Source organism: Manihot esculenta, chromosome 8, assembly GCF_001659605.2.
Source record: "Manihot esculenta cultivar AM560-2 chromosome 8, M.esculenta_v8, whole genome shotgun sequence".
NCBI lineage: Eukaryota > Viridiplantae > Streptophyta > Magnoliopsida > Malpighiales > Euphorbiaceae > Manihot > Manihot esculenta.
Window position 1 is genome coordinate 31,726,554 of NC_035168.2, and position 72,089 is coordinate 31,798,642.

Here is a 72,089-nt window from a genome sequence, read left to right on the forward strand (position 1 = left end):
CAGCAAGAGGCGAATGCATCCAACACCGTGGTGTCAGGTAATATCATCATTGGTTGTTCAGATGTTTATGCCTTAATGGACCCGGGTGCAACCCATTCTTTTGTTTCTCCGAGAGCGGTCGAGAGGTTGGGTTTGATGGTCTCTGGGTTAGAGTGTCCCCTATGGGTCAGTGGACCCAAGTGTGACCCGTCAGTGGCAGAGTCAGTCTGCCAGTACAGTCCAGTTTTCATAGAGGGAAGATGCCTATCCGCCGACCTAGTGGTTCTAGACTTGACAGATTTTGACGTCATTCTAGGGATGGATTGGCTATCTACCCATGGTGCTACCTTGGATTGCAGAGACAAGGTAGTTAAGTTCAGATGTCAGGATGGGTCAGAGGTTGTCTTTAGAGGAGACAAGGGGAGTACACCTAGAGGTTTGATATCAGCCCTACAGGCTCGTAGGCTTCTCAGGAGGGGTTGTCAGGTTTATCTAGCTCATGTGAGAGAGCTAGACAGAGATGTCAGAGAGCCCGCCTCGGTGCCTGTGGTTAGAGAGTTCTTAGATGTTTTCCCAGACGAGCTGCCAGGTTTACCGCCTCCTAGGGAGATAGAGTTCGAGATAGAATTGATGCCAGGAACCAGACCGATCTCTATCCCTCCCTACAGGATGGCGCCAGCAGAGCTGAAGGAGCTTAAGGAACAGTTACAAGAGCTGGTAGGTAAGGGTTTCATCCGACCGAGTACCTCACCTTGGAGTGCTCCAATGTTGTTCGTGAAAAAGAAGGATGGATCCCTTAGACTTTGTATCGACTACAGGCAGTTGAACAAAGTCACTACCAAGAACAAGTACCCGTTGCCTAGGATCGATGATCTATTCGACCAGCTAGCAGGAGCAGGTTGTTTCTCCAAGATAGATCTGAGATCTGGGTATCATCAGCTGAGGATCATAGATGAAGACGTGCTGAAGACAGCTTTCAGGACCAGATATGGGCACTATGAGTTTCTAGTGATGCCGTTCGGGTTAACAAACGCCCCTGCAGCATTCATGGATCTCATGAACAGAGTGTTTAGCCAATACCTGGATCACTTTGTTATTGTCTTCATAGATGATATCTTAGTGTATTCCAGGAATGCAGAAAAGCATGCCCATCATCTGCGGTTGGTCTTACAGACTTTGAGGGAACATGGCTTGTATGCCAAGTTCTCTAAATGTGAGTTCTGGCTGAGGAGCATTTCGTTCTTAGGGCATGTAGTGTCAGAGAATGGTATTGAGGTGGACCCCAAGAAGACAGAAACTGTGGCTAACTGGCCTAGACCCACTTCAGTGACAGAGATTAGAAGTTTCTTGGGTTTGGCAGGTTACTACAGGAGGTTCGTTCAGGACTTCTCAAAGATAGCAGCTCCTCTGACCAGGTTAACCAGGAAGAATCAGAAGTTTCTGTGGACCGACCAGTGCGAAGAGAGTTTTGAAGAGCTTAAGAAGAGGTTGACTTCAGCACCAGTTTTAGCTCTGCCATCTAGTGATGAGGACTTTACGGTCTTTTGTGATGCGTCCCGTGTGGGACTGGGTTGTGTACTGATGCAGAATGAGAGGGTGATTGCTTATGCTTCTAGGCAGCTGAAGAAGCATGAGTTGAATTACCCCACACACGACCTGGAGATGGCAGCAGTAATCTTTGCACTCAAGATGTGGAGGCACTACCTCTATGGGGTAAAATGTGAGATCTTTACAGATCATAAGAGCCTGCAGTACATCCTGAGTCAAAGAGATTTGAACTTGAGACAGAGGAGATGGGTAGAGCTGCTGAGTGACTATGATTGCAAGATTCAGTATCATCCGGGTAAGGCGAATGTCGTGGCAGACACCCTAAGCCGGAAATCACTCGGTAGCTTATCCCACATATCGGCAGAGAGGAGGCCAGTGGTGAAGGAATTCTACAAGCTTATTGAGGAAGGTCTACAGATGGAGTTGTCTGGTACAGGTGCCTTGGTGGCCCAGATGAGAGTGGCACCCGTGTTTCTGGAGCAGGTGGCTCAGAAACAGCATGAGGACCCAGAGTTAGTAAAGATTGCCAGGACTGTTCAGTCAGGCAACGATAGTGAGTTCAGATTCGACAGTAAGGGGATCCTCCGCTATGGGAGTCGATTATGTGTACCAGATGACATAGGACTAAAAGGAGACATTATGAGAGAGGCTCATAATGCAAGATACAGCATTCACCCCGGAGCCACCAAGATGTATCAAGATTTGAAGAAAGTTTATTGGTGGCCAGCGATGAAGAAAGAAGTGGCACAGTTCGTGTCAGCCTGCGAAGTGTGTCAGAGGGTGAAGCTGGAACATCAGAAGCCGGCTGGAATGCTTAACCCGCTACCGATTCCAGAATGGAAATGGGAAAATATAGCTATGGACTTCGTAGTAGGGTTACCGGCGACGTCCAACAGATTAGACTCCATATGGGTGATTGTGGACAGACTCACCAAATCTGCTCACTTCATTCCTGTCAGGAGTGGCTATTCTGTGGACAAGTTGGCGCAGGTGTATGTGGATGAGATTGTCAGGCTGCATGGGGTTCCTGTTTCGATAGTGTCAGATAGAGGGCCCCAGTTCACCTCCAGGTTTTGGCGGAGTCTGCAGAATGCCATGGGTACTAGGTTGGATTTCAGTACTGCCTTCCACCCCCAGACTGATGGACAGTCAGAAAGGACCATCCAGACTATAGAGGATATGCTCAGGATGTTTGTGCTGGACTTTGGCGGTTCTTGGAGGCAGCATCTACCTTTGGTGGAGTTTGCCTACAACAACAGCCATCATGCTAGCATCGGGATGGCTCCATATGAAGCTTTGTACGGAAGGAAGTGCAGATCACCTGTTTGCTGGGAGGAAGTTGGAGAGAAGGCCTTGGCAGGGTCTGAGCTAGTAGAGATTACCAGCAGGGTGGTACCCATAATCAGAGAGAGAATCAAGACTGCTGCAAGCAGACAGAAGAGTTATGCAGACATCCGCAGAAGGCAGTTAGAGTTTCAGGAGGGGGACCTGGTATTGCTCAAGGTGTCTCCAATGAAGGGAGTGGTTCGCTTCGGGAAGAAAGGTAAACTAGCCCCACGATACATCGGACCCTTTGAAATCTTGCAAAAGATTGGGAATGTGTCATACAAGCTGGATTTACCTGCTTCAATGGCAAGAATCCATCCGGTTTTCCATGTTTCAATGTTGAGAAAGTTTGTGTCAGATCCGAGCAAGGTTCTTAGTGAGCCTGATGTGGAGGTCCAAGAGGATCTCACCTATGTTGAACAGCCAGTACGAATCATAGACACTCAGATCAGAAAGTTAAGAAACAAGGAAATCCCGATGGTGAAAGTCCTGTGGAACCACCACAACTTGGAAGAGTGCACTTGGGAGACACGGGAGTCTATGCTCCAGCAGTACCCTCATCTCTTTTAAGGTTGGATCCCTATGTGTTGATGTGCTATATATGTATGTTATATGTTTGCCATGTTATGTGTTGTTTGGTGAACATTCGGGGACGAATGTTCTTAAGGGGGGAAGAATGTAATACCCGGCTAGACTCTGGTATCGGAATTCCTACCGTCCGGTGGAATCTCGGATGTCGGAAGCCTCTAGTAGGGTAGAAACATGTTTTCATAAAATGTTTTAAAGCATTTCATGGTTTTAAGTATGAAAATTAAATGAGTTTTTGCATGAAAAGTCTTTGGAGGAAAACCCAGGTTCGGCCGCCGAAAGTCAAGTTCGGCCGCCGAACATGCATGCGTTTTGGAGGCACGTTAGGCCCCCGAAAGCATGAGTGAGGGAAGTTCAGGTTCGGCCACCGAAAGTCAAGTTCGGCCGCCGAACATGGCATGCATGCGGAGGCAAGTTCGGCCCCCGAACGTGGCCTGGCCAGCCACTATAAAAGGGTCACTTAGCCGAAATGGGCGAGCTTTCTCCCATTTTCGGCCACAGCTAGCTTCCGACCTCCCTCTTCCCAATCTAGTGTTCTTCCTTCAAATCCCCACCATTTTTCTTGAGTTTTAAGCTTGCATTGAAGGTTTTGAACTTTTGAAACAAGTTTTGGAGCTTTGGGAACCCAGGAGCTCATTTTCGTGGATCTCCAAGTTTAGGTCGTCTCCCTCTCGATCTTCAAGAGGTAAGAGCCGATCTTAAGCTCCTTATATGTTTTAAGTAAGTTTTAAGTTGTTTTATGGGTAGAGATGCATGTTTAGGCTTGTTGATGAGTTTATGGGTTTTGATGTTTTGATGAGCAATGTATGTTGTTTGTGTGTGTTCGAAGTGTTGTAGTTGGGGTATTTGATAGTTTGAGACCCCTAGGTGTGATGTATGGTGTTTATACATGTTTTAGAACAAGTTTAGGCATGTTTGGTGAGTTTGGAGGCAAAAATGCTTAAGGGAGCCAAGTTTCTGCCCTTTGGCAGAAACCAGGTTCGGCAGCCGAAGGGAGCTTCGGCCGCCGAACATGGCTTGGGAGGCAGCTTTAGGCTGCCGAAGCTTGCCCCCGAAAGTTGGAGTTTCGGCTCTGTCCGAGACTTTCGGCCGCCGAAGGTGCCGCCGAACATGCATGAGTTTCGTCTCTGTCTGGGAGTTTCGGCCGCCGAAGGTGCCGCCGAACCTGCCTGACTTTCGGCTCTGGAGGGACTTCCGGCCGCCGAAGGTGCCGCCGAAAGTGCCCTGCCCAGCCTTTTCTTGCATGTTTCCTAGGAGTGTTTTGAGGTGTTTTTAGGAGGTTTTTGGGGGTATGTTTAGAGTCTTGTTTATGTTTGTTTGGTACCTCATCTAAGTCCACCTGTGTAGGTTCGGACCCGAGGAACCGAGACCCCCGGCAGTGAGATAGCTGCCTTTGTGTTGTTAAAGCTTCAGTCATCAGGTGAGTGGAACAACCCCTTAAGTTTTAAAGTAAAGTAAATGAATAAATGAATGAATCATAAAGCATTGCCCATGCATCATTAATGCCATGCAATATTTCAGGATGTTTGCATTAGAATTCACGAATATGCTGCATTGTATAAATTGATGTTGATGTGGATGGTTGATTGGATGATCCATGGTCCTCGATATTTATGATGAGATATGGCATGTTATGTATGAAAGTCCAGGTTGTACCCATTCTACGTCCCTGGCACAAAGAAAGAGAAAGTCCGGTTGTACCCATTCTACGTCTCGGCATATTGGAATGTTATGTTATGATATGTAAGAGAAAGACCGGTTGACCCATTCTACGTCCCGGCACTTTGGAAAGGAAGAGGACTAATGGTGACAATACCATCCTTGATGTGATTAGCTGTGATGTGTTGCATTTCATGAAAGCATGAAAAAAAAAAAGAAAAAGAAAAAGTTAAATAATATGTGGAAATAAAATAAAATAATAATAATAAAATAAAATGAATAATAAATAATAAATAATAAAATCAATGTTTTTAGTTTCTGCTCACTGGGCTTTATAGCTCACCCCCTCTCCCCTAACCCCAGTCTTGCAGGTACAGAGTAGATAGAGAAGTCAGCAAGAGTAAGAGAAGCTTATGTAATAGCTTAGTGGTGGACATGGTTTGTTTGTAATGTAAAAGTATGATATGTAATGTAATGAAAATTTGATAGTGTGCTTGACTAGAGTCTGTTGTATTCCCTGTACACATGGTCTTGTATGAGATATAATGTTTTTATGATGCCTATGTAACCCAAGCCTATGTTATGTTATGTTACCCCATTGGAGTATTTGATGAGGACTCCAATGAGAGGTTTATGTTATGTTTGTGCATGCACAGGCTAGGCTTGGCAAAGAAATGTTTGAATGAAAGAAAAGTTTTAATTTTTATGTATGTTGTTGACCATGTATGGGATTAAACAGGTTCACAGGATGTATGTTTGGCTTGCTACGGGTCCCGGCGGCCTTAAGCCGATCTGGATCCTAGTGCCGGTAGCGGTCCGGTTTCCGGGTCGTTACAACTATAGCACTTGCTTCCATTCTTCGAGCCATATCCACCACAGTGTGGAAACTTTCCCTCTCAGCTGACTGAATCAACGAGGAGTACCTGGAATGCAGCTTCATAACATACCTCTTGGCTTTCTTCGTATCTGTATCTAGAGCTTGCCCTGAAAAAGGTTATAGCTCTAAGAATTTATCCGTGAACTCCTCTACACCCATGTGCTCTGACTGCCTCAGTTGCTCAAACTCAATCATCTTCAGTTCTCTAGAACTGTCTGGAAAAGCCCATCCAGCAAACTCATTCGCAAATTCTTCCCATGTCATACCGTCTAGTCTCGGGTCCACATAACACTTGAACCATTCCCGTGCCTTCTTGCACTTTAAAGTGAACCCTGCCATCTGAATGGCCCTGCTGTCACTTGCCCCTAGCTCATCAGTTATTGTCTTCACCACTCTCAGATACTCAAAGGGGTCATCCCCTGACTTGTATTTGGGAGCATCTAGCTTGAGGTAATCTGTCATCTTTACCTTGCTCCCATCAGCTGAGCTAGGTCTAGGAGGTTGAGTAACTGGGGCTGCTGGTTCTGTAGGTGGTGGAGGTGGAGGTGCAGCATTCCCCGAGGTGGGGTTTGCCGGGTTTGGATAGAAGGGTGAGGGTGGATAAGCTGGGTACTGTGTGTAAGGTGGATAGAAAGGTGGATAAGGCATGTAGGTAGGGTAGGGGTTAAAGCTGGAGTAATCCGATGTACCTCCCGTCGGATACCCTGAACCCTGTGGGAAGGGTGGGTAATGGGGTGGAAAACCATACCCCGAGGCCTGAACGCCTCCCTGAGACTCCCCTGTCCCTTCTTCCTCCATGCTAACATCCAGGTTCCCATCCCTCCTCTGATCCTCTTCCATAACCTCCCTCACATCTGAAGAACTTCCTCCTCTATCAGTCCCCCTTCTGCTAGCATCAAAAGACCTTCTAGGGTCCCTTGATACTCTTTCTCTGTTGGCTCTACAAGACATTGCCCTAGGCAATGTGGGAGGACGGGCGCTCGTGCCCTCATCCTCAGGTGGCACTCCAGTCAATCGTGCAGATCGACGAGTTCCTCTCATCCTATTTTCTGAAAGACAGTACACATCAAGCAAGCATTAGCATCATATGGTTCATGTGGGCACACATGAACCCTCATCACATTCATATCATAGCATCAATGCACATGTATATAATCATGGCATTTCACATCATCATACAAGACAGGACTCCACATCCTATCCTAGTGGACATGATCTTCCTATTGTGCTTGACCTTCTATAACATCTATGAGCCCGACACTCTAGGTCCGACCATATGAACCTAGGGCTCTGATACCATTCTGTAACGATCCGAAAATCGGACCGCTACCGGCGCTAGGATCCAGATCGGCTTAAGGCCGCCGGGACCCGTAGCAAGCCTGACACATAACCTGTAAACCTGTATAATCCCATACATGATCAACAACATGCATAAAAAAATTTAAACTTTTCTTTCATTCATTTCTCATACACCAAACTCAACCTGTGCATGCACTAAAACATAATCATAAACTTGACCCCTCTGTGGGATCTCATCAAAGCCCCAAAGGGCGATATACATGTGTTGAGTTTGGCTAACATCTGTATCATCAAAATCTAAGATCATGCATCAAAAGGGATAACAATACTCATAGGGTCAAGCACATCTATAACCTCAATATACCTCATTACATAACATACTGTAATCTCTTACATTACATTATAGTACAACTGTCATGTCCACCATCTAACTATTACATACACATACTTCAAAACTCTGGCTAACCTCCTGGTCTACCCTGTACCTGCACACCTGGGGTTAGGGGAGAGGGGTGAGCTACAAAGCCCAGTGAGCAGAATAGTGAAATCATATATTAAAATTTCATGCCATTATGTAATGCAATACATCACAACTAATCACATCTCGGATGGTATTGTCACCAATAGTCCTCTACATAGTCCAACTGTGCCGGGACGTAGAATGGGTACAACCGGTCTTTTCCTTATCATAACATATCATAACATACCAATGTGCCAGGGACGTAGAATGGGTACAACCTGGACTTTCTCTTACATCGTGCCAGGGACGTAGAATGGGTACAACCTGGACTTCCATACCATATCATACCATATGAGGACTAAAGGATCATCCAATAACCAATCCACATCAACATTATAAATGCAATGCAACATATTCGTGAATACTAATGCAAACAACCTACTATATCTCATGGCATTCGTGATGCATGGATCATGCTCGAAATTCATATTTCAATTATTTTAAAACTTAAAGTTTATTCCACTCACCTCTGGCTAACTCTGATAAACTCTGTAGCAGCTGGCTCACTGCTGGGGTCCTCGGTTCCTCGGGTCCGAACCTACACAGGTGGACTCCAATGAGGGACCAAACATACATAAACATAACTCTAATATACTCCCCAAAAACCCCTTAAAACATCATAAAACAACTACATAAAAACATGCAAGAAATGGCTGGACAGGGCACTTTCGGCGGCAGGTTCGGCGGCCGAAAGTCAGGCAGGTTCGGCGGCACCTTCGGCGGCCGAAACTCCCAGACAGAGGCGAAACTCATGCATGTTCGGCGGCACCTTCGGCGGCCGAAAGTCCCAGACAGAGACGAAAGTCTCTTTTCGGGGGCAACTTCGGCAGCCGAAAGGCCTGCCTCCCCAGCCATGTTCGGCGGCCAAAAGCTCCTTCGGCTGCCGAACCTGGTTTCTGCCAAAGGGCAGAAACTTGGCTCCCTAATGCATTTATGCCTCCAAAACTAACCAATCATGCATAAACTTGTTCTAAAACATGCATACACACCACACATCACACCTAGGGGTCTCAAACTATCAAATACCCCAACTACAACACTTCAAACATGCCACATTGTTCAAAAACATAACATTTGCTTAAAAACTCATACAACCCTATACATACCATTCTACCCATAAAATAACTTAAAACTTACTTAAAACATATAATGAGCTTAAGATCGGCTCTTACCTCTTGAAGCTCGAGAGAGAGACGACCTAAACTCGGAGATCCAAGCAAATGGGCTCCTGAGTTCCCAAAGCTCCAAAACTTGTCTTAAATGCTCAAAACTTGCAATGAGAGGTGAAAACTCAAGAAAAATGGAGGAGATTTGGAGAAAGAACACAAGATCTGGGGAGAGGGAGGTCGGAAGCTAGCTATGGCCGAAAATGGGAGAAAGCTCGCCCATTTCGGCTAAGTGACCCTTTTATAGGTGGCTGGCCAGGCCACGTTCGGGGGCCGAAAGTGCTTCCGCATGCATGCCATGTTCGGCGGCCGAACTTGACTTTCGGCGGCCGAACCTGGACTTCCCTCACTCATGCTTTCGGGGGCCTAACGTGCCTCCAAAACGCATGCATGTTCGGCGGCCGAACCTGGGTTTTCCTCCAAAGACTTTTCATGCAAAAACTCATTAAATCTTCATACTTAAAACCATGAAATACCTTAAAACATTTTATGAAAACATGTTTCTACCCTACTAGAGGCTTCCGAAACCCGAGATTCCACCGGACGGTAGGAATTCCGATACCGGAGTCTAGCCGGGTATTACAGTTCCACTCACCTCTGGCTGACTCTGAACTGACTCTGCAGGTTCTGAAGCAGTGCTCACTGCTGAACTCCCTGATTCCTCTGGTCCGTTCCTACACAGGTGGACTCAAATGAGGGACTAAACTAACTCAAAAACATCTCTAAGAAACTCCCCAAAAACCCTCTAAAAGATCCTAAAATAAGCACATAAAACATGCAAAAGAAAGCTGGACAGGGCACTTTCGACGGCAGGTTCGGCGGCCGAAACCCCCCTCCAGAGACGAAACTCATGCATCTTCGGCGGCACCTTCGGCAGCCGAAAGTCTCGTCCAGAGACGAAACTCAACCTTCGGCGGCACTTTCGGCGGTCGAACCTTTCCTCCAGAGACGAAAGTCCCAATTTTCGGAGGCAAGTTTTGGCAGCCGAAACTGCCTCCACAAGGGGTTCGGCGGTCGAACCTGGTTTTGCCCGTTGGGCAGAAACCTGCTCTGTTTCATGCAAACTTCACCCAAAACGTAACCAACATGCATAACAATTACTCCCAACTAGCATATACCCTATAACATGCATAAAGAGGTCCAAAACTATCCTAAAACCTCAAACAAGCATATCAAACAACACTTAAACATACTTATACACAAACATCATCAAAACCCTCCCTTAACCTCAACATACATAACTACCCATACAACTCCCATAAAACCTTCAAAAATCAAGAAAGGAAGTTCAGGATCTGCACTTACCTCTTCCAAACAAGAGAATAAAGGATCCCAACGTGGAGATATGGAGAAATCCTCTCTCAAATTCTCCAAGCTTCCAAACTTTGCTCTTTTGCTCAAAAACTTCAAAACCACATGAAAATCCATCAAAACCATGCAAGATGTGAAAAAACACATAAATCACTCAAGGAAGATCAAGTCTCACCTCAGCTCGTGCAAATGGAAAGAAAATCTTATCCATTTGATCGACCTAGGGCCTTTTATAGGTGGCTGGTCAGACCACCTTCGGCGGCCAAACGTGAAACCCGAAAGCCATGCATGTTCGGCGGCCGAAAGTGACCTTCGGCGGCCGAACCTTGGCATTTCTCCCTTGTTGCTTTTCTTTCAAAAACTCATTTCTTTTAACACTTCCAACATTAAAAACTCTTATAAAAACATATAAAACATATCCCTTACCCTTCTAGAGAATTCCGACATCAGAAATTCCACCGGACGACAGGACTTCCGATGCCGGACTCTAGCCGGGTATTACATCTCACCTATGCCCGAAAATAAAGAGAGAAAACTCGTCCATTTTCGGACAAGGGGCCTTTTATAGGTGGCTGGCCAGACCACCTCCGGGGGCCAAAGGTGCCTCTGCAAGAGGCCAATATTCGGAGGCCGAACCTAGCTTTTTCCTTCCTTGGTCTTTTCTTTCAAAACTCAATTTCTTTCTTATTAAAACCATAAAACATATAAAAAATTTTTATAAAAACATATTTTACCCTTCTAGAGGGTTTCGACATCCGAGATTCCGTCGGAAAGTAGGAATTCTGATGCCGGGGTCTAGCCGGGTATTACATTTATTTAATTTTTTTTAATCAGGCTAGGCTGCCCTAAGGTATATAAAGCAACTTTTTTTTCTATATTATACACAGATTATCAATTATTCAATATAATTAATTTACGCGATTCTTCTTTGAGAGTTTAAGAGAGATCATGGTTCTTAACATTACATCACGAATAAAGTTTGGTGCTAACTTGTATGGTTCTTATTTTTGCTGCTCTTAAAATCAATCAATTATAAGTATTCTTAATTGCATGCTAATTAAGTATGCTTTAGATTGGAAAATTATTTTCTGAACTAAATTCTTTTTACTAAGGTATATGTCATTTCAATCTCTAATAGGTTGGGGTTCCGCATCAGTCAGCGACGGCGGCATGAGAGAGGAGATGACAGCAGAAACGTGTGAGGTGTTGCAGTTGGATCTTTTGAAATGAAAAAGATGTTAGGGTTTTTTATTTTAAGTATTCTTTTAACATTTCCAACAGATTAAATTTCGTCGCTAATTTTTTAAAAATCTGTCGGAAATATTTAATTACAATATCTATTGCAAATCCTTCGCTGATGCCATCACTTTTTTTTGACGGAAACAAAGTCCATCCTTGATAGTCTGTTTTTTTTTTTTGTAGTGTATACAATGATTAAGATGGTTTTAAATTATAGGTTTGAAGCGACCGATAAAGTTTTATACTCAATAATTTTTGTTTTGGAAAAAATACACTTTAGTTATCTGTACTTTTGCGCTTTTGCACTTTAGATACTAAAATAACTTCCATTACATTTCAGAGTCTGATCTTTCATACCGTTAGCAATTTGAGGATTCAGTAGCTAATGGCGATAGATATACTAAAGTGGCATGCTGACATCATCGCTATGTCATCAACATTTTCTTTTACGACCTAAGTACAAAAGTTTAAAAGTACAAGTACTTAAATTGCAAATAAAACAAAGTTCCAATCCATAATGGTAAAAGTGTGTGACTTTCAAAATACATGAAAAAAAATAAGAAAATAGGGAAGAGAGTGAGAGAAAGAGCGAGAGAGACATAATGAGATAGAGAAGGAGAAAAAGACAATTGCAAGAGAGAAAGTCTCTCTCTCTCCTCTCCCTTTTATACCTCTCTATCTCACTTTGCTTTTCTGTTAAAATTTTTTATTTACTTCTGTGGATAAATGTTAGCAAAAGAGAGTTGAATAGATATACTGTAAGAGTAGTGAGAGAAAAAACAAGATAGAGAAGTAAAGTGAGATAGAGAGATATAAGAGAAAATAGAGAGAGGGAGAGGGAGAGAAAGTGAGAGAGAGAATATTTTGCCTTTGTCCCCTTCCCCCTCTCTATCTCATTACTCTCTTCTCTCCCTCCCTCACTGTCTTTTCTATTTTTTTTAATGCATTTTGAAAGTTACACACTTTTATTATTAAGAGTTGAAATTTTATTTTATTTGTAATTCAAGAACTTGTATTTTTAAACTTTTACACTTAGATCATAAAGAAAAAGGTTAATGACATGAAAATGACATCAGCATGCCACGTTAGCATATCTAACGTCGTTAGCCGATGGATCCTCAAATTATTAATGGTATAAAAGTTTAGACTTTGAAATAAAATAAAAATTACTTTAATTTTTAAAGTGTAAAAGCGCAAAAGTACAAATAACTAAAATATACATTTTCCTTTTATATATACATATATTTATATAAAGGAAAATAAATCCATTAGCGGAAAAATTAGTTTGTCTTCAAATTTTTTAGAGGCCACATAAATTCTTACTAGTCCCATCAAACTGCATCAGCTATTGCCCCTAGAGAGAATCAAAAGTTTGGTATCTAATGGGAAATATACAACAAAATTAGTCATTCTATCATTAACTTGGTTTGCTTCTCTATAAACATGATATAGCACAACACATAATTACATACTTCAATAATAAATGATATGACTCATATTATTATTAGCTCTTTTCCGTATTAACCCCAGCCCTTGTATGCTATTCAGGGATAATTTGATTGATTTTTTTTTTCTTTTAAAAAGTTTAGGATAGAAAATGAATGAAAGATTGAATTCAAATAAAAAAAACACCAACAAAATAAACTGTTATGATTATTTTAATGGGTAGCGGGTAGTGTAGCAGCTCAACGATTGGAACCCCAAGTCTAACGTTTCTTTCCGATAGGAACCTGGTACTTTTAGCTTACTTGATGTGAACATAATTAGGCCAAATCCCTTTTTCAAGCGACAGCGTCTCCCACACCTCCACATTACTCCATCTTTACCACAAATTTCTGATTACCTTGACTTAAATCATCGATTGCTGTACCATAAATTTCATCAACTAATCATTAACTATTTGCCATTTCTTCTTTTCAGATGATCCATTTCGGTCCAATTCAGGTTTATTTTCAAGGATTAAACCTCTTCTTCAGTGCTTTGATTTAGTTTCTATTGACTGTCTCCATGTGCACAGTTATTGCAGCAACTTGTGTATGGCGTTGTGTCTGTATCAAACACTTTGTAATCTTTACCTGGGGCCACAATATGGGTTTGCTTGCCGCTATAGCTAATACCAACGTATTTGTTTTTTACTTGATATAAAATGATTAATTTAAATTATTTAATAATTTTATAATTTCATCAATTTTTTATGGGTAGGTATAAAATGATTAATTTAAATTATTTAATAATTTTATAATCTCATCGATTTTTTATATATAGTTATAGTATATAAGTGTATTATTTGACTTGAAAATCGTCTGAAATAAATTTTGAAAAATTAACCTAATTAAGTGATGTGTCTTAGAAAGGATAAAGAACTTTAAATAACTATTGTAATTGAAAAAATTCCTTATTGCCTTAAAGAGAATAAAGAACTTTGAATAACTATTATTATCGAAAAAATTCCTTATTCTCTCATAAGGCACATCACTGATTTAGGATATACCTCCTTTAGAAAAGAAAAAATGAGCAAAAGTTCCAATAGAGTATACCGATTGAAGTGACCAGAATTAATCCCAGAATGTCAAGCTCAAAGCAAAGAGAGGTCATGATCAGCCACTTTGTCAATAGTAATTGATCTTCCAAAGTGAGGGCATGTCCAATAATGTTCATGTCTGTCTCTCCTTTTAAAAGAGAATAATACAAAATTGTTATACAAAAATTTAATACAGTATTTGTACCTATCACCCAAAAGTGTGATTGGGTATGAGATTTTGCAAGACTGATAAGATGTCAATTCAAAACAGAACTGATTTATCATGAAAAATCAAAGATACCCAACTGAAAAAACAATCCTGAAGTATGGTCCCAGAGGTATAAAAAACTTGATCCTGCTGCTAGACAGAGAAGACATTGATCCTGCTACTAATCGATCCCTGATCAGCAGGAATAACATGCCTTGACATTCCATCGAATGGATGGTAGGCATACCTGAATAGAAGTCAAAAGAAAAAGAGGGAGCATTCAAATTTGCAAACTGACACTTGAGCAACAAGAAACCTTTTCCTACCTAATGAAAAAATTCTAAATAAATGGTATACATGATAGCTATAGTTAAGGAGTTATTAAGCTTCCAGTTATTGAGAAGACATATAATGACCCCAAGATGTAAGCTTTTCAACTATTTCCTAACCTCCATTACATACTTTAAAAGATGTAATGGAAAAAAAAAAAAAAAAAAAAAAAACAACCCATTAGTGGCTTTTGCTTTACTCCTACTCAAATGTCTCATACAAAAATAACCCATCTCATATAAATCAAACTGGAAACAAGTCTTCATCATTCTGTTTGCTTGCTCTAGTGATCATAAGCTTTTAATTTGTCCCCAATGTTATAATAATTTCTTTTCTTTCAGGATTCAGCAATGAGCTTAGCTCCCTCTCCATCTGCTGCAATGAAACCTCCAAGAGGAAAGCTGCCAATTTCTATTATCACTATTGTTATTTGTGGTTTTGCTTTTGTTGCTCTCTTGTATGCTGACACTTCCAGGTCTTTTTTTAAGCTTAAATCTTGTCCTAGGAGACATGGTGCTAAAAAGTCAAGTAAGTTTATTTTTAGCAGGTTCTGCCAAGTGGGGTTTTCATTGTTTTTTTTTTCTTTTCTTTTCTTTCTCATATTTAACCTTTGTTTGTTTTGAGAGAAATGGAAGGAAAAAGAAAAAAGAAAAAAATGTGATTTCTCAAATTTATTGTACTTAAATAGCCGGCTCTGCCAAGTGGGGTTAGTGATTTTTCAAATATATTTTATTTAAATAGTGAATGGAGAAAAAGAAATAAACAAAAATGAAGAGAATTATATTTTTCAATTTAACTCCCTTCATTGGAGGGAAACAGAGAATTAGATATTATTTATATTTAAATAAATTAATATACTTTTAACTTAAAAAGTCGTAATTTTATTCGAAGAATAATTACTTTTGTTGCTTTTTCAGTAAAATATCGAGACAATAAAAAAGAAATTTAATATTTTTTTTCTTTAATTCACCTTTTTAATTATCCACATTTTCTTGTGCACAATGAAAAGGGTTAAATTTTATGTTCAAAAGTTAAAAAAATAAGAAGAAAAGATTCCCATTTCTTTTTTTTTATATTCAAGAGTTAGAAAAAGTTTGCAAACAATGAAAAATATTTAATTTCTTTTTTTTTTCTAATTTTCTATATTTTCATACAAACAAAAGGATTAAAATTTCATTTTTTTAAAAAAAAAAAAGAAAAGAAAAGAAGAAACTCCTATTTTTCTACTGTGAATTGTCTAACAGAGGATATAACTGCAGGGGAAAATACTAAAAGCTTCGAACTGGATGATAGATTCGAGTTCGACCCAGAAGAGTGCACAGTTAATACTGGAAAGTGGGTGTTTAACAAATCACTCGAGCCTTTTTACACAGACAGAAGCTGTCCCTATTTAGATAAACAAGTTTCTTGTGTCATGAACGGACGGCGAGATTCCGATTACCGGCACTGGGAATGGCAGCCTGACGACTGTACATTGCCAAGGTGGAAAACAGAAGTTAAACTATTACAACTTGGAAAAATGAATCTGTGCAAGTATTTACATTATCTTATCAATCTAACAGTTCTGATGATTAACTGATCAACCCATTTGTGTAGATTTAATCCGGAACTTGCACTTAAGAAACTGAGAGGGAAGAGGCTGATGTTCGTCGGCGATTCACTGCAAAGAGGCCAATGGCAATCATTCGTCTGTCTGGTGGAATGGCTTATACCTGAAGATAAGAAGTCGTTGAAACGGGGTCGTTTTCTGTCTGTCTTCAGAGCCAAGGTACTGTATAGTACTTGAATGTTTTTCCAAGCAACTTGAAATGGAGGAATCATTTCTAAGCAAACTTTTTACGTCTTCTTTTTTTGAAATCAATGCTACAGGAATATGATGCCACCATTGAATTCTACTGGGCACCTTTTCTTGTTGAGTCGAATACTGATCAACCCATTTTAGGAGATCCAAAGAAAAGAATAATTAAAGTTGATTCAATTGAAAAGCATGCTAAAAACTGGAGAGGAGTTGATATTCTCGTATTCAATACTTATGTTTGGTGGATGAGTGGTCTTAGACTCAAAACACTGTGAGTTCCTTCACTCCCATGAAGTTTTCTTTTATTTCCTTTTCTTTTCTAAGTTACTTATGCAATTGAATGCAGATGGGGTTCATTTGCAAATGGGCAAGAAGGTTATGAAGAATTGGATACACCAGTTGCTTATAAAATTGGTTTCAAGACATGGGCTAACTGGGTTGACTCAAATATTAATCCCAACAAGACTCGTGTCTTCTTTACCACCATGTCACCTACACACACAAGGTTTCTTTCTTTCTTTTTTTTTTTTTTCTCTTCCTCAGTTTCTAACCGTTCACTGCTACGTAACAGGATTATAAATTATTGTCTTATATTTATCTCTGCTATTATTCCTGACAGAAGCCAAGACTGGAACAATACAAAAGGGATAAAATGCTTCAACGAAACAAAGCCAGTAACGAAGAAGAGATACTGGGGAAGTGGTTCAGACAAGAAAATGATGAGTGTGGTGGCAAGTGTAGTAGGGAAAATGAAAGTTCCAGTTACTGTCCTAAACATTACACAGTTATCAGAGTACCGAATCGATGCTCACACATCAGTATACACAGAGACAGGAGGGAAAATGTTGACAGATGAACAAAAGGCCGATCCTTTACACCATGCAGATTGCATACATTGGTGCTTGCCAGGAGTTCCTGATACTTGGAATCAAATGTTTCTTGCATATTTGTAGCTCAAACTCAAATGGCAATGAAAGGAATCTGTGTGTTCCTTTTCATCAATTGTATACAATGTGTAGCTTGCCATCTGAGCTTTTCCTCTTGTCAACAGAAAATTCTTTTGATTATATTTCCTTTTTTCAAAAAATTACTCGGAAATATATAAATTCTTCATAAAAAAGTTTCTGCAAAATTAGAAACTTTGGGCTGGAGACAAAACCTTTCCCTAGTGAATTACGATCAAGTCTCAGAATTTTTAGTAAATTCATTCATTTATTTATATTTCATAATTACTCAATTAAAATACTACTATATTTAGTAAAATTATTTTTTTAATCTTTTTATTAAAATAAAAATAGTTATTTTATATATTTATCGTTTAAATTATAAATATTATTTCATTTTTATAATTTTAAATATTCATATTATCTACCACTTTTAATTAAAAATAAAATAAATTGATTAATAATATTTTTAATAAAAAGATCATAGAGTTAAATTTTATAAAATATATACAAGTTTTAATTTTCCCAAGCTTTGAGCCGTTCATTTTGGCCCAAACCGGTTCAACAAATTGAATTGACAACTCGGCGACTCGTTTAAGAAATAACTGAAATGTTATGAAAATTAGATTCCACTTTTTTAGTATTCCTTGCGAAAACAAAGGAATTGAGCCCATGGGCTAGTTCGAAGCCTTAAATTACCTAGGGTGGCTTGCTCTGCACTAAAATTTCCCAATTTCTTGTAGCTTCCGGAAGAGCAATTGACTGCATCAATCTTTCCTCAGGTAGAATTCCCATCCGGAATTTCTTAATCTCATTCTCTTTATGAATTAGGTGTATTCGAGCATTTCAATTTTTCTGTGGAATTTATGGATACCCTGATTTTATTCATCCCTAAATTTTCTTTGATTCATGTAAGGGTGTAAAGAATTTACAAATAAATTAGGAAAAGTCTCCATTTTCATTTGCCCTGGTAGTTCTTTGTGATGATTTGTTTTGTATCTGTTTGATTTCTGTGTATTCAACTGTGTAATAGAACTGATAATAATCGAATAAAAGGGTCATGGCGGGTGGAAATTTCATGCACAGAGTGATATCTTATGTCGTTAATGAGCTTGTCGTCAATGGTCTCGCTAACAGGTATCCTCGCTTCCATTTTCTCCGCTTATTTCTTCATTTCGTTTCCTGTTTTGCCATCTGTTTATTCTGTTTGGGACAGTTCTTTTCTAATGTGGTTTGTGTTTGGATATGCTTCGTTCTCTGACCACTGGGGATGTATAAGTTCCTCATTGGTTCGTTCTCTTGAAGCAAAATTGCCTCATGTCTCTTATTGTTTTCACCGTGGTGCACCATGTGATGCACGATGGCATTTTGACATTGAGAAGATCTTTTATTTCAGGAGCACTTTTTCTTGCACTTTTATTACCTTTTATTTATTTATTTTGTACTATGCTTGATAGATACTTTGGCTGGGTTTGTTGAGATGTTGATTAAAGATTCTTTTTGAGCACCTTAGAACTCATCATTTTCTTTTTCTTTCTGTGCTTTCTGAGGAAAAATTAAAGTATTAAACTGAAGTTTTATTATCTAATTAAAGTATTAAAGTGAAGTTCTGTTATCTTCTCCCCAGCTTCCTCCTTTCTTTCCTGTGGGACAATGAGAAAGATGGGAAATAAAAAGCATTTGTATCTTGCCAATGTGATATCTTAATTTCTGATTCACTCTGGATGATTTGTTGGAAGATCAAAATATTGTTTTACTTGATTTTCCAATTGCTTCTACGTGTCAAACAATGTTTATTATTATTATTTTGATCTTGGACTTGTCAACTTGGTCATTTGAAGTTCCTCTCTTAGATTGTTGGGACTAGCCAGTCCCTAAACAGTTTGATCCTTGAAGCAAAAAGTCTCAAAGCTTCCTATTTAATGAATTTTGATTCGCCAATATAAATGGATGGTAATGCACAGCATTAAAGGGGCTGAAGCCTTTTCCTTCTCTCTTTCTTCTTCCTCATCTTCCCTTATTTACCATGAACAGAAAGTTCAGTGGAAGTTATGCTATGGTGTTTACTTTCTCAATAACACTCCATCAACATCAAGCCAAGTAGAAATATGTGTGGTTTACTTCTGAACCTTCATAATTAACATATGTACTTCTCTTCTTTTTCTTTTTTCGTTTGTTTTTGTGTGCGCCTTTGTGTGTGTATTTGCCTTTTAGGTAGTTGAAGCAATTAATTGAAATCAAATTAGCTTTTAGATGAGGAGATGCCATGCCTTAGACTTCCATCAACTTTTATTCTTTCTTTTATGGTGGCAGCCCTGCATTTCAGAGGTTCGCTGTGAGAACTTCTAGGAAGATTGAGGATATTTCAAACATTGGTATGTATGCTTACATGTGCGCAGTTTGGAGTTGCATTTCAAATCACAGTTGCTCTTTGAACTGATGTTGGATTGCAATGGCTTGTTAATACAGCTGAGAAAAAAAAGCAAGAACTTGCTGAGCAGGTGAAAGATATCGCCAAGAACATGGAGGTGAGATAGTGATGTATAATGGTTCTATTTCTGACAGCGGAAGGGTTTTTATTTTCCCCTCTAATAGAATGTGATATTTTCTGCAGTCCTTCAAGAACCAGAGATGATGGGGTGGTCATTATCTTTTACACCTTATGTTCCCCGTTACAATGGCAGCTGGAAACTAGAAAGGTTTGTAATTACGAGCTTGTACGGACAATTCTAGTCAGTCAACTAACGAATTATATAATAAAATTCTTGGTTTGAGCTAGTCCCCATATGGCCTTTGGCAAAAAAAAAAACATGGCCTTGGAATATATGAAGTTTATCTGTGCATTATGTTGAGAAGCTGAGCAAATTAATTATTATTGCTGCAGAAAGACTTAATTACCCACACTTAAAATAAATTCCCAAATCAGATTGGGGAAAAAATAGACAAAAGAACCCCAATAGTTAACACCTTGGCAGACTCACGACTTAAATGTTGGCAAGCAATCAATCTTCCATTTATTCTCTTACCCTGATTTGTTCCAGCATACCATTTGTGAGAGTGGGAAGAATTTTTCGACTTCCACAATTCAATTTCTCAATGTCCGACTCCCGCGCCCTGAATTTCAGGAAAGAATTATTGTCAATGGAACCAAGGTAGGTTTTCTTTATTGCCTTAGTGTTCTTGCCGTTGGAGTGTCAGACCTGTGTTTCGCTATTGTTAATCCAATAGAAGTTGAATCAGGCTTGCGCTTGTCACCTTTCCTGATAAGCTTGGGACAGTGATCGCGAAGCTACCTTTTGAATTTTGTTGCTCATAAGCCGAGCAATTGACCATTGAACCAGCCTTCTTTTTATTTATAATTTTTTTAGGAACCACATGTAAGCTGATCATGGAGTTGGTCACGCTCTTTGTATATCTCAATTCAGGCTTGAGATTCCATGGAAGGAAGAATTGGTTCTGGCATTGCACTTTGAAGGTTGTCTTCAAACTCGTAAATCCTCATTCCTAGTGAGTGTTTAAAATCTTCCATCGTTATTCCTACTATTCTCACTTGATGCTGATACGGTTGACATGGAGAGAGAAAACGTTTCAGATGGTTGAAAGAATGAGAGTAGCTGCTGTTGTGGAAGGGTGATGCTAACAAGAGGGAGTTCTCTCCTCTTTACTTTATGAGGGTATTTAAGGTATTATAATTGTTTCTCTTAGTTTTGACAAGTTGTATTAACTAATAGTAGAATGACTCTTTAAGTGGATGAATATCACTTGGGAATGTCAACAAGGCATCGAGGATTAGGCTTCAGTCATTTGTCCATAGATTGAACAATGCTCGGGAGACCATTATATCCAAAACACAAGGATAGCTGGGCGATTTGGGATTAAAGCCGTCGCTAGTCCCACAGCATTCGGGCAAAAGACGGACAACGCGCTATTATATTCAAAATTTGATACATAAAATTGATTGGAATGAGATCACACGAAACGGTCGACCTTGGTGTTTGCCTGATTTCAGTCTGTCAGGTTACGTCTTCCTGAAGGACTGCACTCTGGTGAAAATGGAAAATGCTCCACCAAATCAAATTTGTAGGTGACGGATATCTATCATGACGGGGCGTTGGGTGCAATACAATGGGGAAATAATTTGAAGTGGACGAAGGAAAGTCCCTATGCAGGCCTGTTTTAACCACTTGGTTGCTACGGTTGTGGAATAAACTTCTCACAAATAAATGTAATTGAGAAATGAGAGCTCTTTTTGTCAAGCCTGAAAGAGGTTGATGTACATAAGCTAGGAGGATTCAGATTTGGTTCAGTTTTAAGTAGTTTGAATTTAATCGATTCTATTACCTTTCACTTATTTCAGGAGCACTTTTTTCCTTTTGGGGGGTGGGGGATGCTACTTGAAATTCCACTTTTTCTTTTCTTGTTTTCTTTGCTATACAATTTCTGAATCTATATTTTTTTTACTACCTTCACAGCCATTAGCACTCCAAGGTATATTGGTGGCACCACCACAACAGTAGTGCCATAATAATCAGACAACACCTTAGCCACAGCGAACAAGGCATAAAACAACTGCAAAAACAAATATTTCTGCTAGTGTGCTGGCCATGAGCTTCCTAAAAAGCCTCCGTTTAGAATCAAAAATTTGGCAAGTTGATTTTTTTTAATTATTTTTTTATTATTTTTTTTCTTATAAAATAAATTATATCAAACCACGGATAAAAGTTGTATGATAGAATCCCATGATGTGTTTTCTTGCGGATGGGTAATCTTTTTTCAGCTGCTTTTTGTCGTAATGCACGCTTACTGCTTTGTGAACTTGTTAGTTGCAACTTAAGATCAAGATAAACTCTAAGCTCTAGCAGCCCTCTTCTTGTGTATCTAATAATATCTGGGATGTTGTATGGGTACTTTATGGGTCCTGACATGGAATTTACAGAGTTCTTTGGGAAGAACAATGATGTCGAGTCTTTGACGGATGGTGTTATTAAAAAAAGATATAGCAGTAGAAATTAAATTAGGAATACCTGCTCAACTTGGTGGCTTCTCTTCCTGCAAAGTTGGAGATTATATTTCGTCGTTGGTCTGATAATTGTTCCATGGTGATGGGTCATCAAACTGAGTTATGAGGGTTTTCTCCTGTCTTTTTGTCAATTTAGGGATGTAAGAGTTTTTATTTGTGTATTTAGAATTGGGATAGAAATATTTAGGGATTGGGTTGGGATGGCTTGCTTCACGTCTGTTTGATGCTAGGCCATTATTTAATTATTTTTTTATTTTTTTATTTTTTAAAATGGCTTGGGCCATTTACAATAACGCCAAGCCATTCTTAAAAATAAATTAAAAAAAATAATGGCATAATATAACGTCAAGCCATTCTTAAAAATAAATTAAAAAAAATAATGGCATAATATCATTGTGAGTGGCGCCATGCCATAATTTTTTTAAAATTTTTTTAATTATTAAAATATTATAATTATATTAATTAATTAATATATTATTTTTATATTATATTTTTTATTATAATAATATTTTATAATAGTTTTTATTAATTTTATTAAAATAATATTTTATTAAATATATATAAAAATACTGAATTAAATAATTAATAAATTAATTAATTAATTAATTAATATAAATATTTAAAATTATAAAAATTAAATTTATTTTTATTAGACTGCTATTGTGTAGTCGCACATAATCACAGAATAATATTAATTTTATGATAATATATATAATTATATAATAATATTAATTTTATAATACTGAATTATATAGAGTCAGTAATATTTTTAGTTTAAATATTAATAATAAAATATATTAAATATTAATATATAAAATATATATTAATATTTAAATAAAATAAAATTATATTATTAATTAATTTATCATGCAATTAAATTAATTTATTTATTTATTTTTTTTGATAAATTATAAATAATTCAATATTTTTATATAATAATAATATTATAATTTTAAATATTTTTATGTATACTCTGTTTGTTATTAATTTTTATAGTAATTTTATATATTAAAAATATTTTTATAAAATATGATAATTATTTATAATTGATTTTAGTAATTTTTAGAGTTATAAAACAATAATATAATGCGATTAAAAAATCACTGATACTATTTAATTACAGTATTACTGTATTAATTTATTAAAATAATAAAATAATATTACTGTATTAATTTATTAAAATAATAAAAAATATTGAATAAATATATATATAATATTATTAAATTATTTTTATATATCTAATCGCAACCGAATTATTTTTATATCTCTAATCACAACATAATATTAATTTTATAATTTATTAAATATTAATATATTAAAATTATAAAAATATAATATAAATAATATTATTAAATTAATATAATATAAATATTTTATTAAAATATATTAATAATTAAAAAAATAAATACATTGCGCCACTCTAAGCTATTATTTATTTCTTTCATTATTTTTTTTTATTTTATTTGTAAGAGGTCATGTCATGATTTAATTTTTTTTTATTAAAATATTATAATTATATTAATGAATTAATATATTATTTTTATATAATGTTAATTTAATAATTTTATTTATATTATATTTTTTATATAATAATTAAATTTTTTATATTATATTTTTTATTATAATAAATTTTTTATATTATATTTTTTATTACAATAAATTTATTATATTATATTTCATAACTCCCTAAAATATTAGAATTCTGTGATTATATATGAATGAAAGTAAAATAAAAATAAATTTAATTTTTATAAATTTAAATATAAATTTAAATATTTATATTAATTAATTAATTTATTTATTTATTATTAATTATTTAATTCAGTCTTTTTTGTATATATATTTAATAATAGTTAAATAAATTTATAATTAATATTATTTAATTAGAATATTATTATAAAAATATATTAAAATTAATAAAATATATTATAAAAAATTTATTTTAATAAATAAATATAATTATTATATTAATATAACATAAAAATAATATATTAATTAATTAATATAATTATAATATTTTAATAATTAAAAAAAAATCAAGGCCCGGCACCACTCAGTTACACGCCGGCCATTCTTAAAAATAAAAATAATAATAATGGCATGGCGTCGTCGTTGTGAGTGGCGCCGGGCCATTCTAAAAAATAAAAAAAATAAAAAATAAATAAATAATGGTCTGGCGCCATTTAAGTGGCGCCAAACTCTGGCCCTATCAAACAGGCATCAAGCAAGCTTTTTGGCTGCCGTCTGGCATCCCAACCCTAAATCCGCAAATATTTATATCCCAACCCTAAATACACAAATAAAAACTCTTCCGCTCCTAAATTGATAAAAAGCCCGGTTTTCTCCTCAGCTTTCATAAGTTAAAAGTATCAGAAATAGTTGCATTATGAGCCGATGCATCTGCGAGCAATATGAAGAGGTACATATACAACCCGACATCAAAACTGCTAAGTGGCCACCGTCTCAATCGTGTTTCACCCACCTTATTACAAAATGGATATATGAATTTTCCATCGCTACCGGTGTCCGGCCCTTTCAATCTCGGTGAAGGCCAAGAAGGCAAGAGCAAACCAGAGTGCATACTCGCACGTACTTAAAAGAAATATCTCACGCTATGGCGACAAATACAATAGTTTTTGTTTATTTAGAACCTTCACTCAACTCGAGAAATCTGATTCCATAAGCATGCCAACTTCGAACGCTTAATTACCAGTAACAACCTGAAGCATAAACTCTAACAAGATATTTCAGTGATACTGAACGTTTTGTAAACTCAAATTATATTAAATTTTGGATCTAAAGCATAAACTCTAACTAAGAATTTAATTTTATTTTTTTATTATTTCAGTTGAATTTGATTTTTAATTTTAAAAATTTCAGTTATTTCAATTCGATTCAATTTTGATCAGAAAAAAAAAATCAAATCGATTAGTGATAATAATATATTATTTTTAATAATATTAAAAAATTAATTCAGATTAAAACATTTTAATTAAATTTTAAAATATTAAATATAAAAAATAAAAAATTTATTAAAAATTCAAATCGATCAAATCAAATCAAATCGAATCAAACCGATTCAATTTAATTTAATTTCTGATCAAAATCGATTTAATTCAACTTTTATAAATATTAAAATTTCAATTTTTAATTTATTCAATTTAATTTGATTTTAAACCGAATCAACCAAATACTCGTCCTTACTAAGATGCCATAAACTCATATATATATTTAACTAGAAACAGAAAGGGGTGAACTTAAGTTTCATTGCCTAAAGGCTAAAGGGACCCAATACAGAACTTCTTCACCCACATGCTTATAACCAGCAAGATTCGTATACATTCAAAATTTGATGAGAAAGACGAAGGAAGCAAGAGATCATCGCTCCCTTTTTGCCATGTCTATTATTTTCCAACACAATATTCATTCTGTTATACATAATATGGATTTTAGTTTAAGCTTATATGTTCCAACACTGAACATTCAGTTATTTCAGCAGGCACAACGTCGGCATTTTGTTGCTGTAATCCATGTCATCTGAGATATGGAAGATCTCAACATCAGCAATTTTATCAGGTATAGGGTCTTGATTCTCCAACCATGTTCATTTTCTCTTGGCATATTGTTCGAACTTTGAACTGACCAGCTCTGAGCTCATAAGTATGATCAAGTGCATGCTGCCCTTCTCAAAATTCTACGAGCATGTAAAATTATTCACCTCTGGCAATTAATGAGATGCCACTTTATCAAAACCCCAATTTCACAGAAAGTTGACCAAGTAAAACTAGAGCACGAGATTACCTTTATGATTATATATGAGCAATTCCTTGCTATTTACTTGTCCACTCGGAGAAAATGGCCTTGCCAAGATAAACCTGTTGCATCTCCTCTCTCCATATCTGCAAGAGACATGCATGCATTATGTTGAAAATAGTGGTGTCACCAAAGTTCCATTACCTCAGTTCTCTATAATGACTTTGAGCATTTGGACATTGTTGAGATGGAAAAAAAAGGTTAAAGTCAAAGAAAAAGAGAGGAGATGTGGAATGATAAATTCTATGGAAGCATTGTTTTGGATTATCTCACATGGCTTGGCATGCATAATGTAGATGTCATTACATCACAAGAGTAAAACTCCTAACAAGCCAAATCAAAAATTGCTCAAAAAAGGTCATTACCGTATCACGAAATTCCACCCGGATGTGAGGCACATTTGTCCTGCGAATGTCATTTCCATCTGGCTCTCTCTTGTAGTACTCTTTCCCAATCCAGTGTGACTGAAAACATACAATTCAAAAGCCTGTTACAAACCGAGTCATAAAGCATTTAATATCCAAACCACCTCAGTTGAATATAGGAATGCAAGTTATTGTACTGATTGTCACATGCATTCTTTCCAATCAAGATTCAGTTATCTTGTGATAATTACCACAGGATAATTCACCGTTCTCAAGAAATAAATTTTTATCAGCAAGTTTCCCTATCCCCCACTCCATAACTCGTCCTTTTTTATGGTAGAAGCAGAGTAGTTATTTTCTAATGCATTTTTCATTATACATACAGGAAAGGGCACCATGTTTATTTAGATTGGCAGTACCGGACCACAATCATCGTTCATTGCCAACCACCCCCATCTTCATTATTATTGCCACAGGTGGGGTCAAACTCATATCCCCCACTTGCCAAATTCCTGCATCTTCTATCAAGGTAGGCCAAAGTGCATACCTTCAGAACATGTGAGAAACCTGATTGGTATACTGAATTCCGGGCTATTTCACATAGATCACAAGAACTCAACTTCCATACCTGTTAGGGGAAGGTATTAAAGATATTAATATCTTGTGACCTTAAAAAACTAAAAATTTTCAGCTTTGAATAAAAGGATAACTCACAGAAGCAGCTATGCTATATTCTTCCACCAAAGGTTCCTTTGTTAGGTGAATTTGGAGTGGATCATCTGTTGAAAGGGAAACATTGAGACCACAGAGGAAGAACATAGGAAATGGATTCCGATGGTAGTCTAAAAATAGAGAATTGTTGCTCAGAGGAGACATTGCCAGACCAATCTGATGGAAGTCCATGATTGCCAATCAGATATCAGAATTAGTCAGAGATGGAAACTTCAGTTTTTCCTGTACCTGTGCTAGATAGTATAAATATTGAAGTACAGGAGACTTTCTCAGATTGATTCCATGTGCAATGTTATGAGCCGTCAGAAATGTAGCAGCAAGATGGTCAATATCACCAGCCTGATAATCATACGTACGTGAGGCATCCATAAAATCTAACATTTATACCAAGTACGAAGCTTCCATTAATACCTCTCCAGAATGTGGACGGAATTTGATTGTTGTCATGCCTTTTGATTCACGAAGCTGAAAAGCAAGATTGCAATAGGTGAGTTAATGATACATCAATCATCCAGCAATGTCATTCATGAGAATTTTTATTGTTAAAAGATATCTTATTCATGGGCATCGAAGCCTCGCCGGTAAATGTTTGCATCAAATTCATAAGCCCATGGGAGGAAAAGGAAAATTATGGAAAAGTGGTTGACAACTTCAGAAGAAAAATATTCAGAAATATTAGTAAATGGTCTTTGATAAGTAACAGATAGAAATGTAATTAGGTAACTACACACCTTGTTTAATGTGTATAGGTTGGCATAACAATAGTACACATAATATGAATATGCAGGATTGAACACATTGGTCCATTGAGCTGGTGTAGGCATGTGCTTTGTGGGGCGTCTTTCAGGCTTGCTTTCATCATCAACCAAATCCAATCCAACAACCTGACAATTTAAACAAAAGTCAACTTGGATCATTCAGCCAGATGAAAAAATTGTGACTTGGAATCTACTGTCAACTGGTCAAATAATTTTTTCTTGGAGAGAGGTTTAAGTGTGCCCCAAAGACCAAAATTATGTGTGGCTCACTAATAAGTACTTGGTCAACTGAAAAATCCTAGCTAACATTTTAAATGCAATGACAATCCTGCCAGATTGTAAACTCATCAACTAACATAGCCAGTTACAGTTTAGATTATTTCCTGATCTTGATCATCAATGCTTCTACAGTAGAGTTACTCAAATGATGGAAAAAAGGCTTGTTACAAGTTTCAACAATGAGTACTAGAATTTCCATTTTTGCTGGGTGTAGTATAATAAGGACATAATATATGGACAGATACTGAGACGAGCAGCATTAAAAAGTGAACAACTATATGCAGTTTGAAGCAAAATGATTTAATTAAGTTTTTAATTGTTACAATTGAAGATTTTAATTACCTTTGTACAACTACCAGTCCTAAGATGCTATTGGTTTGGTAGTAACATAGGATCGCAAGCACTGCATATATAAATATCATTAAAAAACCATGTCTTACACCCTGTGGGAGGTGATACAGAAAATAACAGGTCAATAAAAAAAAGCAAACCTGTTTTAAGAAAACATGCAGCTGTGGATGTGAATCGGGATCCACAGTAACTTCAAAGAGTGGAATAAAGATATTGTCAAGAATGTTCTGGAATGAGGTCACAATCCCCATTTCCTTGTACACATTGTACAGTCTTGGAAGCTGCAAAGAGACCAAGATATTACACAATAGGAATAAAACAGGTGAAAGAACCCGTGTTGATTTCACCATATGCATGCCCATACTTGCAGATAATATCAAGTGCAGAAAAAAAATTAACAAAATTAATCATACAGCTAACTTCTGTAAGAGTTTAAACAGACTGTTGCTGCTACCTGAATTAACCAAACCACATTCTCACTGTACAATTCATTGTTCACTATCCAGCTAGCTAATTGGTCCCATTCACTTTGCTTCCGGCCATATATTGATAATCGATATTCAGCCATCTACAGCAACAAAATTGTATATCAGGCATAAATAATGGTTGTCAAACTTCCACAGATGAAAATGACACTCGAGTGCACACAAAAAGCGTAATATAGATGGCAAACATAAATTCTTTCATAGATTTTACTGAATATCGAAAAAGTAGCATGAGGTTCAAACTTTTTGTAAGATAATAACCAAATCGAATCCATTCTCACACACAAAAGGAGGAAAAACCTCAGTCCCTCTAAGAAAATACTTTCTTAACAAACCCCAGAAAAGCTTCTTTTAGTGCCTGTTTTACATTGTGGTTTGAAGGCCAAAACTGCTTTTCACGAACCCCTCTCCCCCAATTCTAGATGCTGTTGAAAAACAATAGTTTGAAAAGCTGTTTTATTATTTTACTGCTTTTATGACTAAAACTGATCAAATTTAATTTTCAATCATTTATAATACTTTCTAACTAACATATTTAAAGAAGTGTTTTTCCCAGCAACAACCCTAACAGTAATACCAAACAGACTTCTATGCTTTTGTGACACTGTTAGATTACAAGAGTCATCAAATTCACAAAACAAGAAGGCAGTTGAATCTCATGCAGCAAGCCACAAGTGGAACATGTTTACACTTATTTCAACTTTCACACTAAAATCAAGTATGACGAATGGATGCTAGTGAATATTAATCGAGAACTCATATCCTAATAAAAGATGCAGAACCCTCCCATATGTACATTCAGACTTTCATAGCAAATTCTTGTAACATGCCATTTGCCTCTCTCTTATCCGAAAAATGAATTAACAAAAGCAAACTCTTAAGTTGACAAACAAGTAAATGTCAGAATATCTTTTGAACTTTGTGCCAAAAAGAAACTAAGAATCATGCAGAGAATGTTAGCCCCCTGGCCCTGGTAATGGAAAAACCAAAAATGGAAGAAGCAATACAAAATGGAGGAAAAGAAAATCTCATGATGTGCATCTAAAAGCTTGCAAATGTTGAGCAGAAAATCCAAGACAATGACAGTTCAAGGAAAATAGAATTGATATACATGTATAAAAATCATATATGAATGGGACAAGAAGCACCTGATATTTACTTGCAGCAAGATCAGAAAACACTTCTTTTGTCAGCTCAGCCAAGAAACGACCTGCTCATCCATGGACCACAAACGCAGAAAATGTGACTGTTAAAGAAGAAAAGAAGCTTACACATCAGTAACAGTGAAGTAAATGAAAATGCCATGACACGGATGACCATCTAGCCCTAAGGAGAAACATGCATGCAAATAAAAACAAGTTCTCTAACACTTCTGCAAATATTAAGTTTTTACAAAGAGAGGAAGAAGGAAGAAAGGAAAGAGAAGACATGAAACATAACATGACTACATTATTACTTCACCTTACTCTATATTTTACATAAGACATAGAACTCCTATTTATAGTGGAAGAACATAATATAAATCGAATATTATTAATAAATTTTAAATCACTCATAAAACCAATCTCTTGGTTTTCTCATGATCATGAGATCCTTCAATGTGATATATCTCATGCTTTAAGGAAAAACCTCATTAATTTGATAATACCCCTTGCATTCTTTTGATGAAGTCATGGATACATCAAGCTTCCCTTTTTTAAGCTAGCAAGTGGAATTATCCAATGGCAAGTCAAGTAAACAAGCAGGTCCAACAGAAATATGATCCAAATAGACCAAATTGCTGAAGCTGTAGTTAAAAGATTTAAGAAATCAAGGGACCCAAGGACCAGAAGAGGCTTTGCTGAAGTTGATTCAATTGGCAGAGGCTGCTGATGGTGATAGAACCACTAAGCGACAGTCAAAATAGTAGCGGGTAACCAGAGAAATAGAGAGAAGGGAAGGAACAAAGTAGAGCAAGGACTCAAACCCTTAACCCTGTTACAGCTTTCGGACTCAAACCCAAAGGAGAAAAATTAACTTTGATACTCAAACCTATAGCTGCGAAATCATGAAGAAGAAGAAGAGAAGAATAAAAAAAAGAGGCTCAGAATTTTTAGGAGGAAGCAAGAGAGAACAAGGACTATAGCCAAAATGGGCCCTGCTACCATGTTAAGTTTTTAGAAAGAGAAGAAGGAAGGAAAGAGAAGTGGAATGACTATGTTTTTAACTTTATTCACTTCACTCTATATTTTACATAGTAGATAGAAGTTCATATTTACAGTGGAAGATGCATGTAAATGTCATTAATAAATCATAAATCATTCATAAGATTTTGTTAATCAATCTCTTGATTTTCTCATAAATATGAGATCCTTCTTCAATGAGACATTCCATGCATTAAGGAAAATTTTCATCAATTCTTACAGAAAATTTAGTCAATTCATAAGAGATCGCTAATAAGGTTGGCTTCAGCATCTAACCCAATAGCACCAAATAAGAAACAATAAAGATATACCTTGGATAAGATTGTCCTGTTTAAGGAAAATCTCCCTTAGCCTACTCTGACCACAAGGATTGTACTTAAGGTTGAATTTATCAAAGCGATGAAATGTGCTCTTGTCAGCATGAACATCCAAAAGGTCAACATTAAGGTCAGACCTGCTTGGACAAATAAGTGTCTAACCAAACCGCTTTTGATGTAAAACAAAAACAACAAAAAAAAAAAAATCATAACAAAGTCAAATACAGGCTGTCAACACTAACCCAGTCAAATCCAAGCTCTCAAACACTTCCTTTAAAGTCAGGTAAGTCCCATCCCGAAATATCACAACCTTGAAGTGGCACATAAACTTCAAGTCACTAAAGATGTCTTGCACATTTAACAAAACACAAATATACAATCTATTGTTTATTCAACTGTTCATGCATACAATTTAGAATTTTAGTTAAATCAGCAAGAACTTTTGGCCATGCATAACTCCCAACACATAAGAATTCAATAATTTACCTCATCAGGCTCTTTCCTCAATTTTGACTTAATAAACCTTAAAAGATGTTTTTGGTTCATGCACGCTGAATGATGAACATGTGTATCCACTTTCCTGACATTATAGAAGTCACGATGAGGAGCACTTTTCTGAGCAAGAAACTCCCTATCCGCATTAAGCATCAAATGAAGGTTGAATTTCTGAATAGTAAGCAGAACGCCAGAGTTTAGTAGTCTATCCAGCATAACAAACAAGCTTGTGCTTTAATAAGTAGCAGCTATCATATACTTGTTCTAGAAGATTAAGCCGATGATGGCATAAAGTTCTGATATTCCCAGCCGCAATAACTCGAAGTATGTGATGCAAATCAGTGAAGAAGTTTGTTGCATCAGCAACAGGAAAGAGTTCTTCCTTAGCTGCAAAAAGACAATAACTTCAGAAACGGGAAAGAGTTCTCCCTTAGCTGCAAAAATTCAAGAACAAGGAACAGATACTGAATTTCTTGGCTTACAGTCTTTATTTGCATACACATGGATGACTCCATCTTGCATCTCAAAATAATGCTGGGAAAAAGCATAATATGAAGAGAAGAGAATAATAAGAATAATAATAATAATTAGTAGTAGTAGTAGTAATCTAGGGTAGTAACTCCACAAAGTAACAGAATCAAATAAATACTCACATCAGACTTTCCCTCCGGAGCATAGAAGAATGGCTCTGGATTAGGTTTTGGTGTACTGGGGTCAGAAATAACTTCTTTTTCCCATGGAGCAATTGCTTCCTTAAATAAATATCTTTTTCGCATTTCAAGGCATTCTTGAAGAACTATATAGGACTCCACTTCATCAGGAGATGGTACCTCTGTTTAAAATTATACATCAAGAAATGGAGAGAGGGGATGAGAAGAAAAGAAAAAGATCAAATTCTTAGCTTAAACCACAGAGGCATGCATCAATCCTCAATAAGGAAAAGAAAAAAGACCAATTGTTGATGTTAAATGAGCACTGACGTCCTAATAGAATCCTTTCACTTGCAAACTTACAACTTACAAGTAATGATTGGTTCAATGTATTTGAAGACCTAATAAATCTCTGTTCGTGGGCACACAACATACAAAATTATTCTTACAAAATTATTCTTTTTAAAAAAATTATGACCGTATATTCTTTCTAATAGACTCCATGCAAATAGCAGCCTTATCACAACTAAACTTTCTATATGACCTGCATTTGTTATATTGCAACTTGCATTACATGATATTATCACGAAAAAAAATATACACTGATATTCATAATACATGAAGCAAGCTATGCTTAGATCTTCAAATATATGATAATGCACATTAATGAAGAAACTGTTTGCAGGTTGCCATAATTACAATAAAGTAGAGACGATGCATTAAATACCGGTAGGGGAAATTTTAAGCCTAGCAAAAGTTTCTTGTTCTGGCTCTTTTCTAAGAATATCAGCTGCAATAGGATCAGGCTGTACCCCATGCAAGTCACCAGAGATACTGTGGGATCGAATCATGCTTGAAGCAGGTATAGGAATTTGCTCCCCATTGGCATTAGCGTGTTCTGGCAAATTCTCAAATAGGCCTTTAGACTCAGGACCCTGGACATGGGAGCTAAAAAGTTACCTTACAGATCCATGAAAATGTACAACAAACCAATATAAAGTAACAAATAACTCCTGCCAAAATTGACCACTACTTTTGACACGTGTGTATGAGTGAGAAGGAGAGAGAGAGAGAGAGAGAGAGAGAGAGAGAGAGATTTCTCACTGAAATGAGGAGGGATATACTCATGGTACAAAGTAAGGAACACACATCCATATGCACATAAAAAACTCACAGCAATTCCATTGGTATGGAGATAGGTCGTGTCTAGCTTAGCATTGTCATTCATATTATCATCTTCATCTGATCCATCCATACTCTCAAAGGCACTAGCACTAGGAACAGGAGATTTTGGGGAAGTTGGTCTAATAAGACTTCCAGGTCTCTTGACATGGCTAGCAGCTTTCCCTGGAACAGAACGACATTATATTTAATGAGCCAAACAAGATTGCAATTTCCAAATTACAAGAAGAAACCAAGAAAAAAGGAAGAATAAGTATTATCCCAGGTTAATTAGTATAGGAGCCTCTAAGCTAGTGTTAGTACCCTTTTCCAAGATGGCAAGTTTATGAGGTACTATGAATTATTGAAAGACACAAAGAGGAACAAGTGCAAACAAGTTCATGTATTGGTGGAGAAATCAATTATTGAGTCGATAAGAAAGCCATAAAAGAATAAGGAGGATCTTCACTTTGAAAGTTGGAACTAATTGTCTTCTGAATATCCATCTATCACTAACTTTAGGTTCCTCAAAATCCTCTTATTTGGTTCATACATACTCCAATAAAGAACGGTAGTTCTACCTTAAAGACTTGGACAACTACCCAAGTCTAATTTTTTTTAGAAAAAAAAAAAATCATATTCTTTTTTTCTGGAAAAAAAAAACCGAAGGAAGTATATGAAAGCTGGTGATATCATTGAGGTCCCAACATCATTTACCTCAGCAAGCATGCTAACAAAATTCCAATAAACTGGAGAACCAGGACCTGCAATTTGGTGCGTCACACTGCAGAAATCCGAATACCCAAGTAAAACTAGCTTCTTCCTAGAACTCCAGATCCCCATCACTAGCAATTTAGAATAAATATTCAACTTGGCGCCTAATTAAATCATAAAAACTTTCCTAAAACAATGTCTTCATAAATTTGACTATAAAATTTTCAATTGATATAAATATCATAGCCGTCAAGCGTCAATTCAAGACGAGTTCTATTACTCCGGTAGCCATACCTTCAGGCAGCGTATGCAACCTAGGCAACCCAGGGGGAATCCCATCAACATGCAGAATACCATTCTGCTTCTCCTCTTCATCGACTCCTCCACTGCCACGAGAAAAGGCCGTGACATCCGGCAGCGACGCAGAGCCACGGCGATAGTAGCCGCCTCCTTTCCTCGGGGCATAGCTACGGCGTTTCTTCACATGCTGCGGCGATTCTCCATCAGAGTTTTCATCCCTCTCCCTCTCTCTTTCTCTCTCAACCGTCTTGGTAAACTCCAGCAACTGAGTTAGGGTTTTCCGGTGCATATAATACGCCGATACAGCCACAAGCGAAGCTCCTACCAGCGCGGCCATGGCCAGATGCACCGTGTAAGTATCCATCAGTACCTCTCTCTCTATGGGCCTGCCTATGCAGCATACAGTAGTTCAAGGTTATATATTTCCCTGCAAAGTAAAGGACTCTCTGGCCAACAGTGGAGCTAAGGGGGCAACAGAGAGCTGCGTTTTTTATTCGCGACAAGTGTCTTTTTCAAATATTTATAGGCTCATCAAAGAAGACGGCATTTTCATCTTTCACTCTCTCTCTCATATTATTTTCGTTAGTGGAGACCAACGAAATGTGGTGGAACGGGCAGTGGGCACCGCACTGTGTGACATTGCAATTGCTTTATTGCAGAATCATGCGCAATCGGAGAAGGCAACAGTTCTGGTATTTTATTTTAGATATAAAATTTTTCAATCCAATTAAATTTTTAATTAAAAAAAATATTATTTAATTTGTATATTATATTAAGCTCACTAATTTACTATCTAATTTAAAAAAATAATTTTTTTAAAAATTTACTAATTAATTTTTTCTTTAACAATTATATATTATAAAAAATATTTAAAATATTCTAAAAATTAATTAATAAAATTTTTATAAAATTCAAAAATTGATTTATAATTTTTTTAAAAAATATAAAATTAAATAATAAAATATTTTAATATATTTTTAAAAATTAACGAATCAATTAATAAATTTTATCATATTTTTTTAAAAAAATAAAAGTTAATATAATTTTATTAAGTTTACAATTTTAAATATAATTTAAGTTTCATGATTTGGATATTTATATTATCCAAATTCATTTTTATATATTTTTAACTAAATATAGATGCTTTTTATGATACTGTGTATAGATTCTTTATATATTCTACTTTGAAAGTAAAAATTTTAATATTTTAATAATAAGTAAAAATGTTAAATTATTTATTAATAACAGATGAAAATTATATTTTTTATACGTTATATTTATAAAACATAAAAAAATTATTATTAATTAATTTTTTCTCAATTTTAAAAAATATATTAAAATATTTTAATATTTTAAAAAATAAAAAATACATTAATTAATTTTTTATTAATTTTACTAGTTAAATATTTTATTATTTAGTCTTTATAATTTTAAAAAATTTATTAATTAATTATTTAAATTTTTTAAAAATTTATTAATTAATCTTTTCATATTTAAAACATTTTAAATTTTTTTAATACTTAATAATTAAAATTAATAAAAAAATTAATTAATAATTTTTTAAAATATTAAAGTATTTTAATATATTTTTTAAAATTAAAAAATAAATTAATAAATTTCTCTATAAATAAATAATAATTTTTCTAATATAGTATTATTGAAATAAAAACAACATAATCATGAATGAGTCCAATAATTTAACATTAGATAAGTCAAATTTAAAATTAATTAAATATTAAAAATATTAATTAAATTCGAATTAAATATAATTTACACATGTATTATATTCCTCATATATAAATTTTTTCGTTTAATTATATATATTAATTATAATTAAATTAATAAATTAAATAAACAAAAAATTTTAGTATAGTTTTTTTTTTAATTCAACTACTATTTTATAATTAATTTATCATTTCATCTCATTTATATAAAATCTCCCCTCCCCACTCAAAATCGGCGAGTAATTTGAGTGGGATGAGGAAAGTGGGTGGTGGGCCATGCGTATGGAAGGATACGTGGGGACCGACTCGTGGATGCTGAGTCATTTTCGTTATCCGTGTGTATTTACCAATAGATCCAACATACACGTGTTTTTTATGATTTCTTGCGACCATAATTATAATTTTTTACTGAAAAATTTAATATATTTTTCAGTATTACTATCATTAATAAAATAATTTTATATTTTTAAAAATTCATTAAAATTTTTTTCTATCAATAAAGTAATTTTTTATCTTTTTATTAAAATTAAATAAAAAATTTAAAATTTAAAATTTAATTTTACCTTTAAAATGAATAACAAAATAAATCCTATCATACTCTTATATCCAATATCAAATATCAATATTTAAACAAAAAATCAACTTATAACATTTTCATTCTTTCATGGTATTTTTTTACACTATTCTGCATCATTTTTAATACCAAAAAAATATTATATTTATATTTTTCTCTTTCTTTATTATTATATCAAATAAATTAATTTATTATAAATATTATTTATAATTATGAATATATTAATTTAAATTAAATTTCAATAATTATAAAAATATAAAATAAATTAAAAATATAATAAATTATGAGAGAAAAAAAATTAAACTTAATTGAAAATATATATAAATTTTAAATTATATTATAAATTAAAAAAAAATAAAAAAAATATATAAATTTTAAATTATATTATAAATTTAAAAAAAAAAAAAATAGCGTTGCTACATTGTTATGTCATATTTGGCGTGACATTACGCAGCGTCAAAATTCCGTTAAATTTTGGCGCTGCATTGGAGGGCCATCTCCAACGCTAAAATGAAATTTGGCGTAGTGTTGAAAATGACCTAATAGATCTTATCATACTCCGATATCAAAAAAATCTTCGACCTCATCTCAAAAGCAAGGATAATCAAAATCATCACAAAATTCCCAACATGTCTCTCTATCCCTCTCTCCCTTTCTCTTTCTTTTCTTTTTTTATGTATTTTAAAATTTCATACTATTATTATTAAAGATGAAAACTTATTTTATTGATAATTTAAAAATATATATTTTTAACTTTTTACACTGAAAAATTATTAACATGGCATATTAACATTAGCATAAATAATACCGTTAACAATATTATTCTAAAAATAGTAAATAGTGCAAAAATTTAAATCATAAAATGCTATAAAAGTTATTTTGATACTAATAAGTTATTCTATTGCTTACAAATTCAATAAATAAATAGAATGACTAAACTTGTTAGAATAAAATTACTTTTACGAAAAGAAAATGAATAAAATAAATGCATTTAAACTTTAAAATAAAAATAGAAAAAAAAAGGTGAAAAAAGTATAAATCAACTCTTGAATGTTTCTTTTTTATTTGGTAATCAGGGTGTCCTTAACCAATGTTTCTTTAAAATCTACATAAAGTTAAATTCAATGTTGTTGAAAATTTAAAATCTGAACCCAAATAAAATTTGATCGAATAAAATGTTATTTTTAATAATAAAATATTATATTTGTAATTTTATAATATAAATATAAAAATAAAAAAAATAAGAATACTAAGTGGTAACATAATATTGTATTAAGAAAATAATATTTCATTTTAGTTAGATTAAAATACAAACTTCAAGATTTAATTTAAAAAATCAAATTAGACTTATTACAGTATTCAAAGAATTGATTTGCGATTATATATATATATAATTAATGGAATTGAGAATATATTGAACTAGTCTAAATAAAAATTATTCTTTTTTTTTCTTTCGTGAAGCACAGAGGTAATTTTTTTATTAGTTTTTGTGGTCATTTATATTTCCACTGAGCCGGACCCTTCCGTCCTTACTCAAATGTGATTTTTCTCCTCTTCGTCTGGGAGAGGTTATAAATAGGTATTGTGTTTTGTTTTTTTTTATCTTTTGATTTTGTAAGCAAGTAGAGCTTATATGTGGAGATTCCATCTGATTTCTGTTTTTATCTTTGGTGGTTGTAGTGTGGTGCAGGTGGAGTTAACTTCCAAACCAAACCCCTTTAACTCTTGTACTGGGAGTTTAGTTTGGGTGGCAGCTTCACAGATTCGAGTGGTGGGTCTAGAGATGATTGCAGGAGACATCTTTTCTCTTTCGGGACTCCTAGTCCAGCCGTTCTTCCCAAGTCTAGTTGTGCATGTCTCTTTTTTTCGTCTTCTCTTTTTGACTCTGATATGGCTCCTTTGGTTGATGATTTCTCTATACTCTTTAGTTTTCCTGTAGCCTTTTGGCACAGATCTGAAACTATTTAGAGTGTTCCGGAGATTAAAAAGAGAATGACTAGAATGAGACTGCATGGATGGCCCTTTGTTTTTGAGAGATATAATCAGCCTGTGTTTTTTCTTCTCCATGCTCTTTAATATGGTTTTGATGGCCGAAAAGGTTATTATTGTTAGAGATTCTTAAATCTCTAGTAGTTCAAGTTTTAGATTGTCATTGTTTTTCCAAAAAAGATATAGCAGATCTAGTATCAAATCGTACGAGTTTTGAATTGTAAAATTCTTTTATATAGACCTTCTATAGAATTTTTTTTTAAAATTTTTTGGGCCCTGTCATTATATGACTTTTTATCTTGTTTTTCAAAAAAGTGCTCATGAAAGTAGATTTCACTAAAAGAAATTGCCAGGTTTACAATTTTTGAGAGTGATATTTTATCGTTGCAAAAATTAGATAATAAAATGATTAAATTATATAAATATAATAAATAAATAAAAGTAAAATATTTATATAAAAGTGATTATATTTTTTAAAAAAAATCTATTAGTGAGTTATCATAATTTAAGTTCATTAATCTATTTACAAATTTATATAACAGTTTTACCATAAAATTTATCTAGTCTCTAGAATTTACTCTTTTCCAATTTATTTGGTAGAATTTTCCTTTGGTTGCCATTGCTTTCAAGATCAACTGGGAATTTTCTTGCTCAGCTTGTTTTCTACTTGAATTTAATTAATTTTTTGTGGGTTCCTTAGCAATTTACAACTAACTGGATTCAGTTTTTGCTTCTTTACCCATGTCACCGTCGCTTGGTCATCAAAACAAAAAGATAATACAGAACTTAAACCCACTCCTGTCAGAGTCGAGTTTCTAGTTTCTACTTTGTACCCTGTGGATCTCTGACTGTTGAATAATGCAGCCCCAATGAATTAGTTTATTTAAATATGAAGAGATAAGCTCAAAAATGACGTACCAAAATAAAATTCCTACTTATATAAAGGATTTCAATTCTACTCTAAAATAATTGAATTTTCAATAATCATTATTATTATTCTTATCAATTTAAATGATATATTATTCATTAATATGATTAAAGTGATTCTTAAAAATGAATTCATATATATATATATAATTAAAAATATGTCGTATTTAGTTCAAATTAAAAAAATTGATCGAATTAAATTAATTTAAAAATTCAAATCGTAAATTTTGTTCACTTCAGTTTAATTTAATTTTTAATTTTAAAAATTTTAATTATTTCGATTCGATTTGATTTTAATTAGAAAAAAATCAAAAAAATTAATTTGATTAGTAATAATAATATATTATTTTTAATAATATAAAGAAATTATATTATATTAAAATTAGAATATTTCAATTAAATTTTAAAATACTAAAAATAAATTAAAAAAATAAAAAATTTATTAAAGTTCAAAATGATCAAATCGAATTGAATTAGATCAAATCAAATCAGTTTGATTCGATTTCTGATTAAAATCAATTCGATTTTCATAAATATTAAAATTTTAATTTTTAATTTATTCAGTTCAATTTAATTTTGAACTGAACCGACTCATTTGAACCGACTCGACCAAATGCGTCCTCAGTATAATTGGAAATAATAAATCAAAATAAAAAATTGTTTTTAAATATTTTTATTGACGGTATTTAGATGCTAAATAAAATTTAGCGACCAACAACCATTTAGCAACAAAAAACAGAGAGTATTAATGCACAATAATAATTTTTAGCAATGAATGATAAATTAAATTTGTTTTTAATTTATTCAATGTTTTTTTTTTTTACTTTTAATAATATAAAAATAATATAATTAATGAATTTAAATGTATTAAAAAAATTTCAATAATTACATGTCTTTATAATTAAGTTAAACACCACTAATCTAAAATCTTAATTTAAATTTTATTATATAAACATATAAATAAGAAGTGTGTATAATTGTAAATTAATTTTATTCGTTTCAAGTTATTTTTTTTAAAATTTTAGAATTTTTTAAGAAATACATTTATAGTTTTTTGGAGTAATGACATATAGGTTATAATATACGATATGTTAAATACACAAGGAAGAATATACTTCAAATTTTAGTTAATATTGTTAATAATAAAATGCAAAATTAATTAAAATTTAAAATGAAATATATATTTTGCTTATATAAGCATTTTAATTATTTTTAAATAACTTTAACATATAATAAAACACTAATTTTTATTATGTTAAAATAAAATAATTAATAATAAAAATAGTATATGTTAGAAACCTTTTCTGTTACCTACAATTGATACTATAATTGAACAATGACAACTCTTTAAAAATATATATAGATAATCATTTTTAGCAAAAGATATATACTAATTAATAAAATTAAATATATATATATATATTCCACTATCATATTTATAATAATTTTTTTTTATAATAATAAAATTGAATCTAAGTAATATGTGTTCTTAATTTTATTTCATGCTAATTTTTTAAATTAATTTTAGTTACATGTAAAATACACGTCACAAATAATTGGCATATAAAAAAAGGATGGATATAAGGAGGCTGAACTTAGAATCACTAGATTCAACAATGGCTGATATCATAGGACTATTTAACTGTATTGCCTCTATGCAAAATTAGCAAAAATGCTTTGTAACCAAACATGTCATGCAGGAAACCCTAGCCCAACCCACAGCTAGCCTACACAACCAAACCCCTAAACAGAAACCTAGCCAAACAATCAAGGAGATGAAAACCCTATTACTGCCGCCACCATATAGGAACCAAACATCTCATGCCGGAAAAACCATAATCTACTCTCTACAACTCAACGTATTATAATCAGCAAGCCAACACTCCGAAAGTATACGCATAAGCACAGAAGAAAAAAACTCCTCAAGCAGCTCTCATTTCTAGACAAAGGATCATAGCAATCTCGGTCTCCTTATGGCAATAGAGAGGCCATCATTTCACCATTTTGACATCAACGCTATCATCTTCTTTTGAGGAGATCTCCCTTGCCTGCCGATGGGCTCAATTAGGTTTGTCCGAAGCAGACGCCCAACTACTTAGATTTGTGGAAGGAGAACCCTTCACCGTGTAGAGTATTTTTGCAAAAACCAAAGCTAACACAGCCTATCTACACCAAGGCTACAAAAGGGAGAATCATCGCTGAAGTGCAAACAAAACCCAATGCCTTTACTCTATCCAAAGGCAGGGCAAACAAACCGATAGACATGCTCAAACAAGCTCTACTAATCTCATGAACGAGAAAGAGATATAGAGAAAGAACTTTTTGTGTCTAAACCCTTTTACTTTTTAAGCTTGCAAATATAGTTATTTCATTTTGTGAACCGAATAAAACCTCTATAATATACGAAATTAAAAAGACAGGTTACACCTAACTTGTGCTGAAAGAACAAAAAGAAATGAATTTTTAATTTTGATTATTGTGGAAAAGTAATCCAACCAAAATTTAAACGAATGTAATAGACACAGCCGCCAACTTTTCCTTCATGAGTAATTGGAAAGAGAGTCATCAGCTTATAGTCACAGAGAACAGAACAACGAATCTAGCCCAGGCTACCTATTCCTATGGACGTAATCAGCTTACACTCTATCTGATTGCACTCTATTTAAAAGGAGGAAGAGCAAAATAAGATTTTTTTTTCAGTATAATTTCATAAGGTAAAGTTTTTCATGGTTTTTAACAAGATCATTTAAGGTTTTTAGAGATTTTCAAGAGAAAATTTGATGGGTTGAAATTAAATGTTTTATTTTTTGAGAAAACAACTCCAAAAAACTTGCTTTTAAAAAGCCTGCACTTTCAAGATTTTTAAAGCTTAAAAAACCTTTCATTATCTTAAAAATTCTCCTCCCAAACAAAGGATTAAGCGTTGGAGAAAAGAACAACCAAGTTCACCGTCTCAGCCTACTCTTTCCTTTAGACCTCAAGCTTCCTCATCACCAAATATCTCTCCAGAAATCTCCATACTCCATCCTCGAGTAATATTGAGCTATCAAACCAATTGAAAATATCCTATATAGAATCCCATGTCTGAGCATCCCCATCACTTATGCTTCGCTATCTTATTATCGAATTTTATTATCTATAACAAACTTCAATATTTTATTACAGGGTATTTGATTTATTTATTTTAACTCCATAAAATTGAAGTCCTAGAATTCAATGAACAGAAGCTGTATAATTGGGACTTTCCTTCTCAAGTCCAATGCAGAGATTACATAAAGCATCATAGAAGTAAGCCATGTAATGATGTAAAGAACCACAGACTTCAGCTCAATGATTCTAGAGTAGTCTCCAGACTCTGATCTACCGATCGAATATAAGTCAGAGCAAATTGTAAGGGAAAAAAATAAGGAAAAAAAAGCCATATAAGATATCAGAACTTACATATAGCTATTGCAAAATGAAGAACAAATAAACTCTTCAACATATCAAATCAACAGTAATAAAAAGGAAGATATAATGAAACTGATTGAACATCCCAAAAGAAATTTTCATATACTCTCAATGTTCGATTTCATGATTTCATAACTCAAAATTGTCAAAACACTGTATCTAAAACCCCAAACCCATTCCCAAATACAAAACCCTAATCTACATCTCATAATAGCTTCAAAGAAAAAGTACTCAAACCTCATCTTCGTGAAGCAGCATATTAGGAATCCCTTTATTCACTGGGAACTTACGACCCGTCTCAGGACAAACCAGAGCTCCCTCTTCAAGATGAAGCTCCAAAAGAGCATGGTGGAACTTCCTCAAAAACTCATCCGAATCAAGCATCGACGATTCAGCCTCTTCTGGAAGTTCAGCGTAGCCCATGGTTCTTGCCGCATCCACGAGGGCCTTCCACTCGATCTTTGCGAACATGTTTATGAGAAAATCAGGGTTGCAGTCAACTTCTTTTTCTATCACTTTCTCTACCTCGATTCGCAGAGGGAAGCCATTGGAGACTCCCTTGATATTGGAGGAAAGCATGTTGTGAGTTAGGAGCCTCATCTCTTTCTCTTTCTTTCAGAGCGGCGAGCAATTGCCAGAAGGAACAGCGCAAAGTGGATTTGCCAATGGATGGATGAAAATATCACATACGAAAATGGAGTCTTCCAATTCAAGAGTGGCTTATTGTAGTGTTCAGATTAAGGGCGCTAACCCTAGGCCTTGTTTGTTTGAGGCCTTTTTGAGATTAAAAAAAAAAAAGCCCTTTCAAATTTTTTTTTTATGAAAATTTTCTATTTAATTTCTGTCAACTACTATTATTAATAAATTTATATTTTTAAAAATATATTAAAATATTTTTATTTTTTTCATCAATAAATAATTTTTATTTATTTTTATTATTAAAAATATATTAAAAGACAATTATTATTTTTATTTTTATTTTTCTTTAAAAAAATCAAATTATTGAAAAAGAGAAAAAAATAAAAAATAAATAAATTTTAAACATTAAGTTATTGAAGAAAAAAGTATAAAAAATTGAAATTTAAATATCGAGTTATTGAAAAAGAAGAATAAGAAAAAGAAAGAGATCGGATTATAAGAATGGAGTTATTAAGGGTCAAATTAAATTTAAAATTTTTACTTTTATTTTTTTTATTTTTAATAAAAAATAAAATAAAATAATTATTTAATTAATGAAAAAAATATAATATTTTAATAAATTTTTAAAATATAAAAACTGATTTATTAATAATAATAGTATTAAAAATTAAATAATAAATTTTTTTAATAGACATTTATGAAAGAGAAAGAAAATTGACTATATATATATATATTCAGAGATTTTACGTAATACGAATAAATCATTATGACATATTTGTATGTTATTAAAATTAACTATTAAATTTAATTTTTAAAATAAATTTTTTAACCTTTGTGCTGGACTTTTATTAAATAAAATTTTAATTAATTTATAATAAAAAAGGGCTAAATAATATGAAATTTAAAGATATTAAAGTGTTAAATAATAAAATTAATGAATTAAATTGTATAAATATTTAATATTAACATAAATGTATTAATATTTTTTTAATAATATTATTAAATAATTTAATTTAAAAAATATAATAACATTTTAATTAAGTTTAAAAAATAAAAATTAAATAATTAATTTAAACATATTACATGAATTTCATAATAACTTTTCATAAAACAAATCGTTTTTAACAATACAAACGCAATTTTAAGGATCCAATCTTTTGCATCACTGTAGTATACCGTGTGAGATAACATGAAATATTTTAAATTATTATTATTATATTTGAGTCATGGACGCATATCAGCATATTCATTAATACATTCAGAATCAGATATGATATTGTCATTTGCAAGTGATAATCATAACTTTTTTTATTAAAATATTGAAAAGCAATATGCCTTTTTTTAAACATTTAAAATATTTAATCTATCTGCTATAAATTGAAGAGTTAGAATTACTTTCATATTGCTTTGAATTATCTTGGGCAGCACTATTACTATTAAAATTCGAATATGTTCTCTTCAACTCTTTATTTTCTCTTTTTTTGAATTATTGAGAACTCCCACTATTATTATTGTACTTGTTGTTGTACTTGTAGGTGATTTTATTCTTACTATTCCTTTCAATCTTCTTGACCATAGCTACTATATCCTCCATGGTGTTATAATGGTATATCTCTAATCTTTCAGCAATATGGTAGTTAAGACCACCAAGAAACCGAGACATGGTCATCTCCTTTTCTTTTTCAATGTTTGCTATTTCCATGCACATATCCATCTTTTTGTAATATTCTTCCACACTCTTTCCTCCTTGCACCAATCTTGCTAATCTGTAATACAAGTTCATAAAGTAATGAGTATGAATAAATATGTGGCACATCAACTCCTTCATAGTCTCCCATTAGAGAACAGCCTACATCCCTTTCTTCCTTCTATTGGAAAGTAATTGATCCCACCAAAATATAGCATACACTTTGAACTCAACTGTAACGACCCGAAAATCGGACCGCTACCGGCGCTAGGATCCAGGTCGGCTTAAGGCCGCCGGGACCCGTAGCAAGCCTGACATGCAACCTGTAAACCTGTTTAATCCCATACATGATCAACAACATACATAAAAATTAAAACTTTTCTTTCATTCAAACACCAAACTCAACCTGTGCATACACTAATCATAGACATAATCATAAACATCGACCCCTCTGTGGGATCTCATCAATGCCCCAATAGGCAAATACAACATATGTTGAGTTGGTTTACATAAACATCATAAAAGATCTAGGATCATGCATTAAAAGGGATACCTTACAAATAGGTCAAGCACAACCTCTAATCCTCAACATCATTACATTACATAACTATTCATAGCTTTACAATTTCATCATGTCCACATTCTATCTATTACATATAACCGACTTCAATACTCTTGCGGACCTCCTGGTCTACCCTGCACCTGCATACCTGGGGTTAAGGGGAAAGGGGTGAGCTACAAGAGCCCAGTGAGCAGAATAATAAAACATTTAAACATATGATAACATGAAATGCATCACATCACAACTAATCATATCAATGATGAACTTGTCACCATTTAGCCCTCTACATATTTCAATCATGCCAGGGGCGTAGTGCAGGCCACACCTGGTCTTTCCCTTATACATAACATAACATACATAATCCATGGTGCCGGGGGCGTAGTGCAGGCCACGTCCGGTCTTTCTCTTACATAGTGCCAGGGGCGTAGTGCAGGCCACACCTGGACTTCCATATCATATCATCATGTCATAACATATGAGGGCTAATGGATCATTCAACATTCATCCACATCAACAACATATTATGCAATGCAACATATTCGTGATTTCTAATGCAAGCAACCTAAAATATCACATGGCATCCGTGATACATGAACATGCTCAAAATTGATTTATTTACTTGGAACATAAAGAGTTATTCTACTCACCTCTGGCTAGCTCTGACACTGACAGAAGCAGCTGACTCACTGCTGAGGTCCTCGGTTCCTCGGATCCGAACCTACACAGGTGGACTCAAATGAGGGACCAACATACTATAACATGACTCTGAAAACATCCCCCAAAAACCCCTAAAACACCTTAAAACAATCATGCAAAATATGCAAAGGAAGGCTGAACAGGGCAGGTTCGGCGGCACCTTCGGCGGCCGAAAGTCCCTCTAGAGCCGAAACCCAGGCAGGTTCGGCGGCACCTTCGGCTGCCGAACCCGGTTTCTGCCAAAGGGCAGAAACTTGGTTCCCTTTGCACAAAAACCTCTTCTTCCCATTGCAACATGCATATAACTCATTCAAATCATGCAAATATACATACATTGGCTCCTAGGGGCTTCAAACTATCTTAAACCCCAACTACAACACACAACAACAACACATTGCTCAAAAACACAACATAAACTCATAAACCTAACCATAACCTAAACATGCATTCTACCCCATAGATCTTCATAAAACTTACTTAAAACATGTATTGAGCTTAAGATCGGCTCTTACCTCATGGAGATCGAGAGAGAGACGACCTAATCTTGGAGATGGGAGATTTTCAACTTTCTTGAGTCTCCAAGCTCAAAACTTGCTCAAAACTTGAAAATCTTCAAAATAAGATGCAAACTTGTGAAAATCGTGAAAGATTTGAAGGAAAAGCTCAAAGATTGGTGAGGAACGGCGGAGAGCTCACCTTGGCCGACAATGGGGAGAAAAGCTCGCCCATTTCGGCTAAGGGACCCTTTTATAGTGGCTGGCCAGGCTACGTTCGGGGGCCGAACGTGCCTCCGCATGCATGCCATGTTCGGCGGCCGAACTTGAGGTTCGGCGGCCGAACCTGGACTTCCCTCACTTATGCCTTCGGGGGCTTAAGGTACACCCAAAATGCCTGCATGTTCGGCGGCCGAACTTGAGATTCGGCGGCCGAACTTGAGATTCGGCGGCCGAACCTGGGTTTTCCTCCAAGGTTGTTTTCATGCAAAAACTCATTTCCTTTTTACTTAAAACCATGGAATACATTAAAACATTTTAAGAAAACATGTTTCTACCCTACTAGAGGCTTCCGACATCCGAGATTCCACCGGACGGTAGGAATTCCGATACCGGAGTCTAGCCGGGTATTACATTCTCCCCCCCTTAAGAACATTCGTCCCCGAATGTTCCTCAATTAGCACATGCAAAGCATACAACATATCATACACATAAAACACATGAAACATATAAGAAACTATCCTTAGAAAAGATAAGGGTATTGCTGGAGCATGGACTCCCGTGTCTCCCAAGTGCATTCTTCCAAATTGTGGTGGTTCCATAGGACTTTCACCATCGGGATTTCCTTGTTTCTTAGCTTTCTGATCTGGGTGTCTATGATCCGTACTGGCTGTTCAACATAGGTGAGATCCTCTTGGATCTCCACATCAGGCTCACTAAGAACCTTGCTCGGATCTGACACAAACTTCCTCAACATTGAAACATGGAAAACCGGATGGATTCTTGCCATTGAAGCAGGCAAATCCAGCTTGTACGACACATTCCCAACCTTTTGTAAGATTTCAAAGGGTCCGATGTCTCGTGGGGCTAGTTTACCTTTCTTCCCAAAATGAACCACTCCTTTCATAGGAGACACTTTGAGCAATACCAGGTCCCCCTCCTGAAACTCTACCTGTCTTCTGCGGATGTCTGCATAACTCTTCTGTCTGCTTGCAGCAGTCTTGATTCTTTCTCTGATTATAGGTACTACCCTGCTGGTAATCTCTACTAGCTCAGGCCCTGCCAAGGCCTTTTCTCCAACCTCTTCCCAGCAAACAGGTGATCTACACTTCCTCCCATACAAAGCTTCATATGGAGCCATCCCGATGCTAGCATGATGGCTGTTATTGTAGGCAAACTCCACCAAGGGTAGATGCTGCCTCCAAGAACCGCCAAAGTCCAGCACACACATTCTAAGCATATCCTCTATGGTCTGGATGGTCCTTTCTGATTGTCCATTCGTCTGCGGATGGAAAGCAGTGCTAAAATCCAACCTGGTACCCATGGCATTCTGCAGACTCCGCCAAAATCTGGAGGTGAACTGGGGCCCTCTATCCGACACTATTGAAATAGGAACCCCATGCAGCCTGACGATCTCATCAACATATACCTGCGCCAACTTGTCCACAGAATAGCCACTCCTGACAGGGATGAAGTGAGCAGATTTGGTGAGTCTGTCCACAATCACCCATATGGAGTCCAATCTGTTGGACGTCGTCGGTAACCCCACTACGAAGTCCATAGCTATATTCTCCCATTTCCACTCTGGAATAGGTAGCGGGTTAAGCATTCCAGCCGGCTTCTGATGTTCCAGCTTCACCCTCTGGCACACTTCGCAGGCTGACACAAACTGTGCCACTTCTTTCTTCATAGCTGGCCACCAATAAACCTTCTTCAGATCTTAATACATCTTGGTGGCTCCGGGGTGAACGCTGTATCTTGCATTGTGAGCCTCTCTCATAATGTCTCCCTTTAGCCCTATGTCATCTGGTACACATAGTCTGCTCCCATAGCAGAGGATCCCTTTGCTGTCGAATCTGAACTCACTATCTTTGCCTGACTGAACAGTCTTGGCAATCTTCACTAACTCTGGGTCCTCATGCTGTTTCTGAGCCACCTGCTCCAGAAACACGGGTGCCACTTTCATTTGGGCTACCAAAGCACCTGTACCAGACAACTCCAACTGTAGACCTTCCTCAACGAGCTTGTAAAACTCCTTCACCACTGGCCTCCTCTCTGCTGATATGTGGGATAAACTGCCTAGTGACTTCCGGCTTAGGGCGTCTGCCACGACGTTCGCCTTATCCGGATGATACTGAATCTTGCAATCATAGTCACTCAGCAGCTCTACCCATCTCCTCTGTCTCAAATTCAAATCTCTTTGACTCAGGATGTACTGTAGGCTCTTATGATCCGTGAAGATCTCACATTTAACCCCATAGAGGTAGTGCCTCCACATCTTGAGTGCAAAGATTACTGCTGCCATCTCCAGGTCATGTGTGGGGTAATTCAACTCATGCTTCTTCAGCTGTCTAGAAGCATAAGCAATCACCCTTTCTTTCTGCATTAACACACAACCTAGTCCCACACGGGACGCATCACAGAAGACTGTAAAGTCCTCATTGTTAGCTGGCAAAGCTAACACTGGTGCTGACGTTAACCTCTTCTTAAGCTCTTCAAAACTCTCTTCGCACTGGTCGGTCCACACAAACTTCTGATTTTTCCTGGTTAGTCTGGTCAGAGGAGCTGCAATTTTTGAGAAGTCCTGAACGAACCTCCTGTAGTAACCTGCCAAACCCAAGAAACTCCTGATCTCTGTCACTGAAGTGGGTCTAGGCCAGTTAGCCACAGCTTCTACCTTCTTAGGGTCCACCTCTATTCCATTTTCCGACACCACGTGCCCTAAGAATGAAATGCTCCTCAGCCAGAACTCACACTTGGAGAACTTGGCATACAAGCCATGCTCCCTCAAGGTCTGTAGAACCAACCTCAGATGATGGGCATGCTCCTCTGCATTCCTGGAATACACCAAGATATCATCTATGAAGACAATAACAAAGTGATCCAGGTACTGGCTAAACACTCTGTTCATGAGATCCATGAATGCTGCAGGGGCATTGGTTAACCCGAACGACATTACAAGGAACTCAAAATGCCCATATCTGGTCCTGAAAGCCGTCTTTGGCACATCCTCATCTCTGATCCTCAGCTGATGGTACCCAGATCTCAGATCTATTTTGGAGAAACAACCCGCTCCTGCTAGCTGGTCGAATAGATCGTCTGTAATACCCGGCTAGACTCCGGTATCGGAATTCCTACTGTCCGGTGGAATCTCGGATGTCGGAAGCCTCTAGTAGGGTAGAAACATGTTTTCATAAAATGTTTTAAGGTATTTCATGGTTTTAAGTAAAATGAAAATGAGTTTTTGCATAAAAACAACCTTGGAGGAAAACTCAGGTTCGGCCACCGAACCTCAAGTTCGGCCGCCGAACATGCATGCCTTCGGGAGCTCCTTTAGGCCCCCAAAAGCATAAGTGAGGAAAGTCCAGGTTCGGCCGCCGAACCTCATGTTCGGCCGCCGAACCTCATGTTCGGCCGCCGAACATGGCATGCATGCGGAGGCACGTTCGGCCCCCGAACGTGGTCTGGCCAGCCACTATAAAAGGGTCCCTTAGCCGAAAACGGGCGAGCTTTTTTCCCCATTTTCGGCCAAGGTGAGCTCTCCGCCGTCCCTCACCGATCTTGAGTTCTTTCCTTCCAATCCTACTCGATTTTCATGAGTTTTTACTTTGTTTTGAAGATTTTCAAGCTTTGAGCAAAGTTTTGGAGATTTGAGGTTCAAGGGAACTCAACCCCTCCCATCTTCAAGTTTAGGTCGTCTTTCTCTCGATCTCCACGAGGTAAGAGCCGATCTTAAGCTCATTGCATGTTTTAAGTAGGTTTTAAGTGGATTTATGGGGTAGAATGCATGTTTAGCTCATGGTTAGGTTTATGGGTTTTATATGTGTTTTTGAACAATGTGAGTTGCTTTTTGTGTTGTAGTTGGGGTTTTTGTTGGTTTGATGCCCCTAGGAACTTGTATGCTTGTTTGTGTATGTTTGGGAATGTTGTAGAATAGGTTTATGCTTGATTGGATAGTTTTGGAGGCAAATGTGCATAGAAGAGCTGAGTTTCTGCCACTAAGGGAGAAACCAGGTTCGGCAGCCGAAGGAACTTTTGGCCGCCGAACATGCTTGTGGAGGCAGCCTTCGGCTGCCGAAGCTTGCCCCCGAAAGAGGACTTTCATCTCTGTCTGGGAGTTTCGGCCGCCGAAAGTGCCGCCGAACATGCATGAGTTTCGCCTCTGTCTGGGAGTTTCGGCCGCCGAAGGTGCCGCCGAACCTGCCTGACTTTCGGCTCTGGAGGGACTTTCGACCGCCGAACCTGCCGCCGAAAGTGCCCTGTCCAGCCCTCTCTTGCATGTTTTTCTATGATTGTTTCATGATGTTTTAGGGGGTTTTTAGGGAGTAGTTTAGAGTTATGTTCATGTTTGTTTGGTCCCTCGTTTGAGTCCACCTGTGTAGGTTCGGACCCGAGGAACCGAGGACCCCAGCAGTGAGTCAGCTGCTTCAGTGTCTGGTCAGAGCTACCCAGAGGTGAGTGGAATAACTCATTATGTTTTAAAGCAAATAATGGACTTTTTAGCATGTTTCACGCATCATGAATGCCATGAGATGTACTAGGTTGTTTGCATTAGAATTCACGAATGTGTTGCATTGCATACTTTATTATTGATTGATGTGGATGAACGTTGGATGATCCAAAGCCCTCGATCTATGATATGACGATGTGATATGTACAGTACGGAATGTAAGACCAGTGGGACCCATTCTACGTTCGCTGGCACCATGTAAGGGAAAGACCAGGACCCATTCTACGTTCTGGCACAGTTGGACTATGTAGAGGGCTATTGGTGACAAGTTCATCCTTGATGTGATTAGCTGTGATGTGATGCATTCCATGATGCCATATGATTTAAATGTTTTTATTATTCTGCTCACTGGGCTCTAGTAGCTCACCCCTCTCCCATTTTTCCCTAGGATTGCAGGTACAGGGTAGACCAGGAGATCCGTAAGAGTAATGAAGTCATGTGTATGTATTAGATAGTGTGGACATGATAAATGTATTAATGTTATGTAGAAGTACAGTTTTAGTCATGTAATGACTTTGAGGATTAGAGGTTGTGCTTGACAATATATATAAGATATCCCTTTTAATACATGATCTTATATATGTTATGATGATTATGCAAACCAACTCAACTTATGATGTATCGCCCTTTGGGGCATTGATGGAATCCCACAGAGGGGTCATGTTTATGATTATGCTTATGTATAGTGCTTGCACAGGTTGAGTTTGGTGTATGAACGAAAGAAAAGTTTTAAATTTTTATGTATTTTCTCGATCATGTATGGGATTAAACAGGTTTTCAGGTTGCATGTTAGGCTTGCTACGGGTCCCGGCGGCCTTAAGCCGACCTGGGTCCTAGCGCCGGTAGCGGTCCGATTTTCGGGTCGTTACATCGTCGATCCTTGGCGAAGGGTACTTGTTCTTGGTAGTGACTTTGTTCAACTGCCTGTAGTCGATACAAAGTCTAAGGGATCCATCCTTCTTTCTGACAAACAAGACTGGAGCACCCCAGGGTGAGGTACTCGGTCGGATGAAGCCCTTGTCTACCAGCTCCTGTAACTGCTCTTTCAACTCTTTCAATTCTGCTGGTGCCATCCTGTAGGGAGGGATAGAGATCGGTCGGGTTCCAGGCATCAGTTCTATCTCGAACTCTATCTCCCTAGTAGGTGGTAAACCTGGCAGTTCGTCTGGGAACACATCCAAAAACTCTCTGACCACCGGCACCGAGGCGGGCTCTCTGACCTGACTGCTAAGCTCTCTCACATGAGCCAAATACCCCTGACATCCCCTCCTAAGCAACTTACGAGCCTGAAGAGCTGATATCAGACCTCTAGGTGTACCCCTCCTGCCTCCTCTGAAGACTACCTCTGACCCATCCTGACCTCTGAACCTGACTACCTTGTCCCTGCAGTCCAAGGTAGCACCATGGGTAGATAACCAGTCCATCCCTAGAATGACGTCAAAATCTGTCAAGTCTAGAACCACAAGGTCGGCGGACAAGCATCTTTCCTCAACAAACACAGGGCTACACTGGCAGACTGACTCTGCCACTGATGGATCACACTTGGGTCCACTGACCCAGAGAGGACACTCTAACCCAGAGATCATCAACTCCAACCTCTCAACGGCTCTCGGAGCAATAAAAGAATGAGATGCACCAGGGTCCATCAAGGCATACACATCTGAACAACCAATGACTAAGTTACCTGCCACCACGGTGTTAGATGCATCTGCCTCCTGCTGTGTCATAGTGAAGATCCGTGCTGGAGCTGATGGACCTTCACCTCTGAAACCTGCTGAAGAAGAGGCTGCCCCTCTCCCTCTACCTCTGCCACTGGCCTGAGTCGTGGCTGGAGCTGCTGGCTGCGCTACACTACCTGAAGCTGTCTGCTGGGACTGTGCCATCGGGACTGCTCTTGGACATTCTCGAGACATATGCCCCTCCTGACCACATCTGTAACAGGCTGTCATCCCAAACCGACATACTCCCCTGTGTGGCTTACCACACCTTACACAAACTGCATTATCCGCACCAGAGCTTGAGCCACCTCCAAATCCCAGACTGGACTTAACCTTGTTCCAGAACTTGTTCTTCTTCGACTTCCTAGGGCCTCTGTCCCACTTTTTACTACCTGAAGTTGCTGCACTCATTGAAGAAGAGCCTGGAGTCTTAGAACTAGAAGGTTGTGCCACTGACTGCTTGACTTTCCCCTCGATGATAGCACTAGCCTCCATCCTCCTAGCCATATCCACTATGGCATGGAAGCTCTCCCTATCTGCGGACTGAATCAAGGAGGAATACCTGGAGTGAAGTTTCATGATATACCTTATTGACTTCTTCTGGTCTGTGTCAAGAGTTTGCCCTGCAAACGGCAATAGCTCCAAGAATCTGTCGGTGTACTCCTCTACACTCATTTCCTCTGTCTGCCTTAACTGTTCAAACTCAATCATCTTCAATTCTCTTGAACTGTCAGGAAAAGCCCATCCTGCAAATTCATTTGCAAACTCCTCCCATGATAGGCTGTCCAACCTCGGGCTCACATAGTTCTTAAACCACTCACGGGCCTTTTTGCATTTCAATGTGAACCCAGCCATCTGAATGGCTCTACTGCCATCTGCCCCTATCTCATCTGTAATTGTTTTGACCCTCTCAAGGTACACAAACGGGTCATCTCCGGTTTCAAACTGGGGAGCACCCAGCTTCATATAGTCGGTCATCTTGACCTTGCTCCCACCGGATGAGCTAGGCTTAGGCATATGGGTTGCTGGAACTGTGGGTTCTGCTGATGGTGGAGGAGGTGCAACATTTTCTGAGGTAGGGTTTGCTGGATTTGGATATTAAGGTGGGGGTGGATACATTGGGTATTGTGAATATGGTGGGTAGTAGGGTGGGTATGGCATCTGTGTGGGATAAGGGGTGAAGCTAGGGTAATCCGATGTACCTCCCATCGAATACCCGGGATTTTGTGAGAAGTGTGGGTAGTGGGGTGGCTGAACAAATTCCGAGGCCTGAGTGCCTCCTTGGGACTCTCCCATTCCCTCTTCTGACATGCTAACTCCCAGACTGCCATCCCTCCTCTGCTCTACATCCATATCATCCCCCATGTCTTCTGACATTCCTCCCTGAACTGTTCCCCTCACTGATCTGCTTCTACCCATATCCAGAGACCTTCTAGGGTCTCTTACTGCTCTTTCTCTGTTAGACCTACTAGACATTGCCCTAGGCAATGTAGGAGGACGGGCGCTCATGCCCTCATCCTCAGGTGGCACTCCAGTCAATCGTGCAGATCGACGAGTTCCTCTCATCCTGTTTTCTGAAAAACAGTACACATTGCATAAACGTTAGCATCTTATGGTTCATGTGGGCACACATGAACCCGCATCACATACATATCATAACAATCATAACATTAATGCACATGCATATGATCATGGCATTTCACATCATCATACAAGACAGGACTCCACATCCTATCCTAGTGGACATGACCTTTCCTATTGTGCTTGACCTTCTATAACATCTATGAGCCCGATACTCTAGGTCCGACCATATGAACCTAGGGCTCTGATACCATTCTGTAACGACCCGAAAATTGGACCGCTACCGGCGCTAGGATCCAGGTCGGCTTAAGGCCACCGGGACCCGTAGCAAGCCTGACATGCAACCTGTAAACCTGTTTAATCCCATACATGATCAACAACATACATAAAAATTAACACTTTTCTTTCATTCAAACACCAAACTCAACCTGTGCATGCACTGATCATAGACATAATCATAAACATCGACCCCTCTGTGGGATCTCATCAATACCCCAATGGGCAAATACAACATATGTTGAGTTGGTTTACATAAATATCATAAAAGATCTAGGATCATGCATTAAAAGGGATACCTTACAAATAGGTCAAGCACAACCACTAATCCTCAACATCATTACATTACATAACTATTCATAGCTTTACAATTTCATCATGTCCACATTCTATCTATTACATATAAACGACTTCAATACTCTTGCGGACCTCCTGGTCTACCCTGCACCTGCATACCTGGGGTTAAGGGGAAAGGGGTGAGCTACAAGAGCTCAGTGAGCAGAATAATAAAACATTTAAACATATGATAACATGAAATGCATCACATCACAACTAATCATATCAAGGATGAACTTGTCACCATTTAGCCCTCTACATATTCCAATCATGCCAGGGGCGTAGTGCAGGCCACACCTGGTCTTTCCCTTATACATAACATAACATACATAATCCATGGTGCCGGGGGCGTAGTGCAGGCCACGTCCGGTCTTTCTCTTACATAGTTTCAGGGGCATAGTGCAGGCCACACCTGGACTTCCATATCATATCATCATGTCATAACATATGAGGGCTAATGGATCATTCAACATTCATCCAATCAACATATTATGCAATGCAACATATTCGTGATTTCTAATGCAAGCAACCTAAAATATCACATGGCATCCGTGATGCATGAACATGCTCAAAACTGATTTATTTACTTGGAACATAAAGAGTTATTCTACTCACCTCTGGCTAGCTCTGACACTGACAGAAGCAGCTGACTCACTGCTGAGGTCCTCGGTTCCTCGGATCCGAACCTACACAGGTGGACTCAAATGAGGGACCAACATACTATAACATGACTCTGAAAACATCCCCCAAAAACCCTAAAACACCTTAAAACAATCATGCAAAACATGCAAAGGAAGGCTGAACAGGGCAGGTTCGGCGGCACCTTCGGCAGCCGAAAGTCCCTCCAGAGCCGAAACCCAAGCAGGTTCGGCGGCACCTTCAGCTGCCGAACCTGGTTTCTGCCAAAGGGCAGAAACTTGGTTCCCTTTGCATAAAAACCTCTCCTTCCCATTCCAACATGCATATAACTCATTCAAATCATGCAAATATACATACATTGGCTCCTAGGGGCTTCAAACTATCTTAAACCCCAACTACAACACACAACAACAACACATTGCTCAAAAACACAACATAAACTCATAAACCTAACCATAACCTAAACATGCATTCTACCCCATAGATCTTCATAAAACTTACTTAAAACATGTATTGAGCTTAAGATCGGCTCTTACCTCGTGGAGATCGAGAGAGAGACGACCTAATCTTGGAGATGGGAGATTTTCAACTTCCTTGAGTCTCCAAGCTCAAAACTTGCTCAAAACTTGAAAATCTTCAAAATAAGATGAAAACTTGTGAAAATCGTGAAAGATTTGAAGGAAAAGCTCAAAGATTGGTGAGGAACGGCGGAGAGCTCACCTTGGCCGACAATGGGGAGAAAAGCTCGCCCATTTCGGCTAAGGGACCCTTTTATAGTGGCTGGCCAGGCCACATTCGGGGGTCGAACGTGCCTCCGCATGCATGCCATGTTCGGCGGCCGAACTTGAGGTTCGGCGGCCGAACTTGGACTTCCCTCACTTATGCCTTCGGGGGCCTAAGGCACACCCGAAATGCCTGCATGTTCGCGGCTGAACTTGAGATTCGGCGGCCGAACCTGGGTTTTCCTCCAAGGTTGTTTTCATGCAAAAACTCATTTCCTTTTTACTTAAAACCATGGAATACATTAAAACATTTTAAGAAAACATGTTTCTACCCTACTAGAGGCTTCCGACATCCGAGATTCCACCGGACGGTAGGAATTCCGATACCGGAGTCTAGCCGGGTAGTACATCAACAGCCGCAAGGTGGGACTTCTTTTCCTTATAATAATTGTGACATTCAAACATTTGCTCTACCTTTCTCTCTCACTCAAGATATTCTTTAGCATTATTTGTAATACCCGGCTAGACTCCGGCGTCGGAATTCCAACCCTCCAACGGAATGCCCGTTGGAATTCGGAATCTCGGATGCCGAAATCTCTTAAAAGGGTAAAAGGTTTTTATAAAATGTTTTTGAAAACTTTAAGGTTTTAAGAAAGAAAGAAAAAGAATTTTTGAAGAAAAAGAATTTTTGAAGAAAAATTGTGTTTGGGAGAAAAACCCAGGTTCGGCCATGTCGAAACCTCTTAGAAGGGTAAAAGGTTTTTATAAAATGTTTTTGAAAACTTTAAGGTTTTAAGAAAGAAAGAAAAAGAATTTTTGAATAAAAATTGTGTTTGGGAGAAAAACCCAGGTTCGGCCGCCGAACATGGTGCTGCCGCGGAAGCTCTGCTTTCGGCCCCCGAAGGTGGTCTGGCCAGCCATCTATAAGAGGCCTCCAGTCCGAAAATGGGAGAGTTTCTCTCTCCATTTTTGGGCAAAGGTGAGTTCTTACCCTCCCATTGTTGATTTTGTTGTTTTTCCTTCAAATCCTTCAAAATATTCATGAGTTTTCTCTTGTTGTTGAAGTTTTAAGCTTGAATCCAAGATTTTAAAGTTTGGAGACCGTTTCTCCTCAACTCAAAGCTTGGGTCGCATTTACCTTAGATCTTCAAGAGATAAGTGTAGATCATTGCCTTTTCCTAGGTTTTAAGTAAGTTTTAATAAGGGTTAAGGATTAAAAATGTATGAATTGGTTAGATTTAATGTTATAGGGTTTGAGTTGGGTTGTTTATGAATGTTTGCTCTTTTGATGTTTTAGTTGTTGTTTGTTGGGGTTTAGGCTAGTTTTTAAGCCCCTTATGCTTGATGAGTGTGTATGCATATTTTGAGGGGTTGGATGTGAGGATTTGGAGAGTTTTGGTGGCTGAGTACATAAGGCAGAATCGGGTTTTGCCATTCTGGAGAACCCAGGTTCGGCCGCCAAAGCAGGGTTCGGCCGCCGAACTTGCCTGTGGAGGCAGCCTTTGGCCGCTTAAACTGCCCCCGAAAGGATGGACTTTCAGATCTGGGAAGGCTTTCGGCCGCCGAACCTACCCCTGAAGGTGGGTGACTTTCGGATCTGTAGAGACCTTCAGCCGCCGAACCTGCCCCCGAAAGTGCCTGACTTTCAGACCTGTGGAGGACCTTCGGCCACCGAACCTGCCGCCGAAAGTCCCCTGCCCAACCTTCATTTGCTTGATTCCTATGAATATTTTAGTATATTTTAGGGATTTTTGGGGAGTTGTTTAGAGTCATGTATTAGCTATGTTTGGTCCCTTATGGGAGTCCATCTGTGTAGGATTGGACCTGGGAGACCGTAGAGGCTAGCAGTGAGTCAGCTGCTACAGTGTTAGGCAAGCGTCAACCAGAGGTGAGTAGAATTGAACTAATATCTTATTTTAAAGTAATCAAACTTTTTGAGCATGTTCATGCATCACGAATGCCATGTTATGTAATAGGTTGTTTGCATTAGAATTCACGATTATGATGCATTACATAATTTACTGTTGTTGTGGATGGATATTAGATGACCCACTAGCCCTCGATATGATATGATATGATATGATACGGAAGTCCAGGTCGAGACCCATTCTACGTCCCTGGCAATATGATAAGAGAAAGTCCAGGTCGATGCCCATTCTACGCCCCTGGCATTTATGGATATGTTATGTTATGTTTAAGCGAAAGTCCTGAGGAGCTCCGTCGAGGGCTGGGCACATTGGATATGTAGAGGGTTACTGGTGACAAGTCCATCTTGATGTGAATTATTTGTATTGTGATGCATTTCATATGAGCATATGATTATTAAACTGTTTTTATGTTCTGCTCACTATGCTCTTGTAACTTATCCCTTTCCCCTAACCCCAGGTTTGCAGGAGCGTAGATAGCTTGGGAGAGTCGACATAGCTTTTGGTACAATTTTAATGTAATAGAATAATAGTGGACATGTAATATCTTATGGATTAGAATTGTGCTTCGCCCTAATGATAATTTTGTAATCCCGGTTTACATGATCTTTATGTAAAAGTTTTATGTTTATGTTATGTTGAACCAAGTTGAGGCATGTATGTTGACCATACTGGAGCATTTGATGGGGGCTCTAGTATGAGTTTTATGTTTTCAGTTTATAATACATGCACAGGTTAAGCTTGGTTTCAAGAAATGTGTACATTTTTATGTTGATATATGATCATGTACGGGATTTTAACAGGTACACAGGATGTATAGTAGACTTGCTACGGGTTCCAGCGACCTTAAGTCGATTTGAATCCTAGCGCCGGTAGCGATCCCGTTTCTGGGTAGTTGCATTATTATTATCTTTTGAATTCTGAAACCTTCATTTTAATTAATCCCAAATTACCATTAACTTTAGAAACATTGTTGGTTTCGGCCTGTTCTTCTTCTTAGGCATAATGAACAGGCTCACATCTTCCTCTTTCTCTTTCTCTTCCACCTTTACCTTTACCTTCATGATTAGCATAGTCTCTCCCCTTTCTTTGTCCAAAACCCTCTTCAAAGAATTATCTTCTTGAACATCAAGTCTAGTTGGGGTAGGAGTATGATGAGGTGCTCCTATTGAACTAGAGCTTTATGAAACCTTTTTCTCTTGCAACTCCTCCCTTATGTTTTGGAGGAAGTTATTGAACACTTGAAACTGTCCTTCAACCGCATGCATGAAGCACTTCAGTTGAGGATCTTTAATATGCTCTTTCTCCTCATGTCCATCTCCATACTTATCCTTACTCATGGTTAGTTCAATAAACAGAAATCACAAAAATAGAGTTAGTAGTAAAACATTCCTTCGTGTGTTTGCACTCTTTTACCACTCTTTGCAATTTCTCCAATTGAACTTCAAAATTTAGACCAATCCAACAACTCAAAAGAATACTTAAAAATAAAGATTAAAAACGTTAAGAAAGAAAAGTAAGCTCAAACACACTAGAAAGAAGACAACAAGACAAAAAGAATGGTAGCACAAAGGAAAGACCATATACTATTTGATTATATCAATTTAGAGTGTAATCACAATCAAATAATACCCTAACAGTATAAAGAAAACAAAGTTGGCAAGACTAAAAAAGTCAGCAAACAATAATTGAGAAATAGATAATTTAGTTCAAAATATAAGAATTTGAATTACTATAAAGTAAATCGTATATGGAACCTAAAATATTTCTACTCAACAAATCAAGAAAGTAATAATACTTAAACGAAATCAAAATTCTCAAGTATAATTAATTTTTTTGAAGCCAAATTAATTATTTTGTGCCAAAAAAATATATTTAAAACTCTAAACATGCACAAGTATGTGGATGATCAAATATGACATCAAATTGATTAAAACAATATAAAGTCATTCCAAACAACCCCTCAAACAATAACAATTCGAAAATTAGGGCAAAGGAAGTAATCTTTTTAGGCACAAGAAATCTCAAGTCCTGATTCAACTAAAACAAAAAAATAAATTCAACAAGGAGAATGATTACTATAACATACGTCAAGAATTCTCTTCCTTCTTCTTCCTTTCTTTCTCTTTTCGATTTTCATTTTTCTTTTTCTTCTTTTTTTCGATTCCCTTTCTTTTGCATCTTTTAATTTTCTAGCTTTTTTTTTACCGAATTGACTAAGAACGAAACTTAACTAATTTAACAACTAAAATTAAATCATAAGTACTCAAATAAGTTTAGACCCTAAATAAATTAAACTAGTACAAGACCGAAATTCTAGAAATTAAAAATGCAAAAAAACTCAAATTTAAAACCCTAAACAAAAATAAATAAAAATTTATCTTAACCTTTAATTCTAATACCAACAGATGCGGAACCCTATAGATCAAGTTCAGGAACCATATGATAAGATGGAATAGCCCCAAAGATCAATAATAAACTCTCCTTTATGATACTCAACGCAAAAAAACAAGAACACCAATAATTGAGGATTAGAGAAACAAGATAAATGTCACAATTGAATTGATAAGTTTACCTTGATTGTTGATGCAATTGGAAGAATGCAATCTCACACTCTCATAGTAACAAATGTACACAAATAACATGAATAACTTTGAATTTTTTTATTAAAAGTTCCCCATGCAAAAGACAGGTGGATTTTATATAGAGAAAATTAAATCTAACCCTAAAAGATTAAAAATAAACTAAACTCTAAAGTGTCAAACAAGACCGACCAAATTAAAAGTCTAAAGTAAAGGGGCGGCACACTAAGCCCCAAAACTTCAAACTATCTAGTTAAACAAGCTAAACACAAATAAACTATTCTATGAAATATCGTCCATCAATCAAATAGCTCATATTCCTTGCACAATATCTAAACTAAATAAAGCAATAAATGATAGATTATGGGCAGTAACAAATAAGCCCACAAATGCGAAACTAGACAACAACATTTTCAATGTACATCTCAAGCAATGAGAGTAACTTGGGTGTGCCTTCAAGCTCCATATAGCACTTGTTGAAAGTAAGTTTATTAAACTCTTGTATAACTTGTTCTTGAATGAATAAGAATATAACTTGTTGGACCTAAATGTCCTAATCCTTGTTTTGATGATTAATAAACAATTGGTGTGCTACTAATTATTTCCAAGAGTGTTTGTATTGAGCTTGCAGGTCCCTTATTGAAACAAATGAAATTGCTTCAGTCACAAAAGTGAAAAGTGCCAATTTTGGAAGCATACTACAAGAAAGGGATCAAAAAGTATTTTTATTTATTATGCTTGTCATTTTATTCATTGTGAATTTCAAGTAATTAAGTGTGATGGCTCAAGGGTTCTTTCATTTCTAAAAGTTCTTTTAGATATGGCCACTTTTTTGAAGTACTTGACTTTCAGGGACCAAAATGAAATTTTCTAAAAGAAGTGATTTTGAAAATATTTTTCATCAGAATGAAAGATCTAAAAATATAGGTTACAAATATTCAAACGGATTGAAAAATGAATTTTTATAGCCTAAGTTATGATTTTTCAAAGTTTTAAAGAAGGGTTTTTGTGCCCCCTAAGCACAACTTTCGGCTTCCGAAAGTCAGGGACAGAAACGAAAGTCCCATATGTTCGGCCGCCGAACATTGACTTTCGGCCGCCGATGTAATACCCGGCTAGACTCCGGTATCGGAATTCCTACCGTCCGGTGGAATCTCGGATGTCGGAGATCTCTAGAAGGGTAGATTCATGTTTTTGTAAAATGTTTTCATGATGTTTTAGGAGGTTTTTGGGGGATATATTAGAGTCATGTTTATATATGTTTGGTCCCTCATTGGAGTCCACCTGTGTAGGTTCGGACCCGAGGAACCAAGGACCCCAGCAGTGAGCCAGCTGCTACAGAGTTGTCAGAGTCAGCCAGAGGTGAGTGGAACTAAACTTAACCTTTTAAATTAAGAAATGAAATGCTTTTATCATGCTTCATGCATCATGATTATATTATAGGTTGGTTGCATTAGAATCACGAATTATGTTGCATTGCATTATTATTTGATGCTGATGGGGGATGGACATTGCACGACTCACTAGCCCTTTGTACGAAGTCCTGTGGTGCCCATAATAGGGCCGGGCAATAGCTCCGATCTACGAAGTCCTGTGGTGCCCATAATAGGGCCGGGCAATACGAAGTCCTGTGGTGCCCATAATAGGGCCGGGCATGGAGCTGAGGGATTTTTGGGTCAGTCCGTCCATGATGTGAAATGTTTGTGCAGTGATCCATTTCATGATGGCATGTTTTAAATATTCTTTTTATAGTTCTACTCACTGGGCGTCTAGCTCACCCCTCTCCCCTAACCCCCAGGTTTGCAGGTACGGGATAGATAGAGAAGGCAAGAAGAGAAAAAGAAAGTCATATGCATGTAATAGCTAGATTGTGGACATGACAATTGTATTATGATGAAATGTAAAACTATTCAGTATGTTATGTAATGAGGTTATTGAGGATAGAGTTGTGCTTGACCGTAGTATATTGTTAATCCCTTTTGTATGTACATGATCTTATGTTATGATGTTTATGTAAACCAACTCACCATATGTTGTATAGCCCTTTGAGGCTTGTTGAGATCCCACAGAGGGACTTTATTTATGTAAATGATCAGAGTATGCACGGGTTGAGTTGGTGATTGATAGCATGTATGCAAGAAGAAGTTTTAAATTTTTATATATGTTGTTGATCATGTATGGGATTATACAGGTTCACAGGTTTTATGTCAGGCTTGCTACGGGTCCCGGCGGCCTTAAGTCGACCCGGATCCTAGCGCCGGTAGCGGTCCGATTTTCGGGTCGTTACAGAGTGGTATCAGAGCCCTAGGTTCATATGGTCGGACCTAGAGTGTCGGGCTCATAGATGTTATAGAAGGTCAAGCACAATAGGAAAAGATCATGTCCACTAGGATAGGATGTGGAGTCCTGTCTTGCATGATGATGTGAAATGCCATGATTATATGCATGTGCATTAATGATATGTGATGTATGTGATACGGGTTCATGTGTGCCCACATGAACCATATAATGTTAATGTTGCTTGTGTTGTGCACTGTTTTTTTTTTTCAGAAAACAGGATGAGAGGAACTCATCGATCGGCAAGATTGACTGGAGTACCACCTGAGGATGAGGGCATGAGCGCCCGTCCTCCAGCATTGCCTAGGGCAATGTCTAGCAGGTCCAACAGGGACAGAGTAGCAAGAGACCCTAGAAGGTCTCTGGATCTGGGTAGGAGCAGATCAGTTAGAGGGACAGTTCAGGGAGGAGCGTCAGAGGATATGGGGGATGATATGGACGTAGAACAGAGGAGGGATGGCAGTTTGGGAGTCAATATGTCAGAAGAAGGAATGGGAGAGTCCCAAGGAGGCACTCAAGCCTCGGGATTTGTACAGCCACCTCACTACCCACATTTCTCACAGCATCCCGGGTATTCGATGGGAGGTACATCGGATTACCCTAGTTTCACTCCTTATCCCACACAGATGCCATACCCACCATACTACCCACCGTACTCTCAGTACCCAATGTATCCACCTCCGCCCTACTATCCAAATCCAGAAAACCCTAGCTCAGAAAATATTGCACCACCTCCACCACCTGCAGAACCAGCAGCCCCAGTTGCTCAACCTCCTAGATCTAGCTCAGCCAGTGGGAGCAAGGTCAAGATGACAGACTATATGAAGCTGGGTGCTCCCCAGTTCGAAACCGGTAATGATCCGTTCGTGTACTTGGAGCGGGTCAAGGCAATTACAGATGAGATTGGGGCTGATGACAGTAGAGCCATTCAAATGGCCGGGTTCACACTCAAGTGCAAGAAGGCACGGGAGTGGTTCAAAAATTATGTGAACCCGAGAGTGGACAGCATGACTTGGGAGGAGTTTGCTAATGAATTTGCAGGATGGGCTTTCCCTGATAGTTCAAGGGAATTGAAGATGATAGAGTTCGAGCAGTTGAGGCAAACTGATGACATGAGTGTGGACGAATATACTGATAGATTCATGGAGTTGCTGCCATTTGCTGGGCAGGACCTTAGCACAGACCAGAAGAAGTCGAGGAGGTATATCATGAAGCTCCATCCCAGGTATTCCTCCTTGGTACAGTCAGCAGATAGAGAGAGTTTTCACGCCATAGTAGACATGGCTAGGAGAATGGAGGCTAGTGCCATCATTCAGGGGACAGTTAAGCAGACAGTGGCACAAGCTTCTGGTTCTAAAACTCCGGGTGGGGGAAGGGTAGATCCCTCTACCTTGAGTGCAGCAACTTCAGGCAGTAAGAGATGGAGTAAACCCAAGGGTAAGAAGAATAAGTTCTGGAACAAGGTCAAGTCTAGTCTGGGATTTGGGAGTGGCTCAAGCTCTGGTGCGGATAATGCAGTTTGTACGAGGTGTGGTAAGCCACACAGGGGAGCATGTCGGTTTGGGACGAACGCCTGTTTCAGATGTGGTCAGGAGGGGCATATGGCTCGAGATTGTCCAAGAGCAGTCCCGATGGCTCAGTCCCAGCAGACAGCTTCAGGCAGTGTAGCGCAGCCAGCAGCTCCAGCCATGACTCAGGCCAGTGGCAGAGGCAGAGGGAGAGGAGCAGCCTCTTCTTCAGCGGGTTTCAGAGGTGAAGGTCCGTCAGCCCCAGCACGGATCTTCACAATGACACAGCAGGAGGCAGATGCATCCAACACCGTGGTGGCAGGTAATCTCGTCATAGGTTGTTCGGATGTATATGCATTGATGGACCCTGGTGCATCTCATTCTTTTATTGCTCCGAGAGCCGTGGGGAGGTTAGGTTTGATGACTTCTGGGTTAGAGTGTCCTCTCTGGGTCAGTGGACCCAAGTGTGATCCATCAGTGGCAGAGTCAGTCTGTCAGTGTAGTCCAGTTTTTGTTGAGGGGAGATGCATGTCCGCTGACCTAGTGGTTCTAGATTTGACAGATTTTGAGGTCATTCTAGGGATGGACTGGTTATCTACCCATGGTGCTACCTTGGACTGCAGGGACAAGGTAGTCAGGTTCAGAGGTCAGGATGGGTCTGAGGTTGTCTTCAGAGGAGACAGGAGGGGTACACCTAGAGGTCTGATCTCAGCTCTTCAGGCTCGTAGGTTGCTTAGGAAGGGATGTCAGGGGTATTTGGCTCATGTGAGAGAGCTTAGTGGTCAGGTTAGAGATCCCGCCTCAGTGCCAGTGGTGAGAGAGTTCGCAGATGTGTTCCCAGACGAACTGCCAGGTTTACCACCTGCTAGGGAGATAGAGTTCGAGATAGAACTAATGCCTGAAACCCGACCGATCTCTATCCCTCCCTACAGGATGGCGCCAGCAGAATTGAAGGAGTTGAAGGAGCAGTTGCAGGAGCTGGTAGACAAGGGCTTCATCCGACCGAGTACCTCACCCTGGGGTGCTCCGGTTTTGTTTGTGAGAAAGAAGGATGGATCCCTTAGACTTTGTATCGACTACAGACAGTTGAACAAAGTCACTACTAAGAACAAGTACCCATTGCCAAGGATCGACGATCTATTCGACCAGCTAGCAGGAGCGGGTTGTTTCTCCAAAATAGATCTGAGGTCCGGGTATCATCAGTTGAGGATCAGGGAAGAGGATGTGCCAAAGACGGCTTTCAGGACCAGATATGGGCATTTTGAGTTCCTTGTAATGCCGTTCGGGTTAACTAACGCCCCTGCAGCATTCATGGATCTCATGAACAGAGTGTTTAGCCAGTACCTGGATCACTTTGTTATTGTCTTCATAGATGATATCTTAGTGTATTCCAGGAATGCAGAGGAGCATGCCCATCATCTGAGGTTGGTTCTACAGACCTTGAGGGAACATGGCTTGTATGCCAAGTTCTCCAAGTGTGAGTTCTGGCTAAGGAGCATTTCATTCTTGGGACATGTGGTGTCAGAAAATGGAATAGAGGTAGACCCCAAGAAGACAGAAACTGTGGCTAACTGGCCTAGACCCACTTCAGTGACAGAGATCAGGAGTTTCTTGGGTTTGGCAGGTTACTACAGGAGGTTCGTTCAGGACTTCTCAAAGATAGCAGCTCCTATGACCAGACTAACTAGGAAGAATCAGAAGTTTCTGTGGACCGACCAGTGCGAGGAAAGTTTTGAAGAGCTTAAGAAGAGATTGACGTCAGCACCAGTTTTAGCTCTGCCATCTAGTGATGAGGACTTTACAGTCTTTTGTGATGCATCCCGTGTGGGACTGGGTTGTGTGCTTATGCAGAATGAGAGGGTGATTGCTTACGCTTCTAGGCAACTGAAGAAGCATGAGTTGAATTACCCCACACATGACCTTGAGATGGCAGCAGTAATCTTTGCACTCAAGATGTGGAGGCATTACCTCTATGGGGTAAAATGTGAGATCTTCACCGATCATAAAAGCCTGCAGTACATCCTGAGTCAAAGAGATTTGAATGTGAGACAGAGGAGATGGGTAGAGCTGCTAAGTGACTATGATTGCAAGATTCAGTATCATCCGGGTAAGGCGAATGTCGTGGCAGACGCCCTAAGCCGGAAGTCACTAGGCAGTCTATCCCACATCACGGCAGAGAGGAGACCAGTGGTGAAGGAGCTTTACAAGCTCATTGAGGAAGGTCTACAGTTGGAGTTATCTGGTACAGGTGCCTTAGTTGCTCAGATGAAAGTGACACCCGTGTTTCTGGAGCAGGTGGCTCAGAAACAGCATGAGGACCCAGAGTTAGTGAAGATTGCCAGGACTGTTCAGTCAGGCAAGGACAGTGAGTTCAGATTCGACAATAAGGGGATCCTCCGCTATGGGAGTCGATTGTGTGTACCAGATGACATAGGGCTAAAAGGAGACATTATGAGAGAGGCTCATAATGCAAGATACAGCATTCACCCCGGAGCCACCAAAATGTATCAGGATCTGAAGAAAGTTTATTGGTGGCCAGCTATGAAGAGAGAAGTGGCACAGTTTGTGTCAGCCTGCGAGGTTTGTCAGAGGGTGAAGCTGGAACATCAGAAGCCGGCTGGAATGCTTAACCCGCTACCTATTCCAGAGTGGAAATGGGAGAATATAGCTATGGATTTCGTAGTGGGGTTACCGGCGACGTCCAACAGATTGGACTCCATATGGGTGATTGTGGACAGACTCACCAAATCTGCTCACTTCATCCCTGTCAGGAGTGGCTATTCTGTGGACAAGTTGGCGCAGGTGTACGTTGAAGAGATAGTCAGACTGCATGGGGTTCCTGTTTCTATTGTGTCAGATAGAGGGCCCCAGTTCACCTCCAGGTTTTGGCGGAGTCTGCAGGATGCTATGGGTACTAGGTTGGATTTCAGCACTGCCTTCCATCCACAGACAGACGAACAGTCAGAGAGGACCATCCAGACCATAGAAGATATGCTGAGAATGTGTGTGCTGGACTTTGGCGGTTCTTGGAGGCAACATCTACCTTTGGTGGAGTTTGCCTACAATAACAGCCATCATGCTAGCATTGGGATGGCTCCATATGAAGCTTTATATGGAAGGAAGTGCAGGTCACCTGTTTGCTGGGAGGAAGTTGGAGAAAAGGCCTTGGCAGGGCCTGAACTAGTAGAGATCACCAGCAGGGTGGTACCCTTAATCAGAGAAAGAATCAAGACTGCTGCAAGCAGACAGAAGAGCTATGCAGACGTCCGCAGAAGACTAGTAGAGTTTCAGGAGGGGGATCTGGTATTGCTTAAGGTGTCTCCAATGAAAGGAGTGGTTCGGTTCGGGAAGAAGGGTAAGCTGGCTCCGCGGTACATCGGACCCTTTGAAGTCTTGCAAAAGATTGGGAATGTATCGTACAAGCTGGATTTACCTGCTTCAATGGAGAGAATCCATCCGTTTTTCCATGTTTCTATGTTGAGAAAGTTCGTGTCAGATCCGGGCAAGGTTCTTAGTGAGCCTGATGTGGAGATCCAAGAGGATCTCACCTATGTTGAGCAGCCAGTACGGATCTTAGACACCCAGATCAGGAAGCTAAGAAACAAGGAAATCCCGATGGTGAAAGTCCTTTGGAACCACCACAATCTGGAAGAATGCACTTGGGAGACACGGGAGTCTATGCTCCGGCAATATCCCCACCTCTTTTAAGGTTAGTCCCTATGTGTTTAGTATGTATGTTACGTTTTTTTTGATATGCATGTACTAGTTGAGGAACATTCGGGGACGAATGTTCTTAAGGGGGGGAGAATGTAATACCCGGCTAGACTCCGGTATCGGAATTCCTACCGTCCGGTGGAATCTCGGATGTCGGAGATCTCTAGAAGGGTAGATTCATGTTTTTGTAAAATATTTTCATGATGTTTTAGGGGTTTTTGGGGGATATATTAGAGTCATGTTTATATATGTTTGGTCCCTCATTGGAGTCCACCTGTGTAGGTTCGGACCCGAGGAACCAAGGACCCCAGCAGTGAGCCAGCTGCTACAGAGTTGTCAGAGTCAGCCAGAGGTGAGTGGAACTAAACTTAACCTTTTAAATTAAGAAATGAAATGCTTTTATCATGCTTCATGCATCATGATTATATTATAGGTTGGTTGCATTAGAATCACGAATTATGTTGCATTGCATTATTATTTGATGTTGATGGGGGATGGACATTGCACGACTCACTAGCCCTTTGTACGAAGTCCTGTGGTGCCCATAATAGGGCCGGGCAATAGCTCCGATCTACGAAGTCCTGTGGTGCCCATAATAGGGCCGGGCAATACGAAGTCCTGTGGTGCCCATAATAGGGCCGGGCATGGAGCTGAGGGATTTTTGGGTCAGTCCGTCCATGATGTGAAATGTTTGTGCAGTGATCCATTTCATGATGGCATGTTTTAAATATTCTTTTTATAGTTCTACTCACTGGGCGTCTAGCTCACCCCTCTCCCCTAACCCCCAGGTTTGCAGGTACGGGATAGATAGAGAAGGCAAGAAGAGAAAAAGAAAGTCATATGCATGTAATAGCTAGATTGTGGACATGACAATTGTATTATGATGAAATGTAAAACTATTCAGTATGTTATGTAATGAGGTTATTGAGGATAGAGTTGTGCTTGACCGTAGTATATTGTTAATCCCTTTTGTATGTACATGATCTTATGTTATGATGTTTATGTAAACCAACTCACCATATGTTGTATAGCCCTTTGAGGCTTGTTGAGATCCCACAGAGGGACTTTATTTATGTAAATGATCAGAGTATGCACGGGTTGAGTTGGTGATTGATAGCATGTATGCAAGAAGAAGTTTTAAATTTTTATATATGTTGTTGATCATGTATGGGATTATACAGGTTCACAGGTTTTATGTCAGGCTTGCTACGGGTCCCGGCGGCCTTAAGTCGACCCGGATCCTAGCGCCGGTAGCGGTCCGATTTTCGGGTCGTTACAGCCGAAAGTGGGTTTTCAACCAGCCCCCTAAGTGTAACCTTCGGCTTCCGAAAGTGAGGGACAGAGACGAAAGTCCCACACTTTCGGCCGCCGAACTTTTAACTTCGGCCGCCGAAAGTGTGTTTTGGGTCTGCCTCCGAAGCCTAAAGTTTGGCTTCCGAAAGTGAGGAACAGAAACGAAAGTCCACCATGTTCGGCCGCCGAACCTTGATTTTAGGCCGCCGAAAGTTCAGTTTTAAAGGAATAGTTTCTTCGCCCCAAATGGTTCGGCCGCCGAACTCTAAGCTTAGGCCGCCGAACCTGAGTTTTTCTGAACGCGATGTAACGGTTATTTCTGAACATAAACGGCTCTATTTGCATTTAATGCACCCCCAACGGCCATATTTATGAATGAACTATAAATACAACTTGTTTTTGTTGTTGTGAGGTTACAACAACCATCTAAGCAAATATTTATTGAGATTACAGCATTTTTTATTCTCTCTCTCTCAAAACCTTGAGCCAAAGCATTGATTTCTTGAAAGCTTATTTTGAGTTGTAATTGATTGGCTTTTCTGAGTGAGTAAAGGTTGATTGAGAGATTCTGTTGTTGTGAGTGTGGCTTTGAGCAAAGAATTGCTCTTGAGTGGAAAAAGAGATTTGTAAAGAGCAAAGGCTTGCTCTAAGATTGTAAGGGTTTTGATCTTCACCCAAAGAAGATTTGATAGTGGAGTTGAACTCTCAAGTGGACCTTGAGGAGAGGACGTAGGCTTGGATAGCTGAACCTCTATAAATCTTTGTGTTGATTTTTCTCTTCCTTATTCTCTTCTAATTTCTTGTCTTTGCCATTAAATTTTTTATAAACCCAATTCACCCCCCCCCTCTTGGGTTGCCTCAAGGGACAACAAGTGGTATCAGAGCTAAGTCTCCTTTTCTTGAAGATATAATTATCTTGGAGTAAAGATCAAATGGCAGCCCTCAACTCTCAAGAAGGTCAATCGGTTGTGAGACCACCTTTCTTTGATGGAAATGACTTTCTATATTGGAAAAATAGAATGTATTATTTCCTTAAATCGGAAGGAGTTGA

General features: G+C 37.7%; 4 protein-coding genes across 20 annotated transcripts; 2 read left to right on the plus strand and 2 right to left on the minus strand.

The window, feature by feature from the left end:
- The first annotated feature begins 14,743 nt into the window (after positions 1-14,743).
- On the plus strand, positions 14,744-17,572 carry LOC110620661 (protein trichome birefringence-like 3). Its single transcript, XM_021764470.2, has 6 exons — positions 14,744-15,099; positions 15,831-16,053; positions 16,168-16,339; positions 16,441-16,640; positions 16,716-16,874; positions 16,989-17,572. Exons 1-6 carry the CDS (start codon positions 14,922-14,924, stop codon positions 17,320-17,322), a joined length of 1,266 nt encoding a protein of 421 aa, XP_021620162.1. The 5' UTR covers positions 14,744-14,921; the 3' UTR covers positions 17,323-17,572.
- A 365-nt stretch (positions 17,573-17,937) lies between these two features.
- LOC110619930 lies at positions 17,938-21,662 on the plus strand. 16 transcript variants are annotated; one of them, XR_006351819.1, is made up of 9 exons: positions 17,938-18,095; positions 18,347-18,450; positions 19,627-19,688; positions 19,783-19,841; positions 19,928-20,012; positions 20,355-20,465; positions 20,682-20,820; positions 20,906-20,996; positions 21,093-21,662. XR_006351819.1 is itself a non-coding variant. In XM_043959340.1 (5 exons), exons 2-5 carry the CDS (start codon positions 18,374-18,376, stop codon positions 19,946-19,948), a joined length of 219 nt encoding a protein of 72 aa, XP_043815275.1. In that variant the 5' UTR covers positions 17,939-18,095; positions 18,347-18,373; the 3' UTR covers positions 19,949-20,165. The 16 variants fall into 16 exon arrangements, 3 of the variants coding, with proteins under 3 accessions (XP_043815275.1, XP_043815276.1, XP_043815277.1); XR_006351821.1 differs by having other exon boundaries at positions 20,682-20,788; XR_006351815.1 differs by having other exon boundaries at positions 20,682-20,996.
- Positions 21,663-25,569: 3,907 nt separating this feature from the next.
- Positions 25,570-35,588, minus strand: LOC110620819 (AMP deaminase). Of its 2 annotated transcripts, none has more exons than XR_006351707.1 (20): positions 34,931-35,588; positions 33,936-34,108; positions 33,489-33,696; positions 32,765-32,943; positions 32,594-32,645; positions 32,371-32,498; positions 32,103-32,282; positions 31,859-31,926; positions 31,611-31,753; positions 30,265-30,326; positions 29,086-29,199; positions 28,772-28,912; positions 27,975-28,127; positions 27,655-27,708; positions 27,472-27,582; positions 27,226-27,399; positions 26,931-27,139; positions 26,512-26,610; positions 26,135-26,232; positions 25,570-26,027 (listed from the first exon to the last, which is right to left on the minus strand). XR_006351707.1 is itself a non-coding variant. In XM_021764708.2 (20 exons), exons 1-19 carry the CDS (start codon positions 35,298-35,300, stop codon positions 26,164-26,166), a joined length of 2,559 nt encoding a protein of 852 aa, XP_021620400.1. In that variant the 5' UTR covers positions 35,301-35,584; the 3' UTR covers positions 25,570-26,053; positions 26,135-26,163. The 2 variants fall into 2 exon arrangements, 1 of the variants encoding a protein (XP_021620400.1); XM_021764708.2 differs by having other exon boundaries at positions 25,570-26,053; positions 27,059-27,139; positions 34,931-35,584.
- Positions 35,589-43,676: 8,088 nt separating this feature from the next.
- LOC110620436 (multifunctional methyltransferase subunit TRM112 homolog A) lies at positions 43,677-44,308 on the minus strand. The gene has a single exon (XM_021764170.2). It carries the CDS (start codon positions 44,198-44,200, stop codon positions 43,832-43,834), a length of 369 nt encoding a protein of 122 aa, XP_021619862.1. The 5' UTR covers positions 44,201-44,308; the 3' UTR covers positions 43,677-43,831.
- Positions 44,309-72,089: the final 27,781 nt, after the last annotated feature.

Coding starts and splice junctions, on each gene's coding strand:
- LOC110620661 (XM_021764470.2), top strand. CDS start 14,922: ATGAGCTTAGCTCCCTCTCCATCTGCTGCAATGAAACCTCCAAGAGGA. Junction 15,100..15,830: donor ACATGGTGCTAAAAAGTCAA/GTAAGTTTATTT, acceptor ATATAACTGCAG/GGGAAAATACTAAAAGCTTC. Junction 16,875..16,988: donor ATGTCACCTACACACACAAG/GTTTCTTTCTTT, acceptor TATTCCTGACAG/AAGCCAAGACTGGAACAATA.
- LOC110619930 (XM_043959340.1), top strand. CDS start 18,374: ATGGCGGGTGGAAATTTCATGCACAGAGTGATATCTTATGTCGTTAAT. Junction 18,451..19,626: donor GTCAATGGTCTCGCTAACAG/GTATCCTCGCTT, acceptor TTATGGTGGCAG/CCCTGCATTTCAGAGGTTCG. Junction 19,689..19,782: donor TGAGGATATTTCAAACATTG/GTATGTATGCTT, acceptor TTGTTAATACAG/CTGAGAAAAAAAAGCAAGAA.
- LOC110620819 (XM_021764708.2), bottom strand. CDS start 35,300: ATGGATACTTACACGGTGCATCTGGCCATGGCCGCGCTGGTAGGAGCT. Junction 32,283..32,370: donor GGCTTAATCTTCTAGAACAA/GTATATGATAGC, acceptor CTTACTATTCAG/AAATTCAACCTTCATTTGAT. Junction 29,200..30,264: donor TTGCTGCAAGTAAATATCAG/GTGCTTCTTGTC, acceptor TTGTTGCTGTAG/ATGGCTGAATATCGATTATC.
- LOC110620436 (XM_021764170.2), bottom strand. CDS start 44,200: ATGAGGCTCCTAACTCACAACATGCTTTCCTCCAATATCAAGGGAGTC.